This window comes from Talpa europaea, assembly GCF_964194135.1.
Source record: "Talpa europaea genome assembly, chromosome: 12".
Lineage (NCBI taxonomy): Eukaryota > Metazoa > Chordata > Mammalia > Eulipotyphla > Talpidae > Talpa > Talpa europaea.
In genome coordinates, this window is record NC_140079.1 from 48,728,821 (window position 1) to 48,799,690 (window position 70,870).

General features: G+C 49.0%; 3 protein-coding genes across 3 annotated transcripts; all 3 read right to left on the bottom strand.

Moving 5' to 3' along the window:
* Nucleotides 1-25,570: 25,570 nt before the first annotated feature.
* LPAR2 (lysophosphatidic acid receptor 2) lies at nt 25,571-27,347 on the bottom strand (the record flags this gene model as incomplete). The annotated part of the gene is made up of 2 exons (XM_084249025.1): nt 26,599-27,347; nt 25,571-25,884 (listed from the first exon to the last, which is right to left on the bottom strand). Exons 1-2 carry the CDS (start codon nt 27,338-27,340, stop codon nt 25,571-25,573), a joined length of 1,056 nt encoding a protein of 351 aa, XP_084105151.1. The 5' UTR covers nt 27,341-27,347.
* Nucleotides 27,348-29,380: 2,033 nt separating this feature from the next.
* Nucleotides 29,381-38,418, bottom strand: GMIP (GEM interacting protein; the record flags this gene model as incomplete). Its single annotated transcript, XM_084250043.1, has 21 exons — nt 29,381-29,754; nt 29,884-29,950; nt 31,268-31,649; nt 31,977-32,173; nt 32,276-32,413; nt 32,511-32,699; nt 32,911-33,065; nt 33,134-33,211; nt 33,562-33,651; nt 33,725-33,831; nt 34,126-34,322; nt 34,522-34,659; nt 34,742-34,912; nt 34,988-35,068; nt 35,525-35,632; nt 35,732-35,796; nt 35,875-36,000; nt 36,563-36,620; nt 36,727-36,802; nt 37,295-37,391; nt 38,400-38,418. 21 exons carry the CDS (start codon nt 38,416-38,418, stop codon nt 29,381-29,383), a joined length of 2,913 nt encoding a protein of 970 aa, XP_084106169.1.
* Nucleotides 38,419-40,253: 1,835 nt separating this feature from the next.
* Nucleotides 40,254-54,133, bottom strand: ATP13A1 (ATPase 13A1; the record flags this gene model as incomplete). Its single annotated transcript, XM_084249098.1, has 26 exons — nt 40,254-40,379; nt 40,464-40,607; nt 40,683-40,794; nt 40,965-41,107; nt 41,859-42,055; nt 42,192-42,306; nt 42,376-42,536; nt 43,215-43,311; nt 43,389-43,588; nt 43,971-44,079; nt 44,710-44,835; nt 45,791-45,901; nt 46,040-46,215; nt 46,531-46,688; nt 46,984-47,104; nt 47,179-47,316; nt 47,397-47,523; nt 48,046-48,101; nt 48,215-48,344; nt 48,615-48,721; nt 48,797-48,866; nt 48,958-49,113; nt 49,313-49,385; nt 51,297-51,487; nt 51,596-51,685; nt 53,738-54,133. 26 exons carry the CDS (start codon nt 54,131-54,133, stop codon nt 40,269-40,271), a joined length of 3,615 nt encoding a protein of 1,204 aa, XP_084105224.1. The 3' UTR covers nt 40,254-40,268.
* Between the last annotated feature and the right edge of the window lie 16,737 nt (nt 54,134-70,870).

The following is a 70,870-nucleotide window of genomic DNA, read 5'->3' on the forward strand; positions in this document are numbered from 1 at the left end:
CCATCCATAGAGTGGAATATTATTCAGCCTTAAAAATCCTGACATAGGCTACAACATGGATGGCTCTTGAGGACAAGATGCTAAATGAAATAAGCCAGTCACAAAAGGACAAATACTGTATGATTCCACTTATATGAGCTGCCTGGAGGAGTCAAACTCATAGAGACAGGAAGTGGAATGGGGGGTGGGGCAGGGAAGTCAGTGTTTAATGCACATGGAATCTCAGCTTGGGAAGATAAGAAAACTGCAGAGGGAGGGTGGTGACGGTTGTACAACAATGTGGATGTGTTTAATGCCTCTGAACTGTATGCTTAAAAATGGTAAATAGGATAAATTTATGTTGTCTAGTTTACCACAATAAACAATATTCAAACTGGAGGGAAAAGAGAATATCATGTTCTTAGAGAATTTAGGTGAAACTTAAATGTAGGTTTAAAATGGAATTTCTTAAAATGGAAGACACAACTTATGAAGCTCACTGCAGCCACTACAGCACAAGTTTGATCCCCGGCCAGGGAGGTGACCCACATGGCACAGCAGACCTCTCCTGACTCGCCCGCTGCTCCCTCAGCAGTGTGTTTCAGTCGGCCTGCCAGTTCTGTTCCCCACTCTGTCTCTGGTGAATCCTCTCACAGCACTATGAAGCAATCCGCAGCCTCTGCTGCACAAGTTCGATCTCCGGCTGGTCAGGGAGCAACCCACATGGCGCAGCAGACCTCTCCTGCCTCGCCTGCTGCTCCCCTCAGCAGTGTATTTCAGTCGGTCTGCCAGTTCTGTTCCCCACTCTGTCTCTGGTGGTCCTCTCACCCCCCTCATCTCTGGCCTGTACCCCAGTTCTTGTATGCATAAATAAATCTTAAAAAAACATAAAACAGAGGGCCTCCCCTGGTGGCACAGCGGTTGAGCGCTGGGCTGAGAGGCTGCCTGCTGCCTCTGCAGCGCCAGTTCATTCCCCGGCGCCGGCGAGGGTCCCACAAATATAAATAAATAAATAAATAAATAAATAAATAAAATGGAATTTCTCTTTTAGTCATCAGATAACTACCAGAGGCGTGGCCAGGAGCCAGACTGCTGTGTGGATGAACTCACACCGTCCTCAAGACCCCTGAGCTGAGTATTATCATGCAATTCACACAGGAGTGCCAGGGACAGAGAAAGGCTTTGTCACTGTCCACGTGAATTTGTGTCAATCTCCCACCAAAACTATGTTCAGAAGGAAACGTGTTCACACCACATACGTACTTTCCCTAAGCCCTGGTATATCTGAAGTGCATGCTCTCAAGTGACACACCAAATTTAAATAACTGACCTCAAGAGACCAACTTGCTCAAAGAAATCAAGTGACAACCTTTCTTTTTTCTTTTTTTAAAGATTTATTTATTTAAGCATGCAAGAACTGGGGTACAGGCCAAAGTTGTGGGGGTGAGAGGATTCATCAGAGACAGAGTGGGGAGCAGAACAGGCGGATTTACACTGAAATACACTGCTAAGAGGAGCAGCGGGTGAGACAGGAGAGGTCTGCTGCACAATGTGGGGTAGCTCCCTGGTCACCTGGAGATCGAACTCATGTTGCAGTGGCTGCGGATAGCTTCACAGTGCTGTGCTTAACCCCTTGTGCCACCAGGGAGGCCCAAGTGACAAACTTTCTATTGATGATCTTTGGTTTCAATGATACTGTTGTCTTATTAGGTGGCTTTTCTTCTAAACAATCTTCAAGTTGTTCTTAACCTTGACTAAATGATCAAGGTCAATGGCTCTGGTGATAGCATATGTTGACAGCACGTACCTTTAACATGCACTAAGAAGGACAGAACATTGTTCTGTGAGATTCTTGCCAACGATGTACAAACTCAGTGTAATCGCGAGGAAAATGGAAAAACCACATTGAGGGCACAGAATCACTGAGTGGTTCTCAGCAGGAGTGTGAAGGAAAGGTCCAGAACTACCACCGATCAAGGGAGACTAAGGGAACATGATGACTGAATGCAATGTGGGATCCAGAACCAGAAAAAGGGTGTTAGGTCAAAAACTGAGGAAATCTGAATGAGGTCAGTTGTTCAGTTAAAAAAAAACACTGATGGGGGTCTCCCTGATGGCACAGGGGTTAAAGACACAGAGCTATCAAGATACTGCCAGCCACTACAATATGAGTTCGGTCCCCCCCTGGCTGGGGAGCTAACCCACTTGGCCCAGCAGACCTCTCCTGCTCCCCTCAGCAGTGTATTTCAGTAGATCTGCCTGTTCTGCTCCCCACTCTACCTGGTGAATCCTCTCACTCCTGTACCTCTGGCTTACACCCCAGTTCTTGTATGCATAAATAAATAAATCTTTTAAAAAAAACCACAACACTGGGCCTCCCTGGTGGCAGAGCCGTTGAACGCTAGGCTGCGAAGCTGCTGGCAGCCTCTGCAGCGCCAGTTGGATCCCTGGCCCCCGGCGAGGGTCCCACATGGCGCGCAGACCTCTCCTGCCACGCCCGCTACTCCCCTCAGCAGTGTACTTTGTTAGTCTGCCTGTTCTGCTCCCTGCTCTGTCTCTGTTGAATTATCTCACCTTCCAGCGCTTCTGACTGTACCCAGTGCTTGTATAAATAAATAAAATCTTGAAAAAAAACAAAACACTGTATGCGCCAAAGTTAATTTCCTGGTTTTGATAATCCTGAAGGTGTTAACAGTAGAGGACACTGGGAGAAGGGTATACAAGAAGTCTCTGTACAGAGCTTTTTGACTTAGATTGGGGATACACCCTGATAAACTTGTCATGAGTTGAAAATAGCATTAATTGAGAACGCATTTCATAGCCCGAAGCTACTGAACATCACAGCTTAGCCCAACCTAGTTAAAACATGATCAGAATACTGACATTGGCCTCCAGTTGGGCAAACTCATCTAATACAAAGTCTTTTTTATAATCAAGTGTTGAATATCTCGCGTAATTTATCGAATCACACAACATGGCTGACTGGGAGCTGTAGCTTCTGCTGCTGCTGGGAATCTAAGGAAAGCATCACACTGCTTACTGCTAGCCCACCTATCACTTTCACACCATTCATTGTGAAGTTGGAAAATCATAAGTCAAGTCTTCACAAATCAAGGACACCATCTTCACCATTTGAACTTTTCTGCAAATCTATCTATTTAATCTATCTGAAGAATTTGTGGTGGCATCCATGGTGATGACTTCAAACAACATGACAACAAATACACACAATAGTAACAAGCCACAAACAGGAAATGGTCATTATTTTCTCTCTCTAATCTGTCATCTTTTTCTTTTCTGTAAACAAATGCCAAGGGGACTTCTAGGTCTTAGATGAGTGCAATTGCTTGTTACATTGGCAACGGTACTTTTCTAGCTATAAACTTGAAAGTAAGTGGGTTTGGTGTAGCAGGAACAAGGCAGGAACAAACCACCTGATGCTGAAAGATATGTTAGGACCAAACCAGGACTAGAAGTGTGTGACTGTCACCATCCTGGACCCACACAGGAAGTGTCTTCTCAGCAGCCTGTCTTTTCCTTGATCTCACAGAGCACACTGAAAAGAGCAGTCTCATTCAATGGCAATCCAGAGAATGCTTTCTTAAAGAGAAGTGTCAGAGAAGTATGTGAGAAGAAGAGTCATCCTGTCCACAGGATGTCCATCCAGTCCAACTCAGCCCCCATACTGAGTTGGCCAGTTCTGAATGTTGACGTCCTCATAGGAAGGTACATACAATAGCATTTCATATGAATTTGATTTGTGCAATATTCAAAAAGAGCAAGATAGAATATTCAAAATATTTTCCTTTATGTGTGCAATTAAAAAAAAATATTTATTTATTTATTTATACAAGAACTGGGGTACATGTCAGAAGCATTGGAGGGTGAGAGGATTCACCAGAGACAGAGCGGGGAGCAGAACAGGCAGACGGACCGAAGACCCTCCTGAGGGGAGCAGCGGGTGAGGCAGGAGAGGTCTGCTACACCATGTGGGTTTCTCCCTGGCCGGCGGGGAACGAACTGGTGCTGCAGAGGCTGCGGATAGCTTTGCAGTGCTGCTCCACGGGGAGGCCCTATGTGTGCAATTTTAAACAATGTAAATAATTCAAATTTAAATAATACAACTCATCAAGAGCATGAAATTTCAAGGTCCACTGATTTTGTAAAAGGAATAGTGAGGAACAACCTCTCAATCAGTGGGTGGAGCTTTTCAGACTTCACCCCCCTGAGCAGGGATTCATGGGGAAAAAGGGCCAGAGCTTGGGGCCTTTGGCAGTGGAACTGCTGGTAAAGAGGGTGTCTGTGGAGAAGCCACCAGCTTGCCACTTATCACTTTGGCTTGGACCTTGGTCTGTGCTCAGTGGATGCTGACTGGTGTAAGACAGACTGCACCTGGCCAGGTGTCAACCTATTAATAAATTCTCTCTCAATTTTCCCTTTTCTCATTCCCTGTGTAAAGAAATCCTGATTTGGGGGCTCCCCGATGGCGGAAGAGGTTAAGATGCAACCTATGAGGCTGTCCGCAGTCTCTGCAGCACGAGTTCGATCCCTGGATGGCCAGGGAGCTACCCACATGGGGCAGCAGACCTCTCCTGACTCACCCGCTTCTCCTCTCAGCAGTGTACTTTGGTCAATCTGCCTGTTCTGTTCCTCACTCTCTCTGGTGAATCCTCTCAACCTGCCATACTTCTGGCCTGTACCCCAGTTCCTGTATGCATAAATAAATAAATCTTTAAAAAAGGAAAGAAATCCTGATTTTGTTTTTTACTTTTTTTTTTTTTTACTGTGTGTTTGCTTTTGGGTCATGTCGTATGTTAAGTGCATGTTGAGCACCCACCAACCCAGTCAATCTACTTACCCTGGGTTTGCTCTGTTTTAGTGTTTTAGCTCACAAAATCCCCGGCAGTTTAAGTGCCAAAAGCCCTAGCTCCGCCCTAGCTCCACCCTTTCCCTCATCACCCCACTTAGTGGGTGGAGCTGGGGAAGCTCCTACCATAGATTTTACTGTGAGCACCATCCTCTGGCTCTGAGGTTTCTCCTCACTGTTCCTCTCATACTTCGAAAGCTGTGCTCACACTATTGCCCTAGAGGGGCCCAATGGCAGTAAGGACCCCAGTTGTTCTATCTCAGTGACATGTGAAAACTTAGTAGGTGTTACCACTATGTGCCGCACATTATACTAGTGTCAGAAAGTCACAGACAGATGAGGTTCTGCTCAGAGTGTGGTTAATGTGGAAGAGGTGAGACACCAAACACACACAAGAAAACCACCCGTGGAGGCAGGTGCTTTGTGGTGACCTAATCTGAATAGAGTGATGACTAGAAGGCTTATTGGAATTCGCAATTTTCCAAGGTGATATCAAACTGAGATTGGAATGACAATAGTCCAGCAGGAAAAGGGCTGAAGAGAGTAATAAGTTTTAGGTAGAGGAAAAAGACAAAAATCCTGAGTGAAAAAACATTTTTTTTTAAAGATATTTATTTATACAAGAACTGGGGTACAGGCCAGATGAGCGGGAGGGTGAGAGGATTCACCAGAGACAGAGCAGAGAACAGAACAGGCAGACTGACGAAATACACTGCTGAGGGGAGCAGCGGGTGTGACAGGAGAGGTCTGCTGCGCCATGTGGGACCCTCGCAGGCTGGCCGGGATCGAACTGGCGCTGTAGAGGCTGCAGACAGCTTCACAGCCCTGTGCGCGACCACCTGCGCCACCAGGGGAGGCCCAACATTTTTTTTTTTTTTTAAGATTTATTTATTTATACAAGCACTGGGTACAGTCAGAAGCGCGGGAGGGTGAGAGAATTCACCAGAGCCAGAGTGGGGAGCAGAACAGGCAGAAGGACCGAAGTACACTGCTGAGGGGAGCAGCAGGCGGCAGGAGAGGTCTGCGCGCCATGTGGGACCCTTCCCGGCGGCCGGGGATTGAACCGGCACTGCAGAGGCTGCGGGCAGCTTCGTAACCCAGCACTCAATCGCTGCGCCACCAAGGAGGCCCTGTTTTTTTGTTTTTGGTTTTTTTTTAAAGATTTATTTTATTTTTTTATGTAAGAACCGGGGTATAGGCCAGATGCGAGGGAGGGTGAGAGGATTCACCAGAGACAGAGCAGGGAACAGAACAGGCAGACTGACGAAATACACTGCTGAGGGGAGCAGCAGGGGAGGCAGGAGAGGTCTGCCGCACTATGTGGGACCCTCGCCAGCCAACCAGGATAGAACCTGCACTGCAGAGGCTGTGGTCAGCTTCACAGCGCGGCGCTCAACGGTCTGCGCCACCAGGGGAGGTCCACACATTTGGTTTTTTAAGAGATTAGGATTATATAGGGTAAAGGGGTTGAAGGAGAGGGCAACGTGAAGTTAGAGAGATAGCAAAAGTCTTGTAAGTCATGGGAATGACTGTGGTTTTTGTTTGCTTGTAATGGGAATTGTGGTTGGGCAAAAAAAAAAAAGGCCTCCAAAGATGTCCATGTGCAAATCCTCCAAACCATGAAGATGCTACAGATGTGATTAGGGTTAATGGTCTTGAGGTGGGGGTATTAACCTGGATTATCCAGATGGGCTCAATGTGTCTTTAAAAACAGACACCCTCTCCCACTGAGGCCAGAGAAAGAGATGCCATGACACAGGGCTAGAGATGGTATGTTGTTAGGCTCGAAGATGGAGGGAGCGACTAAGAGCCAAGGAATGCAGGTGATCTCAAGATTGGAAATGCAAAGGAACCAACTCTCCCCGAGACTCTCCAAAAGGAAAGCAGTCATGCTCCCACCTAGATTTTGGCCCAGTGAGACATTTAATCTATAGAGATGGAAGAAAATACGTTAGTGGTTATTTGTTATGGTGGCAATAGAAAACTAATACAGGTAAAGAATGTTATTGCCACAGCAGAAAAAGATGCCTGAAGACAAACTTCTCAAGTTTTTATAATTGAGAAGAATTAAGCATTTCAGTGATTGTAGAATTTTATTTTCTAAACTCAGATATTGAACTTCTTAATAAAAAAAATACTAATATAGGAAGCAATGGAGGATTTTACAGTGATTCTCGCATGGTATGAATTAACCTTCCGAGTGCTGATTTTTTTGGAGATGTAATTCAAATAGTATAAATTAAAAATATGCACCTTAAAAATATTCACCTTAAATATACATCAGTGGCTTTTAGTAAATCCACAATGTGTAACCATCACCACTATTTAATTCCAGATCACTTTCAGTATCCTCCAAAGCAATCCTGTTGCCATTAGCAATTGCTCCAAGTTCTCTCCTCCACCCATCTGGCAACCACTAATCTAGCTCCATAGATTTGTCTCTTCTGAGCATTTTATACAAATGAAATCATACACTGTGTGGCTTTGTGTGATTAGCTTCTTTAACATGATTTCATGATTCATCCAAGTTGTAGTGTGTTTCAGTGCTCCTTTGCTTGTTATGCCTAAATAATATTCCATAATTAATGGCATCAGTTGATGGACATTTTGGTTTTTCCCATTTTTGGCTATTGTAAATAATGCTGCTGTGGACATTCATGTGTAAGTTTTCATGTGAACATAGGCACAGGGAGTAGAATGAGAACTTTATGTTTAACTTTTGGAGGAAATACCGAAGTAGTTACATCATTTTATATCCCCATCAGCAACTTATGAGGGTTCCAATTTCTCTGAATCCTGGCCAACATTTGCTACATTCTTTTTTATTACAGCCCTCCCAATGGGTGGGAGATGATATCTCATTGTGCTTTTGGTTTGCATTTTCTTAATAGCTAATGATGGTTAGCATCTTTTCATGTGTTTATCAGTCAGTCTTCTTCGGAGAAATGTCTATTCATATCCTCTCATTTTTTTAAATTGGGTCATCTTTTTAATCACAGAGTTGTAAGAATTCTTCATATATTCTGGATACTAGGCCTTTATCAGATATATGACTGGCCAATCTTTTCTCCCATCCTGTGAGTTGTCTTTACTTTTTTGAGTGTCCATTGAAGACAGTAAATGAGTTAAAATTCAGGCTTTTTTCCACCCTTCTGCCATTAACCTATATGACTGGCACCTCAGTCTTGAACGCCTCCCACGATCATGGACACCTGTGCCGAGGGGTGAGGGGATAGATGGGTGGTGTCACTTTGAGATCTCGAGAGGAGCCAGCCAAATACTGAGAGAAAAAGCTGATCTGTCCCGATTCAGCATTAAAGGCCTGTAAAATGTACCGAAACCTCAAAAACTATCTTTTCGTCCATAAGAACTGACAAGGATAGCTATTGACTTTAGGACTTGGCAACTGGATGGGTGAAGAAGTTGAAGGGAGCAAAGTTTGGGGAGGAGGGTCTGAAAGGAGAGTTGTGTTTTGATCAGTTACACTTGTGATACCGCTGAGCTACTCAAGAGGAAGCATCAGGCAGGCCGCTGAGCTCGGCACGTGGACATGAACTCAAGATTGAAGATAAACAATATAGTGATAGAAGTCCTGGGCATAAAGACAAGTACTTAAAGTTGTGAGACATGAGGAAATCACCATTGGACAATGTTGTCAGAGAGGGGTCCAGGGCCATGGACTTGAAAAAGCCTGTTGTGGAGACTGGGATCAGTGAGGAGGAATCAAGAAAAAGTTTCAAAGAGGGAAGAGTAATCTGTGAGAAATGCTTCTGAGGCAAAGCAGAACCCAGAAGAGATACTGGGTTTAGCAACATGGAGGTCACTGGTGACTCAGCAGAGGGAAGAGAAGGTTGGGAGAGAACCTGCGGAGGTAGAAAAGTGGAAGTGGAAACCACAAACTCTTGTCATTTGGTCATGAAGGAGAGCGAAGAAGTGCATCAGGTGCTAAAAGAAAGGGTGTGTCTTAATCAGATTTTAATTTTCTGATTGTGGAGTAAATGAATTATTAAAGCTAGTTGCTTTTTGTGCCACTAGCCTCTGTGGTTGTTGCCTGCAGCCTTGATGGTGTTAATGCAGAAGGCGCTTAGGAGTGTGGACACCTGGAGCATGGGTGTGTGAATGTGTAAGTGTGCACACCTGAGCCTAGAGGCCAGGGCTACAAGGGCAGCATCACTCAGAGATGGACAGCAGCTATGAGAAGAACAAGCGGTGTGACTGCAGAAGAGGGAGACCACGAGAGAACACCAGAGATCCCAGAGAAAGTGGGGGGCTGGGAGTTTCGGTTGGCGCATACTTGCTTCCTTGCATTCCAGCCTCCATGCCTGTGTACTTGGTTAGCATAGCGTTAAAACATGAAAAACCCACCGAGGGCTCCGGTTCTCTCCTCTGTCTGCCTGAATCCACAGTGAACCTGTGCTTGCTGACACAGTAGAGAACTTAGCACATGTTTATGTGCAAAACGTTGCTCTAGAGGGAGAATTTACTAAAGCAAGACAGTGAGGAGAGTGGCAAGCGCAGTGGTGCGTGGCCATGTCAGAGCTGCTGTGAACACCTCTGCTGAGTGCTATACCATTTAACATTTAGTATTATCATGCTTTTAAATCCTGTAACAGTCATCCAAGCATCCATTATTAAAAGATGCTGAAGGTCAGACAATGTACTTGAGAGTCGATAACTTCACGACTGAAGGCCAAACACCCGCCCAATGCCTGTCAATCTGTGGGAAAGTGTCCTCATTTCCAAATGCCTTCCAAACTCACCATGTGTCCCTGTGGAATGCCTTTCAAAAGGCTAGAGTTGGAGTGCAGAACTTAGATCTCTGAGGCCCAAATATGAAAATATTTATGGGAGATTTGATCTTCTGTAAATCTAAACCCAAACATTGTTATATAGTATATGGTGACTGATCACACAGGATAATTGGTTTAAAATATTTTCCTTCTATAAAAGCAGTATTACTGTAAATGTAACTCTAAAACGTGACAGAAGAGAAGGAAGTAGGTTGTTCTGTTTGCCTAAAGGGGACTCTAGGAATGCTTATCCCCAGGAATGTTTATTCTGTTTGTGAAATATCTTTCCTTAGATTCAGTGTAATACACCTTGTAATGTACACAAAGGAATTTCACAGATTCTGTAGTTTCTTGTGAAAAGAAAACCAACAACTAAACTTTGAGCATGTTTTATATTTTTTATTTTTTTAATTGAGGTAACACTGGATCACAACACCGTATGATTTAGAGGTGCAGGATCACATCCTTCATGTGTGTGTTACCACACCTTTGAGCATGTTCTTATCCTTCAGATCAAGCGCTTTCTTATCCTTCAGATCAAGCACTGGCAGCCAACTCTTCATATTACCTGAAGTGGGACAATCCAGTGCGTTCACAGTATCATCAAAGGGAATAAATTATCTTATGAGACAGACCCCTTCCCACCACCAATGAGTATATCTTTCCTTGAGTTTGGGCAGAACCAGTCCAAAGTGGCAAAGATGATGGGATAGTCTTTCCCACGGTCATGTTACATTTTCCACAACTCTGCCTTGGCAGATGGGAGAGTGTCATTGCCAGTGACCATTATCTATGACTTTACCTTACCAGAGGATCACCCTCCAAGGGACAGTGGTAGGGAAGAGCAGATGGCCTCTTGGAGCTGAAAGCAGCTTCCAGTTGACATGATAGCCAACAAGAAAACAGGGCCCTCAGTCCTAAGGCTGCAAGGAACTGAATTCTGGCAACAACCCCATAAGATAGAAGTGGACCCTAAGCTCCAAAGAAGAACGTAGTCTGGCTGTCACCTTGACTACAGGCTTGTGAGACACTAAGCAGAGGACCCAGCTCAGATGTGCCCAGACTAGATCCATGGAAACTGAAATCACAAATGTATTTTGTTTTGAGTTGCTAGGTTTGTTACAATGAGTTACATAGTAATAGACAGCTGATATAACTAAATAGATCCTAAATCAGATTGGGGAGAGAAAAATGTGGTCTGTGCTGGTACCCCTAACAAGTATGTGACATGTTTTGCCCTGTCCAGCTATTTGAATTAAGAAAATAAAATACCACTGTGTATGAAGAAGTAAAATTCCAGTGAATGAGCAGTAACTCCTTTGAAAAAAGAGACTTTAGATCATTCTTCTAAATTAAAAAAATTAAAAACCTAAACTGTGAATCCGTTAAAAACTAATGTTAACAATCTGTAGCAAAAGTATTGAAAGTCATATAGACTCATGACAGAAAATCAAAGTACAGAGTTTTTTCCCACTCCAACTCCACTTATTCAATATTTATAGGAAGAGCTACTACAGCTGGTCACTGTGCCGGGGGACAGAAACATAGCAATGGGTAGATCATAAGCCACTCGTTCTGGTTTCTATCAGCAGCATATTATAGTTCCTAATTTTATTTATTTATTTATTTATTTATTTATTTAATAGAGGCATGTTTTATTTATTTATTTATTTGTTTGTTTGTTTGTTTTATACATGCACTGGGTACAGTCAGAAGCGCGGGAGGGTGAGAGAATTCACCAGAGCCAGAGCGGGGAGCAGAGCAGGCAGAAGGGCCGAAGTACACTGCTGAGGGGAGCAGCGGGCGGCAGGAGAGGTCTGCGCGCCATGTGGGACCCTCTTTCGGTGGCCGGAGAGCAGCCAGGGATCGAACCGGCGCTGCAGAGGCTGCGGGCAGCTTCACAACCCAGCGCTCAACCGCTGCGCCACCGGGGAGGCCCTATAGTTCCTAATTTTAGCTTTAATTTACTTTTCCAAATTATGGAACAATCTGCCTTCCTTAATAAGATATCACTCAGGAATCTGATTGAGAAATATATCCAGGGATCTTGACCCCGTGGAGTCAAGACACTCCTTGAAAAAGCTCCCATGAGAGCAACAATGATTCTAATACCTTGAACACAGATGGATCCGAATCCCCTTATTCTCTTTTCCAGGATTGTTTCAGCTGACCTAAATAGTATCATGCACCTCTTGGAGATAGACTTAGGTATAAACAAAAATCGGGAAGACTTGTTTCCAACCCTGAGGAAATAAAACCTCAACGGAGAGCCTAGAAATTCACAGAAGGTGCTGAACTCCAGAAAAGAACATAGCCCAGAATCTGGATGCCCATGGCATTTCAAAATAAGATTCTGTGTAAAAGTGAAATTGGACAGAATCAATCTGAATAGATGCACAGATGCCATCATGGACACAAGCCAAACTTTTAGGTTAAACTAAAACAAACCCAAAAACGGTAAAGTAAATGGGGAATGGGAGTATGTACAGATCTCCAAGTTCAACCCTGGAAATGATTACAGCAATTTAAGAAAAATGAAGCCTTGGATGAAGAGCTAGTTTGGAGCCAGGAAAATTCTTTAAAATGACAGAACGAATCTCTATGACTCAAATAGAGAATAACCTTAAATGGAATAAATTTAAGGTTGTGAAAAGCTCATTACAATACTCTTATTTCCTAATTTGTCCACAGATTGGTCATGATCAGTACTGTTGCTACATTTCCTACTCAAAACCACACCGTCTGGTCTCTCCTGATCTGAAAGGTGAGATGCTTTCTCATTGCCTGCTTCCAGGAACTTCAACCCCGCACAAGGCACTTGAGGCTCTTCACCCTTCCTCCTTCAGACCTGGTGAGGTCCTGCTCCTCTTACGAGTCCAGGACCCCAGTAGGCTGGCCTGTTCCACCCTGGTTCCATTACTCCCTTCTTGCTCCCTTTAACACATTTATTACAGCTTGGATGTGCATGAGGAAGCCCTCAACTTACCCATTTTGGAAACTCCAGGCCAGCATAATACTTGGCACACTAGCTGAGCAAAGACACCTTGAACTAAACTGAAGAAAAGGTAGAAGCTAGAGATGTCAAACTGACAGAGAGTAGAAACGAAGAGTCTGACATCCCCAGACTTAACCCGGGCAAGCAGAGAAGTGACAAGGCAGCCTGAGTACTACTGGAACCCACAATCAAAGAAGTGGGCAGGAGAAGCCACCAGCACAGAGCTCAGCTGGGAGCCCTCCTTTTGGTCTCTTTTCCAGGGATGAGCACATTACACTCTAGAAATGAACAGTGTGTTAAACTGTTTAAAAATACTACATGAGAAGAAAGAAGTAAGATCAAAAGGGTAATAGCCAAAAACCATCAGATTTAAGCAGGAGGAAGGTACGAACAAAGGAGAAAACTGCTTTAGTCTGGAGTAACAGTAGGAGCCAGTGCCTCACCGTTGGAGGTGGGAAAGGGGCTCACTCTGAAAGACAAAATATCTCTGGGGCCTCCTTGGCGATGCAAGGGGTTAAGATGCAACATATGAAGCTGTCTGCAGCCACTGCAGCACGAGTTCCATCCCCGGCCAGGGAGCTACCCACATGGCGCAGCAGACTCTCCTGACTCACCCACTGCTCCCCTCAGCAGTGTATTTCAGTTGATCCACCTGTTCTCCTCCCCACTCTGTCTCTGGTGAATCCTCCCTCCCCCCACACCTCTGGCCTACACCCCAGTTCTGTATGCATAAATATATAATTCTTAAAAAAAAAAACATTTCTGAAGACAAGATGATTGAGAGATGCTATTGATTATTGATCTTTCTTCTGGTCCAGGACAAATACTTAGAAAGGTCAGGGTACCTTGAGAAGTACTGATACAAGTAGTGTAGCAAATGGAATGCTCTCTCCTTGCTTCACAAGGATGTTAAGGCCATGACTGAGCAGCAGCTGAGGCAGGCAGTCACTCCACCCTAGTCACTCCACTCCACCTTTCAAAAGCCATTCCCTCCACTCAAGCCTGATGGGACCACAGTGTACACTTTCATGCTCCGTGTCCTCCCTGCACACATGAGTGTTCTCACCCTAAAATTCCATGCCTTCTTTCTCTGGGTAAATCCTCAAGTCTGGATCACTGTCCTTTCTTTGCTCTCATCCCCTGCTCTGATTTCAGCTGGACTCTAGGGGCCTAACGTCCGTACTCCACAAGCTCTCAGTTTGCTTACTGATGCCCATGGCACAAAATTAAGATTTACTGAGTAAATGAGACTAAATCTCTAAGGATGAACTTTAAAAAAAAATCCTCTGAAGTCTTTGCCCAACCATCTGATCTCCCATAGCACCTGGTTACCTTCAAGCTCCTTGGAGCAGGAAGTGATGTCATACTCTAGCGTACCCCTGGGAGGTCTGGGAAAGGAGGATGGGCGGCAGCTCAGCATCTGAGTTCAAGAGCAAAAGGCCAAAGCTCCATCCGATCGCCCCCTAGTTGTCTGGCCTCAGGCAATTACTTACCCACTCAGGACAGGTTCCTCATCCAGAAACTCAGTGAAAAATGACCACTTCCTAGGGTTATTGAGAGGTTTAAATGATGAAATCATGGTTGTCATCATCACCGGAAGCACTCTGTAACCTGTGTCAATAGTGCCTGTTCATGTGAAACTTTTTATTTTCCTTTTTTGGATTTATTTATTTATGCATACAAGAACTGGGGTACAGGCCAGAAGTGTGGGGAGGGATGAGAGGAATCACCAGAGACAGAGTGGGGAACAGAACAGGCAGATCCACTGAAATACACTGCTGAGGGGAGCAGCAGGCGAGTCAGGAGAGGTCTGCTGCTCCATGTGGGTCACCTCCCTGGCTGGGGATCGAACTTGTGTTGCAGAGGCTGTGGATAGGTTCATAGTGCTGCGTCTTAACCCCTTGCGCCACCAGGGAGGCCCCTCATGTGAAACTTTTTTAAAACATTCTGCACATTGCTTACTCATTAATAAAACCACTTCGAAAGGAATTTTACCGTGATCCCAGATTTTAGATAGCTTCAGAAACCCATTCTAAAAACAACAAAATTCAGCTCTTAGGAAAAGTACACCAAGACTTGTTTGGCACTAGACCATGCCAAGCTGAGCATGCTGACCTAACACTTCTAAGTGGGATAAGAACAAAGAATGCTGGGCAGTAAGACTGGCAGCAAATTAACCTCTTTAAGGATGATGAAAATATGAAAATTTCAACTCTAAATTTTTACTTAGGTTTGGACTAATAGAGCCTCTCACACTAATGCTATCTGGCTTTGGGAACTTCCAAACCATAAATTCCTCCTCTGACCCCTCACATTCTTTGAATGGGTGAGCGGAAAGCTGCTCACCAACAAGCATTAACATGCATTCTTCTAAAGGTCTGTGTCCCCGTATTTCGTATTCTGAAGGGACTGAGATGAAGAACACACCATTTCAGTTGACAGTATAGGCCTTGCCACTCAGATAAGTTCTAAGAATAGTCAAAATTACAGAATATCTCTCTTTAATAATTAGAATTTAATACACATAAGCAAAATCAATCTTTAAAAATAACGGAAGAATTAAGAGTCATGCAGATTTCTACTAGTAGAAAATACCTAACAAATAATACATGTAAAAATAAAAAAAATTCAGAGAAATCTTTTCTCTTTTTTCAAGATTTATATTATTTATGCTTACAAGAACTGGTATATAGGCCAGAGGTGCGGGGTGGGGGTAAGAGGATTCACTAGAGACTGGGGAGAATAGGCGGATCTACACTGTTGAGGGGAGCAGCGGGCAAGACAGGAGAGGTCTGCTGCGCCAAGTGGGTTAGTTCCCTGGACAGGGATGGAACTCATGTCACAGTGCTGGTGATAGCTTGACAGTGCTGAAACTTTAACCCCTGTGTCACCAAGAAGGCTCAGAGAGAAATCTTTTCTTCCCAAGAAACTCTAATAGATTGCCTAAAGTCCAACTTCTAAAAATCTTTTTTTGTTTCAGGTATACCACATCATATGTCATATTACTTGCTCTTAAACTATGTATAAATGAATGGTCCTCCTGGTGGCACAGTGGTTAAAGTCTCAGCGCTATCAAGCTATTGCCTGCCACTGCAGCATGAGTTCGATGCCCGGCCAGGGAACTAATCCACATACGATGTAAATTTCAATAGATTCACCTGTTCGCTCCCCATTCTGTCTCTGTTGAGTCCTCTCACCCCCTGTAATGCAAGCATCGCAAACTGGGTAGGTTCATCACCAGTTCAAGCAGCCGTATTGGTGTTTCAGCTATTTTCACGTTCTCTGCCGTTCTCTGCTGTACTCTTTCTCTTTTCTGATTGTTCTGGTCGTTCCTGTGATGCTGCCCTTACAAGCCCCATCTCAGCCCAGGTGAATCCCACCTACATATGCCCACACCCCATTCCAGGTGCCCACCATCAGGCATGCATTCAGGACTGCAGGGATCCATCATGAATCCTAATGGCGGGAGGGTAGGAAAGCCTGACAATTATTACCCTACTCTCTACTCTGGCCATTGCCTCTCTGGGTTGTGGTCCTAGTATTGCTGGGCAGTATACAGGCTGCTTTTGGCCACCGAGGCCTACCGGCCATCCCTTGATTTTCATCCCCTGGAGTTTTACAAATGATACCATCCACCCCGAGGGTCCCAAAAACATAACATCAATCTGTGAAGGTTCCTCCACCTTGTGGCGGGATTGTAAGTCCAAGTCCATTGACTCCTCCCTGCATCAGCACTGGGTGAGTTCTGAATCGTGGTCCTCTTCTCCTATGATTCTGCTGTATGAGCTGGTCCTCTCCGGCCGTTTTCTCCTCCACTAGAGATCTTGTCCCGCAGCTCCCAGACCTTGTCCACCTCCTGTGCTCCTGTGGCGTCTTTAGCTCTTCTCGAAGCTCCTGGACTTTGGTCAGCTCTTGTGTTGCCGTGGCACCTGCAGCGTTGTCACAGGCTCACGCTCTGCTACTCCTCAGTCCCTCCCGAGGTCTTCGGAGGGCTCCATACCCATCTGCATCCAATCACTGTACTGACTATGCCAAATACAGTGCAACCACCCCAAACCGGGTAGGTTCATCACTAGTTCAAACAGCTGTGTTGGTGTTTTAGCTGTTTTTGTGTTCTCCATGAAGTACACTTCGCTGTACTCTTTCTCTTTTCTGGTCGTTCCCGTGATGCTGCCCTTATAAGCCCTGTCTCAGCCCAGTTGACTCCCACCTACGCATGCCCACACCGCACTCCAGGTGCCCGCCATCAGGCTTGCATTCAGGACCGCAGGGATCCATCATCTTAATGGCAGGAGGGCAGCAAAGCCTGACAATCATTTACCCTATAACCCTCTGTGCCTCTGGCCTATACTCCAGTTCTATGTATAAATAAAAATAAATTAAAAAGTATAATTGATTATTCTCCATATTTTTTATTCACTCTATGTAAAGATTTTTGGCCCTAAAAATCTTATTACCATTCCTCAGTGGTCATTTTTGATTTCTATACTCAATTTCTACAAATGAACATGAATTTGAACTATATAAAGACTATATAAAGGAAATACAGAAACAATCCTGGAACCTCTGAAACCTGATTTTCTTAGACCAAAAATGTAACAGATTGAAACAATAGGGCCCCAGACAAAAAAATTCTGTTTAGAGAAAAAAATTAACTATTTTCTGAATTTTATTCAATTCTAATATTTATTTTACATTACATAGGCAAAACAATGCTGATACTGTGATTCCACCATTATGCCCACAAACACAACTTGGACTCAAAAATAATTTCCTCTTGTCAGATCAAATAGCTACTGAGTAAACTGATTTATGGAGAGTGAAATAAATGGGACAATATCATCTTCACTCTAGAGACTCTGACTCTCCAAGTGTGGTCTGGGACCAGCAGCACTGACACCTTTGGGAGCTTGTTACAAATGTAGACTCTTGGGCCCCAGTGAGGCCTAACACATCAGAATTGCACTGCTGTAGGATTCTCACAGAGACTTGTGGCATCTCAAGCCTGAGAAGCACTTCTCTGGAGCACCGCTGTCCAGGAGACTCTTCTGTGATGATGGAAACACACGGATGCCGCCAGTCACAAGTGGCTACCGAATACTCGAAATGTAACCAGTATGACTGGAATACTGAATGCTTAATTTTAATTTTATTTTAACTTATTAAAATGGACATTGTAGCTCCCTACTGTACCTGTGTGTACCTGAAAGCAAAGGATGAAGCAATGATCACGGCAGCCCATGCCCATCATCCATCTTGCAGCCATCATGTAACAGTGGTACCCGCCTGTGCTTCCAACACACAGAAGGACTTGAAGACGGGCCAGTCTTCTTCAGCAGTTTCTCCCAGGAAATCAGCTATGGAGCCTGGGTTTCTAGGCCAACACTGCTGACCATTCTGCTCCCTTATTTGATCCAGTTTCCAAAATTCACCCCTCAGCCATTCCTAGTGTTAGAATTTTCATACTGACTGCTTAGGAATCTCACTAGATAAACAAAAACAAAAAACAAAAGAAAGAACATGCCACCTGCCTTTGGTGAATGGCAGCTTCCAGGACACTTGAGACCTGAGGATTCTGGAAGGTATGTTACATGATTACACTGTTCTGGGGTGGGAGTTGGGGGAGGTCTCAGAATTCCCAAGAATTTTTTTTTAAACTAAACACTGGTTAATAAACCTGGGAGAAGGGAAGAACCTTACAGCCTGACAGTCCTGAAAGAGGGGCCCTCAACCTTACTCTTATAAACCCCTCTGAAAGGTAGTTAGAAGAAACAAATGAAATAATCTAGGTAAACTATAAAATGTAGAACTTATTATCATAAAAAATTAAGGCTCTGCATGACAGCACAATATACTCAGTCAATCCTTGGCAAATGAGATTAAATTTTCTGCTTTACTGGTTCCATATAAGCAATGAATGAGGGGTCTCCCTGGTGGTACAGGGGTTAAAGTCTCAGCGCTATCAAGCTATTGCCAGCCACTGCAGCATGAGTTCAATCCCCAGCCAGGCAGTTAACCCACATATGGTGCAATGGATCTCTGTTGTCTTGCCTGCTGCTCCCCTCGGCAGTGTATTTTAGTAGATCTGCCTTTTCTGCTCCCTACTCTTACTCTGGTGAATCCTTTCACCCCCCTGCACCTCTGGCCTACATCCCAGGTCTTCTTTGAATAAATAAAAATAAATCTTTTTTTAAAAAGAAATGAATGAGAATGTGATTAGCTAAAGTTTCCAATCAGAAGAGGCAGAACTGCCTTCTCTGGAAGAGCTCAGTGTCAGTGTAGCTGAAGAAGGTCAGAAAACTATTCAAGGCGGCTGGTCATCCCTCACACAGGAAGTCTCCAGCTGATGTGGGAATAAATCTAAACTAAGATAATGCATTCCAAAGTTCCTAGTGCCCCTCCACTAGTTGTATAGCCAGCAGGAAGAACAGTACACAGTGCATGATTCCAAGACTACCATGCTATAATGACAAAATGAGTTAGGTACAAACACTTGGAGCTACAATGCAGAAGGTGTAAGTAAGAATCCAGGCTTAAGGAGGATAGGTGTTTTCTTCTTTAAACACACTTATGGTGAAAAACAGATGAGACAGCCCCTTTCTTCCTTTGCCAGACAGTTGACTGACTCCAGGGGTTATGACCACACACTGAGAGAGGGCAGGGTCAGAAAGACTTGCAAAGGTCTTACCCAGCCAGCTCATCAGGAGAGAACAAAGGCTTTCCCTCCCACGTTGATAATCTACTAGGCTGCAGAGTTCGCTGCAGAGTTCACTGCGAGGAACCATCCCTCACCCACTCCCCCCACCCCCAAGTTGTTTTCTCCTGACTGGAACCAGTGGCCTACTTGAGGACTAAGGACCATTGTCTGGACTTGGTGACTTTTAGGGCCATCAAGAAGTGGTGGCAGGTCTGAAACTTCCAAAGTCTCAAAATAAAAGTACCACATGTCTTTCTACCTCAGAAGCTAGGAACCAGCTACCGAACAGGTATGTTGTCAAGCATGTAAGCATACCACTATTCAGTTTCGTGCCTGTGAAAGAAAAAGAGCTGTCTTCAACAACAGCAAGGAAAACACGACTAACGGCATTCCATTTTAAAGTCTATCTGGGGGAGTCTGGAATCTCAAGACATTGCTGTAAGGAAAAAGCAGCAATCTCAGAGCTGTGCTGGGATTCAGATGCCTGAGGAAGGTCACACAAGAGCAGAGTTCACTCCTTAAGCAGCTCTATCTAGAACAGAAGAAATACAGGCATCTTCATGAACAACCGGAGTATTGCCTCGATGGCTCCTGGGTATGAAGAGCCCATCTGCCCCTACAACACCTACTAATCCTTCCAGAATCCAAGTCCTATAACATTTTACTGAACGCTAGGTGCCAGGCATTGTGCATAGCCCAGTTAATAATACAAAGATAAGCAGAGCAAAGCCCCTGTCCTCTCAGACTACTCTAGTGGATAGGGCATCACAGAAGGGCACCCTCTCCCCGTCCAACTCTGTTGTGCCAGGAATTACCTCAGCACATTCCTGTTGTGACAACTATTTATAAATTAGTTTCCCAATGGGCTCTGGGCGAGCAGAGAACATCTCAGCCATTTGGTTTCTCTAGCACCTTGCACAATGCTCCAGAAAGTAGTTTGCAAGGTGGCGGCGGCAGGGGAGACACTCCTAACTTGCCAGTTAAAGGTCAGGAACCTGCAGAACGAGTTGACAATCCATAAGGAGCAAAGGAAAGAAAGTTTGAAGAACAGATGCATGGCATATCTACTTTAACTTTGCCTCCTCCTTGGGGCTCCTGTTCACCTGTGACCCCTCCTCACTGAGAGGGCTCCCTTGGCCGCACAGTCCACACCCCTGGAGCCTGGTCTTATCCTCAAGGACCTCACCCCCTAACAGACCCCTCTCAAACAAAATCTACTCCTATGGCTATTCACCACAGGCCTTTTGTTCTTTCCTCTTTTCTAATACTTCCAGAAGGACCCATAACATGATGGCCTACCTTGTCAAGCAGAGTCTTCTAGTCCTGGCTGCTGATAAGTGATGGGTGGAGGTAAATGGAACAGATGGTCTTAAATCTTTGTTTATCCCACTGCAACTGAAAGAAAAGTCCCAACTCATTCCTGAGATTTGTAGGTACTGTGTGATCTGGTTGTAGCCTTTCTCCAAACTCTAATTGGGACTTTCAGTGCGGGGCTCTAGTATCCTTTCACTCTTTCCCACTGCGGGGGGCCTCGGCCTTTTTTTTTTTTTTTTTTAAAGATGTTTTTATTTATTTATACAAGCACTGGGCACAGTGAGAAGCGCCGGAGGGTGAGAGAGTTCACCAGAGCCAGAGCGGGGAACAGAACAGCAGACTGACGAAATACACTGCTGAGGGGAGCAGCAGGCGCTGCAGGAGAGGTCTGCGCGCCTTATGGGACCCTCACTGGCAGCCGGGGATCGAACCAGCGCTGCAGAGGCTGCGGGCAGCTTCGCAGCCCAGCGCTCAACCGCTGCGACACCGGGGAGGCCCGGCCTCGACCTTCTGACAGTGTCCAAGGTCTGCTCCTCTCTGGCTTCCAGCATCATGACACCCATTTGGCATAACCCTGCTCGTCCAGGTACATCACATCACCCCTCCCCTCCCTTCAGTCCATCCTTTTGGCCCCTAAAACTAATCACCCGTCCTAAGTCCCCTCAGTCCGCTCCATTTGAACAAGTAAATCTTTGGCCTCAAAAGCCCCCTTCAGTGCTGCCCGAGCCTTCCGCATCCGCGGCTCACCTGGTTCTCACCTCCACACCCCCAGCCCCCCGCGCCTCTCACCTCCGCGCGGGGACGTCCGTCCAGACGACCCCACGCGCATCTGGCCGGCGCCTAGTCCAGGCTCTGGTCGGTGGTGGCCACGGTCTACGCCGGGAGGTCGCCCGCGTCGGGGGTCGGCGGGAGCCCAGGCGGCGAGGGGCGCGGGGGCTGCGGGCGCAGGCACCGAGCAGTCGGGCTCCGCGAGGGCGCGGGACACGCCGCCAACCGCCGCGAGGGCGCGCAGCGCGCCCGGGCCCCGCCCACGGCCCCGCCCCTCCAGCCCGCGCTGGGGTCCGGGACTCGGTCCGGCGTTGCCGAGGCAACGGCGCTTCCCGCCCCCTGCCACGCTCCTCCTGCCTGAGAGCCCGCGAAACAGGCTTCGCCTGAGGCGGGCAACTCCTCGACCTCTCGCAGCAGCTCAGGCTTCTCCATGTGCCCAGAGACCCTTCTTTTCTCTTCTTCCTCAGAGACCCCACTCCTTAAAACTTCCCATTCTCTTCAGAGTCCCCGGCTCTTCCTAAGAGACCTCCTTGGGACCCACAGAATCTCCTCAGAGCCCCCATGCCTCAAAGCTCCTCACTCTTTACAGCACCCCTTTCACCCTCATTGGCTTCCAGCTCAGTGCTCCGACTCTTCAGAGACTCACACATCTTCAGAGTCCTCACTTTTTAGAGCACCCCACTCTTTCTCCAAGCCACTTTTCTTCTCAGAAACCCATGACTCTCAGAGCCCCATCAATATCCACTATTTATCTCCAGAAATCACTATCCCTTCTCAGTCCCCTAAAGACTCCCCGCAGCTTTCACAGGATTAGGTGGAGTTCTAGGACTCCTAGGACTCCTGACTCTTGCTCCTGGAACTTTCCATGGGGGGCACAGGTATATGTGGTGATGGTGGGGAGTTTAGGTCTGATTGGTTAGTCTCAGCTGCAGAAATCCATTCACCTTTCAAGGTCTGGCTTAAGTGTAACCTGGCTTGTTTATTCATTCTTCAGCTCTGTAGGATTCTGGGCCTAGCAACCGTTACGCACATGGTTACAGAATGAACAATGCCTACCCTGCACCCAAGTGAGTAAAGCTTCACAAGTCTTTGTTTCTAGACTTGTGGAATCAGAGCGGGATCCTCATGCAATAGAAAAGGACAGACTGGATACACATCACTTATCCAAAGCCCGTACACTGGGGAGACTCCAGATGCAAGCTCACAAAGGGTCCTCAGCTTCACTGGGAAATTTTCAGGGTACAGCCCATCTTTCCCCCATTGCTGCTAGAGAGGAAACACAAACACCATCTGGTGTGATTGGATTGGGGGCCCTCCAAGGAGACAGCAGGGAATGGGAATGAATGATGAGGGCCAATTTAAGAACAATCTCAAAAGCTCCCATATAAGCAGACTGCTCCCTTTTTGCCCACTGCTCTCTTGCGGGGTATTTCAATAAATCCACCCTTTCTTTCCTTTTTTTTTTTTTTTTTTGTTCTCCAAAAATAAAAATGAGGGCCTCCCTGGTAGCGCAAGGGGTTAAGACACAACCTATGAAGATATCCACAGCTACTGCAGCACAAGTTCGATCCATGGCCAGGGAGGTGACCCACATGGTGTGGCAGACCTCTCCTGACTCGCCTGCTACTTTCCTCAGCAGTGTACTTTGGTCAATCTGCCTGTTATGTTCCCCACTCTGTCTCTGGTGAAGTCTCTCATCCCCCACACCTCTGGCCTGTACAGCAGTTCTTAAATGCATAAATAAATAAATCTTAAAAAAAAAAACCCAAAAATAAAAATGAAAAATAAAAGCTTCCAGAGGAAGGGAAACCCTATACTTGGCCCCAGTAACAGGAAGTACTAGAACATGTGAGGACCATGGAAAGCGGATGCCCTATGCAGGTCAGCTGCTAGCAGAGCACCTCACAGGAGGCCTGAAAAACAGCAGGTAACTTTGCTGTTCTTCAGAGACCAGTGTGGGGAGGGGGTGAAGGGGTGGGGAGAAGAGTAATTGGAAGCTTCAGGGACCCACAGAGACAAACTTGAAGTTACTGTGTGGAGAGGAGGGAAAACTGATGGGACAAGATCCCAAAGGAAATCTGAGGAATGTGGGTGACGAGTTAGAATCTGAGGATGCTGATGCAAGAGCAGTCAGCTCAGAGTAGGCAACAGAGGCACGGTTTCTGGAGGTCACCTGGGATCTCCACCCTTTAGGAATTGGGTCAGCTGTTTTGCCACCCAAGGTGACATGTCTGTCCAAGCAGACCCACAGACACAAGGACGGCATTTTTGTGGGTGTGCCTGGGCACATGGTGGAAGGTGCTGGCCTGGGTCATCACCTCTGGGTTCAGGTCCCAGGCCCTAGGAGAATACTGCTCACCTTGGGTCCTGAAGAAGTCTCAGAACTCCAGTTTATACTTGTCTCCTCACAGAGCTGTCTTAGGGCAGGGGAGTTTTCCCCATTTAATGTGGAAAGACTTAGACGGTTTGGGTACCTCAGCAATATCTGCTTTAGTGGTTTAAGAATTTGAAGAGCCTGTGTTTAAATTTGAGCTATAACCATCTTCTCCCTAATGAGGGAAAAGCAGAGAATTCAGATCCTGGTTTGCTCTGTGCCTACCACGGTGCTTCTTTAAGTAACTGAGGACACTCATCATCAGTCTAGCACGTCTGAGGCTTTGGGGGACTGTGGATTAGGTGGAGAAGGTCAGGCTGTGCTTATGACCAACTTCAGACTTTGTGGGAATCTGAAGCCTTTTCCCCAGATGCCTGTCTAGTCCCTCACAGCATTTTTGTGTCCCTTTGAAGCTTTGCAATGACAGGCTAGATTCAGCCTTTCTGAAATCACTGTCCTCACATGAAAACAAGTGTAATACCTGCGCCACAAACTGCAGATGATGATGAAGTGCCTAAAGTGCTTATCAGTGGGTCAGGCACATCAGAGGAACCTGAGAATTTGCAAGTCTCCAAGCCTGCACACTGCTGCAAGGACCTCCTCACTACCTCTGGCTCCTAAGTGTGTGTGTAGGTAGTAGGCTGAGCAATGGGATGAACGTACCTATTAACAACCTGGACTCAGACAAAAGCACAGATTGGAAAAAGTGGTCACAGACAACTCTGGGCTCTACAGGATGAAGACAGGGAATAAGCAGAGGATACAGATAAAAAGGGAAGAGATATCAAGACTCCAACAAGAGAGACAGGTTAAAGCTGGTCAGAGACTGAAGAACAACAAGAAAAGGGCCAAGATGCTGAAGGAACCCTGATTGACCTTAGCCTAGATGGACAAATCTGGGACACAGGGAAAGATTGAGTGACAGAAAACGCTTTGGAGATTTCAGAATGGAAATAAAGGTTTACTTGTTATAACATGTCTTCCCCATGGACCCTCTCAATTTTTTTTTTAAAGATTTATTTATTTATATAAGAGCTGGGATACAGGCCTGAGGCATGGGAGGGTAAGAGGATTCACCAGAGACAGAGCGGGGAGCAGAACAGGCAGACGGGCCGAAAGCACTGCTGAGGGGAGCAGCGGGCAAGGCAGGAGAGGTCTGCCACGCCATGTGGGTAGCTCCCTGGCTGGCCAGGAATCGAATTCACGCTGCAGAGGCTGCGGACAGCTTCACAGCGCTGCGCTCAACCTGCTGTGCCACCAGGGAGGCCCAGGGCTCTCTCAATTTTAAGGGGGAACAAGGCAAGCCCCTGGAGGCTGCAAAGGGTCACAAACCTTTCCCAGCTCAGCACCGCTTAGTCTGTGATCCTGAAGAATCAGCCTCAACAAAGCGTGTCCATTATTCTTGTTATCTAGTCACACATCCTGAGAGTGCCCTCTGCTCTCCTACCCTTAATACCCACACCACCACGGATGAGGAAAATGTCCACAGGGCTTACCAGGGATGTGCAGTACAAATAAAAAAAAAAATGTCTGTTAAAAAATTCCCAACCTGAGATGATTAAAGAGTCAGATTTCTGCGCCCCAGCTGACTCCCAGGTGTTTGGAGATGACGCCAAATCTCCAGGCCTTGGGGAGGCCAGACCACTAGTGCTACTGCACCATAGCCAGCCAAAGGTCTGCTGTTAAGTCTGTCCAGAGGATTAGGTTGAGCAAGGTGCAAGGTGCACCCATGAGTGGTCTGGGTTACAATCTACTGATTGCTGCACTCTCCTGAAGTTCAAGGTGGCTAGAGGGTGGAGTCCATCAGAGGGTAGCTGTTCTCTGGCAGCATGATGCGAGTGCTGGCACTTGTCCGGGTGGAGGCAGCGTATGGATCAGACTTGTGTTTGGACTGGCGGAGACACAGACAGCAGAGAAGGTGGCGGAAGGTGCGGCGCATCTCGGCATCACGGCATGAGTACACCACAGCATTAACCAGTGAGTTGACCTCGGCCAAGAGCAGGAAATACTTCTCTACGGCCAGGACGTTGCAGGACTTGCAGTTCAGACCATCCAGGAGGAGCACGACTTGGGCTGGGGTCCAGCAGACCACGAACGCCCCTGTGGGATAGAGCCCAGTGTGAGCAGGGCCAGCTGTCAGGGGTCCTGGCACCCTAAGCTTGGATAGTAGCTGTGCAGTTTGCGGTGCCACAGCTGCCTGTCTTGCTGCTTGGCAGGGCGATGGGGCAGAACTGCCAAGAGGGTGCACCTTTCCCAACTATACACAGTGGCCAGGGCCCTGTGTGTTTCTTCCCTGAGATTTATTCTGTGGGGTAAAAGAGATCACTGTGGGGCAGACCAGCTACTTGGTGTGGAGAGTTACTCTGTGCTTGGTGGCTGGTAGTGTATCATCATGGTAGGGGTTTGGTGCCACCTCCTCCACAAGACCAGATCATTTTACATTCTACAGAGTGACCCACATTACTCTTTCCTAAAAACTCTTCAGGGCTTCCAATGGAACTCAGAACACAATATGACTCCTATCTATGCCCTTCCTTTGAGGCCATGTTGACCTCTCCTGCACAATAGGCCAGCCACGAAGGTCTCCTCTGCTCTTTGGGGGTGCTGACTTGGTGTCCCTAGTGCTCTCACCTTCTGTTCCCTCTGCCTAGAACTCTTATCCCCATACCAGCATTCAGGTCTTTGTTCAGGTATCCCCTCTATGAAGAAGATTCCCTACTCATATTGTTCCCTCCCATCATGTTATTGTAGGAATTTGGGGTAGGGGAAAAGTGGGGTCCCTGTGGCCCAGACATGGCTGAGGGCCCCACTTACCCAGGATGATGACAACAGTCTTGACCAGGCTGAGTGTGGTCTCGCGGTAGCGGGGATGGCAGCTGACGTGCTCTGACATGCGCTGTACCCGCCGCCGCACGTAGAAGAAAATGCGGGTGTAGACAGCCACCATGAGTAGGAAGACGAGTAGGCTGGACAGGGCCCAGACAGTCAAGTAGGAGCGACTAAGCAATGGGGCCATGCGTGAGCAGTGTTTTAGGGCACAGAGGCAGTGCCAGAACCGGGCAGGCAGCAGCCCCAGGCCCAGCGCAGCCACCCACACGCCCACGATGAGCATGATGACCCTGCCACGGGGCAGGCGGCTGTGCAGCTGCACGGCCATCACGCTGCGGTGCCGCTCCACAGCAATGGCCAGCAGTGTGGCCACTGATGCTGTCAGGCTCGCATCTAGCAGGCCCTGCCTCAGGAACCAGCTCTCAATGGAGAGCCGGGCTGTGCGTGGACCTGTGTGGAACATAAGAAAGAGGTAGGCCACACCAGCAAAGAGGTCAGCAGCAGCCAGGTTGCCAAGCAGGTAGTAAATGGGCTGGTGGAAACGGCGGTTGGAGGCGATAGCTGCGATGACTAGCAGGTTGGTCAGCAGCACCAGCATGCTGACGGTGAGCCCCAGTGCCACCACCACCACATCCTTGGGCCGCCAGTGGGAGCTCAGCTCCTTGCCGCTGTTGTTGTAGAAGAAGCCAATGGTCTCGTTGTGGTAGCACTGGCCCATGGAGGCCATCTGGGGGGCACAGAGGGAGAGGTCAGTGCAGGTGGCTTTGCTGGAGGAACACAGGGGCAGGGCTGCGGCCAGAAGGGCAAGGGTCTCAAACTCAGAAGTCTGGGGCACAGGGGAGGGGGAAACAAACATGGACTAGCGCAGCTGTTGCTTATTTAAGACTCTCACAAAGATACCTCCCAAATCAAATGACCCTGCTGGTTTTGCTTTTCAATGGAAAGAAGCAAAACTAAAAGCCATCTGCCCAATACTGTGACCTGTGTTGTAGAGGGTGGTGGGTGAAGGGAGTCATTTCAGTCATTTTAGTGCTCTAGCCAGAGGGGATGAAAGTGGGTGAAGGGAGTCATTTTAGTGCTGGGGTCAGAGCAGGAGCAGAGATGCAGGATGGGGTCACCGCGGGGGCGTGCAGGTGACCGGGGCGATCAGAGTGGCCGTGAGGCAGCCCAGAAGTTGGGCGGCGGGGCTTTGGGCGAGAAGGCTCCAGAAGAGAAGCGGGCGGAAGGAGCGGAGGCCCCTGGCGGCCTCTGTGACAAAGGGGGCGATTAGGGAGGCGGCAAGCCGGCCTCCCGGCGCCCCCAGGCTGGGGGAGGAGCTGGGGGCTCAGCACGCACGTGTCGCACCCTTCCCGGTACTCCTGCCCTCCCGCCCCGGTCGGTGCCGGTCTCACCTGGACCGCCCGTCACGCCGCAGACGGGGAGGCCTCGCTGGGGGTCAGGGCGGGCCTGAGACCCATGGCCCAGCGACCGCGGTGAGAGCAGAGGAGCGTCTGGGTGCGCCGAGCTCGACGGGCCCAGAGAAAGCGGGAGGCGGGGTACCAACCCCCGCGCGGGCCCCAACGCCCCGCCCCCTGGGGAACCCCGCCCCGTTCCCGTCACCTGAAGGACCCCAGCTTAGAAGCTGGGGTGAGGACGCAGTCGCCCGGAATCACAGCCCCACCCCCCATTTTCTCCCCGCCTCGCGGCCCCTCCAATTCCGGCGCGGGACCCCCACCCCCGGCCCGGCGCACCTCACGCGCCCGGGGTTTCGGGCCTCCGGGGCTGAGTCACTTGCAGCCCCAGAATTCTCGCCGTGACCTCGCCCCGCCAGGCGCAGCTCCGGGTGGTCTCTGGGCGCACGCCCCGGCCCCACCCCCCTGTTCCTCGCGTCCAATCCATCGCCGCGCTCCAAGCCACGCCCTGATCCGACCGCCCCGCCGCCGGGACCCCCGCCCCGCCCGGGTCCCCCGGCCCGAGCTGCAGCCTCCAGGGGCCTCGCGGACCCTCGGACCCCTCCGGCCGCAGCCGACCCTCCGGCCGCACTCCAGTTTCTCGCGAACCGCCCCTGCGGACCCTGCGGCGGCCCCCGGCTCCCACGGCCCAGAGCACACAGCCCTATTGTCCCGGTTATCTGCACTTTTGTTATATTTGTTTGATTATGCAGGACCGGATCGGGGACTCCTAGATCCGGAGGGCTGGGCCGGTGTGACTCAGTCCGAAGCCCAGGTCCAGCACTGACTGCCTGCTGAGGAGTATTTAGACGTGAAAGAAAGGGGCCTCAGCTCTCCTGGTGGGTAAAATGGGATCAGAAAAAGCTGCCTTCCAATGCTTCTCCCCTGTGGTCCTCCCCTGCCAAAGAAAGACACATTCAAGGGTACAAAGCCACAATTTATTCAGAGGCAGTCAGATCCCAGGCACCACCAGGATGTCGGGTGTGGGCTGCCCATTCCGTCCAAGAGCTGGTCACTTGGGGGCAGCTAAGGAGTGGCCACAATTAAGGGTGCAAAAGGCACCCCTGTCCCAGGGGTCAGACTAGGTGAACCCCAAGGACTCCTTGACCTGTATTGACCCTGAGTATTGACCCTGAGTGACCTCTGAACCTGGATGCTTGGCAGTGACTCTGTCTATTGGGGACCCTGGTACAATGCCCCCTGAAGGGTTTTAGTCCTCCCCTAGGCTGCGTAGTCTTTCCTTATAGGACCTCTCTAGACTCCCCACCATTGAGCTCCTCAGGAGAAGAGAGGATCATCTTCTCAGTTTTGGGTTCCTTGTCAGAGTGCTAGGATGGTCAGAGGTGGTCCTCCACTTCCTCGGGCTGGGGGTCTGGGCAGCAGGTGGTCTTGGGCACGGCCTCATCGGGCAGCTTGGAGAGTAGCCGGGCTGTCTCCTGGGTGATCTCAAAATGCTTGGGAATTGGGGTACGGCGAAGGGTACTGCTCTCAGGGGAGGCAGCAGCAGGGCCAGGCCCCCGGCTCCGCAAGCTCCCTTGGGGCACTGATGTGATTGGAGTGTCTTCACACAATTTGGAAGCCACTAGGGCCAAGCTGGACAGCTGGTGGGTGACAGGCCGCACACCCCCCCGGGGATACTTCACTGGTTGGCGGCTGAAGTGGCCACGGGACTGCGTCCCCAGGAGTGAGTCCTCAGGGCCTTGGCAGGACACTGTGGGTGGGGTGGTCAATGCTGAGTACCCTCAGTCTTGTGGATACCCCCCAGGAGTTATCTCTCAGAGAAGCTACCCTAGGGCAAGGACACCATCAGAACTTCTGGGTTACTCACCCACACACTCACCTTCTCCTCCCTCATCTTTGGTGTCTTTGGCAGCCTCCTCTCTCTGGTCACTCTCTGAGGTTGGAATCTGCAGGGAGAAGCCCAAGAAGGAGACCCCAATAATAAAATCCCAGTTCTTGGAGACTCTTGGAGAACCAAGGGGTTCTTCCTAGATATGCTAAAGTTCCTCTGCAGCTGTGGTATCTGGAGGGGAGCTGATGCCTTTATAGTGTACTACTGCTTGCCCCTGTGCAGAACAGCTCACTTTGAGCTCCATGCAGCAAATGGCCCTTGTTCACCTGAGGGCCAGCATGGAAGTGGCCCTCTTTGCCATCTTTGCACTGGGACCAGAGAATGACCCATCTTCATGCTGCTCTGATCGCTGTCACTTTATGTCTACTTTTTAGTTTATCTGTATATTCTTGAGGTTCTTCCCTTGGTTACATTCTAATAGTAGCTGAGTCCTTAATATGTGTCAGACACTGTCCTGAGCACTTTCGGAGCCATCCCAGTTCACAGAGAGCCACGGCTCACTGGCAACCTCTCTCCTCCAGCTCTGGCTGCTATTGGGCAGTTGGCACTCTCAGGAATGATGGGTACGAGGATCTGAGGGACAGGGAAGCCCCCTGTAAGAGTTCATCTTAAAACAGTTTGCACTAATAGTTTTCTCTCAGGGCACCCATTGTGTGTGTGTAGTAGGTACAGTCAGTGATGGCTTTTGGCTTCTTTGCTGCCATCCTACCCTCATTCACTACAGTGTGGTGCTGTGCCCTAACCCACCAGGCATGCTCCCACCTCAAGACCTTGGCACTGGCTGTTCCCATTGCTTGGACCATTCCAATCTCCACCTGGCTTACTTCTCCCCTAATATCCTTCTAGTCTGCTCAAATCCACCTTCTGAATGAGACATGCGCGTACTATCCTATTCTTCCAACTGAGCTGGTCTCCAGCAGTCCTCTGCCTCTCACTTGGTGCCCCCATATCTTGTACCTTACCCCTTTTTTTGTAATCGCAATGCCTAGAACAATGCTTGGGGTAGGGGTTCAATAAGTATGCTGTGGAAGGAATGAATGATCATATTAATACCTCTGTAGGCTGTGCCCTGATGTTACTCCATTATTAACTACCACTCTGTCTCCTAGTATGTCTTCCAGAATGAGCACAGGAAAAATCAGAAAAGGAGGGAAGAGAGGGAGAGACTGAAAGAGAAAATTAACAGAAAAGAAGGGGGAAGGAAGAAAGAAAAGAGGCAGGAAAGCAGGACGGAAGGAAGGAAGGAAAGAGGGAAGGAAGGAAAGAAGGAAGGAAGGCAGGAAGCAAAGAGAGAAGGAAGGGATATAGAATAGAGTGGGAGGATTAAAAAGAGAGCAGCCTCCCCGTGTCTGTGGGTCAGGCAGGCTCCTACCTGGGAGGGCGTGACTTCAGGATGCTTTTCCAGGGCACTGTGGGGATCTGCGTCTGGGTCGGAGTCTAGGGTTGGGGGCAAAAGGTCTGGGGTAAGATGTGGAGGTGATGGCTGGGGGTTAGTTGTGAGGGGCCCAGGAGCTGGGCTAGGGTCTCGGAGCAGAGTCTCAGTGGTCAGGGGGAGCTCGTCCATCCCAAAGATCTGCTCGTAGTGCAGGATGAGGAACTCCACCAGCTGGGCCTGGTGCCCGGAGTCCAGCAGGCAGGTGACAGAGCCAGAGCCAGCTGTCCCTGGACTGTCTGGCGGTTGCAGCAGCGTGGGCCCAAACACAATGCCCAGGTTGTTGGCAGACATCTTGTTTTCCTCAAACTGTGCAGCCACCCTGGGGAAAGTGTGAAAAGGGTCAGGGCATGGGGTGCACAGTCACCGATCTTCAGGAACTGCAGCCGGTGGGCACTTGCCCTAGTCACAGGTAAGTGGTCCTGGTCATTGTTTGAGACCAGCAGCCACATGCCTGGTGTTGGAGGTCAAGGGTCAGCACCCAACGTGAGGAGTCATGTATTAAGGTTCAGAGCTCAGCAAACACATGCAAAGGTCAGAGGTCAGTATCAGGGGTCAGTCCCAGTGGTCCATAGTCGCAGATCCAGGGAAGGAGTCACAGATCCATGGCTTGGGTCAGTCATATTTCAAGGTCGGGGACAGTGCACACCTGAACAGATGGGCCACCAGGTGCCGCAGGGTGTAGTAGTTAGAGTCAGGCAGCTGCACCAAGAGGGTCTTCAGCGAGCGGATAATCTCAGGGCTGGGGCTGGGGGTCCCAGGGTGTTGCCCAGGGTCTGCATGCAGGGTCTTAGCCAGAGAGATGAAGGCGCCGTAGAGGTGGAAGGGGACCACAGGGTCAGTGAGCTGGGGGTGGAATGGTGGGAGGGACATGGGTGTGGGTGGGCTGTGGAGAGTCCTCACACTGAGCCCTCCGGGCCCCTGCCCCATGAGTCCCTGAGCACCCACCTCCTGGAGGAATCGTTTGAGGACACTGGAGATGTCATGTGGTGAGTTCCCTGACAGGTCCACCAATGCTCGGCCGTTCTCGAAAGCCTGACACAGCCGCTCCACACGGACCCGGGACCCGCTGACCCGATAAATGCCCTACAGGGCAGAAGGTGGGAAATGGATACCTGTTTCAAGATCTGGCCATTGAGAAGGCTGGGTCACTACTGGGAATGGTCAGGGGTCAAGGTGGCACCTGCACACCCAGGCCGCGCTGTTCTATCTCCGCCGTGCACCTGGTGACAACAAAGGGCACCTCTTCTGGGAAGTCCCTGGGCAGCTGCAGGAAGTCAACCCCAAAGAGGGAGGTCCGGGCTGGTAGCCGCCTGTGTCCGCAGAGAATCAGCAGAGTCTCCAGACAGCGCTTGTGGCAGGTTAGATAGCACTGAGGGGAAGGTCACAGGGTTAGGGAGGTTACTGGGGTCTCAGGGAAGAGAGGGTAAGATTCTCAGAAGACTGGAGTCTCATTGATCATAGGATCAAGGCAGGTCCCTGGGGCAGGAAAGTTACAGGGATCTCAGCTCAGGGAGGTGTCTTGGGTCAGGTAGGTCATCAGGGGGTCACAGAGATCATAGGGTCATTAGCCCAGGTCATACCTCCTCGCACTCGGTCCCGCTGACCATGAAGGCCTCGCACTCACGGCACTTGGCTGGGCCTCGAAGCCTCCGTAGTCGGTGTGTTTGGGCTGCGCTGGACAGCGTCCACTTCCTGAAGGGGCTGCCTGCCCCATTCTCCAGCCCATCTCCTAGGTCTGAGAGGAGACAGGGTCAGAGGTACCTGGTCTAACCCCCACTCTGCCCCACCTGCTTCCAGCCTTACCAGGTTCTCTTTCTTCAAAGTCATCTGATGACTCAGTGCCTGTGGATGAGACCTTTACCAACCGCCTGGTGCCAGGGCCTGGAGTCAGAGGATCATAGAGGTTGGGAGTCACGGGGGCCATGGGGAGGCTCAAAGGCTAAGGAGACATTTTTGGTTTTCAAACCTTCTAGAAGTTCCCACAGATGCCCATGGGAAAAGGGGTCAGAATTTAGGAGGGGTCAGACAGCTCAGAGATTAGGGGTTGGAGAATGGATCAGCAACCTGTGGAGTGATTCAGAAGATGGGTCAAGAGAATGGGTCACTGATTAGGGAAAGAGGTCAGGGGTGCAAGATAAGTTAGAGGACAGGTTAGAGATAGAAGGTCAAAGTTTGATCAGGAGTGGGAGGATGGTTGGTCAGGAGTGGGGCAGGGTCAGGTCTTGGCCCACCTGGGCTGGAAGTGGGGGAGTCCAGAGACCGAGATTCACTGCCACCACCCACACTGTCCACGTCACTGCCTGGAGTGGGGCCTGGGGTACCTAGGAGGATAAAGTTCTGTTAGAATGGCGATGGCTCCAGACACTGCTCCCACCTGACCCTCTCGGCACTCACCTTGCCAGCCTGTGTTTGTGTCCTCCCAAGGACCTTGCTCAGCAGTACTCTCATCCAGCCGTGGAGGTGGGGGACCAGAGACCTTCCGTCTTGTGTCCAGAGAAGAGCTGAGAAGGAGAGGTTTGAGGACTCTAATAACCAAAAAACTGGGCTGGGGTGACAGCATCCAGGCATCACTTCTGGGACCCAACTCCAAGTTCTTGGGTCTGCAAACCTTGATGCCTACGAGCACTGCAGCACCCAGTGCAGTAACCCCAAAGTCCCTGTACACCAGGACCGGACAACCCCCTAAAATGGGTACTAAATCCAAGTACAGAGTATTTAAGTTCTCTGATGCTGGGGACTCAGCCCCATTGTGCTAAGCGTCTCTGGGACTCGCACAGACTCTGCTCAGGGCCCACCTGTTCACGGAGGGCACGAGCTCCTGGAAGGAGAAGGCAGGTGGTGGGGCTGGGGGGGTCTCAGGCTGCAGTGCCCGCACCATCTCCTGGTAGCGCTGGCCGGGCTCGAAGGGTGCACAGCACTCAGCCAGGGCTGCAAAGGTTCGGGGGCCATGCTCTGCCTGTGCTCCCCGCAGCCTGAATAGTCCTAGGGTTACCTGTAAAGCAGAGACAGCGTAGGAAAGGGGCGGGACCCCAGGGAAGGGGAGATGGAGTTGTGGTTAGGGTTTGCGGGGAGCAGGAACTTCCTATATAGGGAGAGGCAGCAAGTTCTGGTATACTGGAGGAAGTCTGGGGACAGAGCCCTCAACTAGGGCCCAAAAGAGAGTTGGGGGAAGCCATGGGGCAGGGTCTCACCCGCCTCAGCACTTCGTCCCCCTGTAGCACCAGCTTGCGAATGTGTGACACAATCCGTTGCTTGGTGGCTTCCAGGTCTTGCTGCCGTGCGTTGGCCTCACGGACACAGGCCTGGTACTGAGCCTCAGCCTCCTGCACCTGGAGAAACCACGGGCATGTGTGGGAGACAGTGTGGTCAAGGATACCACAGTACTGGGGGGCACCCGGGTGGGGTCCCCACCTTGGCCTGGGCCTCCTCTCTTGAGCGCCGCCGCTTTTCCTGCTGCTTGCTGGGTCCTGGCGAGGCTTGGGGAGCCAGGTCCTCCGGGGATGCCTGGGAACGCACCCGCAGGTCCTCGCTGCGCTGCTCATACTGGAGCTGGGCCCTCCGCAGCGCCTGCACAGCCTCGTTCTGGGCATGGGGTGGGACACTGTCATTACCCCTTCTCCTTGTCTTGCCCAAACCTCCACCCACCCTGCACCTCACCATCCGCTTCTGCTCTTTCAGCCACTGCTCCTTGAACTCCTTCCGCCACTTTTCAATCTCAGTCCGCTTGGCGGCCAGGGGCTGGCAAGGATGGAGGTTGGGGATGCTGCCTCAGGGCGACCTAGCACTTCTATCCCCCCAGGCTTCATGCTGTTTGTCCTTGGGACAGTTTTCTGGGTCTGTACTCTCTCTCAGACCAGTTCTCCCCTACCCCCATGTCCCCACAGAATCTCAGTGGTCCCCTGCTCCCTTTTGCCTGGACCCAGAGATGCCAAGGCTCTTTTCCTGGGAATCCTCAGTTCTAGGGTTGCATCCCTCTCGCCTCCCCCGCCCCCCACCCTCAGCAAACAAACAACAGCACAATTTTGCAATAGCTCAGGAAGCCTGGTTTGAATCTCTGATGGGTAACCTTGGGCAAGTTCCTTAGCATCTCCGGGCCTCAGCTTCCTCATCAGCAAAATAGCTTATTGTAACAGTGGCCTTCACCAGGGTGCTTGTATTCAGAACCCTGAATGAAGGACAGTAAGATGCCCTCACCTGGTAGTAGTCTCTTCTCTGCTGGGCCACCGTCTCCATGGCTAAGTTTCCCAGGTTGAGGTCATGTTCCAGAAACAGGGTGTAGACATACTGCAGTGGCATGTGGCTCTGGGGACAGGGGTGTTGGAGGATGCTGAGAATCTAGGGAGACAGGGTTGGGGTTCTGGAGGACTTAGGCTGGGGGCGGGGAGTTCTGCTCCTAGCTACCTGTTGGTAGATTGACACCTTGCCAGCCTCTGCCATCTTTATGATGCTTTTGGAAAACTCCAGCTCTGTGGGAAGAGAACAGGCATGTGAATATGACCAGGGGATTCACCTGGGGACTGGGACTGGGCAGAAGAAGCCCTTACCATGATTGGCCCTCTTCTCTGTCCAGGCCAGTAGCTCCTTGACGTAGCGGCTCCAGGTCTTGGCATACTCCAGGGCTGCATCGATACCGCCCTTGGTCCGAATGAGCCGCAAATCCAGTTCTTCCCCTGGGGTAGACCAGTGGACCTCTGCCCTCCCTTGAAGTTTTCCCAGAGTTCCCAGACCAGAGCTGTGGCCCCTATTCTACACCCCTGCATTCCCCGCACCACGACATCCCTTTGTGATCAATTGCTGAGAATGTACTTTTTCTTTATTTTAAAAAAAGATTTATTTATTTATGCATACAAGAACTGGGGTGTAGGCCAGAGGTGCAGGGATGGTGAGAGGACCCTCCAGAGACAGAGCGGGGAACAGAATAGGTGGATCAACTGAAATACACTGCTGAGGGGAGCAGCGGGCGAGTCAGGAGAGGTCTGCTACTCCATGTGGGTAGCTCCCTGGCCAGGGATTGAACTTGTGCTGCAGTGGCTGTGGCTAGCTTCATAGTGAGACTTAACCCCTTGCCCCACTAGTGAGGCCCTCCCTCTGTTTATTAACTCAGACTGGCAGCTCCCTGAGGGGCTCGGCTCTATTATGTGCTCTGCCATGTCCTCGGAACAGGCAGTCAGTGGTGACTCGTTGAGAGGATGCCTTTCTGTCCCCACCCAACCGGGCCTGAAAACCCCCTACCTGTAAGGGGAACAGGACCCTCTGGGGAAGGACCACTCCAATGGCTGGTTTCATTGGTCTGAGGGGGAGGAAGAAACATTTGGGACAAGCAAAACAGGAGTCCCACCTCTCTAGAGCTCCTCATTCCAGAGGCCCCCTCCCTCCTGCCCCCGGAACCTCCTCACCACAGTGGCTGTGGGGGGCTTGTCAGAATCTGGGTCTCCTGAAAGTGCAGGGTCTCCAGTCAGCATCTCCAGGTTCCTGGGAAGTAAGGATGTTAGGATGCCACCCTCACCTAGTGTACCCCTCCTAGGACTGCTGGGCCTCAAGGCAGCTGGGGAAATGTCCTGGATATCACCTCTATAATAGCTCTTGCATCTGGGAGGTCTGAGGGATTTTTTGGGGGTGGGGTGGGGAAAAATCAGGTCAGTTTGTTTTATAAGATTTGAGACAGGGTTTGAGGGGTCCCAGGTAACTTTGGGGTTCATAGAGATTATAGGAATTTCAAATGCTTTAAGGGGTCACAAAAAGAATAAGTGGGGATCCTAGGACAACATTGGGAATTTCCAGTGGATTTGGGGGATTGAATTTTGGGATATTTGGGTGTCTTGGAGGGTTCTATCTTAGACTCATTAGGTTATTAGGTAAATGGATTTAGATGTTGCAGATTCCTGATGGAGCTTCAGGGCACCTATATGGTTAGGGACTGGGGGATCTTGGAAGGATTTGGGGATGACCCAGGCTCAGACTCACACGTTCACCAGTGAGATCTCAAGGTTGTCCAGACTCCGGAAGATATCACTGTACCTCTTCCTGCTCTCTGGAGCTGGAGCTGGGGCCGGTAGTATCCCTGGAGGAGGGGTGTGTCATACAGGGGCCAAGTGAGAAGCCTTCCTCTAGTCACTGAAGCCAGTAGTTTGGTGGTGAGGGGTAGGGTGGGATGGGGTTTGGGGGATGAAGAGAGAGAGAGAGAGAGAAAGAGAGAGAGAGAGAGAGAGAGAGAGAGAGAGAGAGAGGCTCACTGGCCCAGTGGGACATTCAGGATGGGGGGGGGGCGGTGCCTGAGCCTGGATGAAGTGAGAATGGCATTGGGTGGGGCCCACTCTGCACGGCAGGCAAATGGACTCAGGCACAACCAAACACAGAGACAGCTGCTCAAAGCAGCAGAGACATCCACACAAACACATCCCATAGGCAAAGTGACAAAACAGATGCCCCTGATGCATCCACACTGGGGGAGGAGGGTGTGAGGGGGGAGGGGGAAAGCTGGCTTGACAATGGAACCACATGGACCTCAGGCCAGACAGATGGATATATACAAGGGCCAGACGCACACAGCTAATACTGAAATACACGCAGGCGGGCTGAAACCACAAGGGACTTAAAGACCAAATGACAACATGCACAGCAGAAACACAAAGACTGCGGGGAAACAACTCCAACCTTGTCACATTTCAGCCACCGCCCCCCTTTCCAGGGGACGTAGATCTGGGCTGCCTCCTCCCTGTGCTATGGAGGAGCCGGGTGGGCACCCTGCCACGTCGCCCTCTCCACCAGCGACAGTGACACCCTGCCCCCATCACAAATTTCAGAAGCAGAAGCGGCCACTTCCCCTTCCTGGGCCCCTTCCCCCAGGCATCCGGGGTGACGACTCCAAAGCGGGAGGGAGGGGGCTAGGAACCTGCGTCCAGACCCTTTCAGTTTAGGGTTCTCCACAATGGAGGATCTCCGTATCCTCCCCATTTAGGAACGTCTCTCCCGGTTTTCTGAGTGGCGAGGGACAGGCGAGGTCCCTCGTTTAGTCAGTGGAGTGGACTGGGGGAGGCCCCTTTCATATCCCGTATCCCGGATCGCCTACCCGGCTCTGCGGTGTCCATGGCCCGGCCAGAGGATCGCTCGGCAGGGACAGGGACCGGGAGGGGAATCGTGCGCCGGCGGGGCACAGCCCCGATTGATTTCCTGTCTTGGCCGCCGCCCGCCTGGGCTCGGTACCGCCTCGCCTAGTGGAGACCCCGCCCCTCACTAGAGGCCGTGTCTTAGATCACACCCCACAGACAGGCCACGCCTCCACGGTCACGAAGCTTATAGTTGTTGCCCGGACCACCCCTTCCTCCTCCTCCCTCCAGGCTCAGACCTCCCCCAACCTAGGCCAACCCTCTGAGCGACCACTGCAGGCTGGTACACCCCCAGACCTAGGCGTTTCTGGACTCCTTCCCTACCAAAGTTCACCCCAGGGTTTGCCCCACCCTAAAGCCCCAGCACACAGCAACCCTCCCACCCCACAGAACATGCCATACTCTAGGACCCCACTGACATCTCTACTCCGGGGTCTCTTGGACTCCTGAAACCTCTCCTGGCAGGACTGGGGCCACAGAGCCCCCTGGTGGAGGCCTGAAGTCCTGCCTAATTTCATTCGAATGAGACTAGGGTCACAGACCCCCGGCTTGGGAGGTATTCTCCGAAAGCTGGCTCAGGCCCTTGCGGTCCTAATTAGAGCAGCCAGAAGACACCTAGTGCTACTCTCAGGCACCGGGGCCAAAGACCCCTGAGTTCCCCAAGAATTCTCCCCTGAAAGTCCCAAGCCTCCTTAGGGTTATCTCAGGGGTTTGGCCTCTGGACAGAGTGACTGCAGCTGAAGGGAGAGCTTGGCCAACACTCAGCCCTTGCATGGTGTTCACAGGCTAGTCCCTGCCCCTTCCCTGTCACATTCTGCTGCATGGGGAAGCTTGATGGGCTAGGCTGCTGGGGATGACCAAAGGATCAAAGTGGGAAAGAATGAGATCCCACTGAGTATCCACAGCGAAGGGGAGGTGGTCCAGAGCCTGGGCCCCCTGGCCTGAGGTCATCACACCCAGCTGTCAGTTATAAAAATGCACCCACACCCTACACTTACTGGAATCTCTGGCTAGAAATAAAGACCTTGTGTTTATAATTTAGTTTTTGGCTGTTGAGAAGACAAGAAATCTGACTGGCGATGACTCTCTGAACTCTCAAGAAGCTACCTCCAGTTCCTGAGTGGCAGTGAGTGAGCTCTTTGAGGAAGGACAGTATCAGTCCAAGAGTTGAGGTGCAAGCTGGCAGATCCTGGCCTGCAGCGGCTCCATGTGTGACATGAGATGATGGAGGCATCTTCGTGGTGCAGGACTCTGAGAGCGACCCAAGTCGGCATTTGTAATGATATAATTGAGCCTTCCCATGTCTAAGACAGCATGAGGATGGAATGCTATTATTCTGCTTGTTATTGAAAGGGAAAAACGCCATGGTTCCTAAGACGACTCCCAAGGTATTTATTAAATGTGGTGTGGAGAGGGGCCACAGAAAACAGGGCTGCTTGTTAAACCAGGAAATGTGCAGACTCCTCTGGGCTCGGCCATTCAGACCCTGAATGCGCAGGTATGATGAACCACCTCACACACCCATGGAGAGGGTGCCAGGACCTTCTGGGATAGCACCCAGATTCCATGACCCCCTGTGTAGCGCAGACAGTGAGTGGAGGCAGAATCGAGGCAGGGCTTCTTAAAATCGTGGATGCTGCTTTATTTACCAAAGGTGCTGGCCCGGGGTGGGTTCTGCCAGCCAGGCCCGTGGATAGCCAGGGGGTCCCAGTACAGTCTTGGTGGGCAAGGCCGCGCGGGCCTTGCAGTAGGGGCAGTGTTCCCTCCTGGGGTCCTTGAGCAGCTCCCGCCCAGTGATAGCAGGGTGGGCAATGGTTGCCAGCATCGCCATCTCAGGAAGGCACTTTCAGCTTTGGGGTCCCCAGGAAGAACTGCAGGACACGGTCAGCCAGGAGCGCCAGGCAGAAGTCGAGGAGCAAGACTTGGGCAATGACCAGCTTGAACTGTGGGGTAGGGAGTGACATGAGTTAGTTGCCTGAAGATGGGCCTGGGCTGAGCTCTAGGGCCATGTCCATGGGGCTACTCACCTCCACAGGGATGTCCACGAGGCCAAACTGGCTGTTGAAGTCAGGCGAGGAGCCAAGGAGCAGACCAATGATGGCCAGAAGTGACACAATCAGGCTCCACACCAGGGGCTTGTTCTCAGGCAGACTCTCCATGAAGGGTGGGCCCTGTGGGCACAGACAATATATGTTGTGGGGGCTGGGTGGGCAGGTGAGTGGGCCGGGGCTGGGGCCGGACCTCACCTTATAGTTGATGGCAAAGGTGGCCATCTGCATGGCCATGGCCATGATGTACACAGTACTGTTGACCAGGCTTGGCTCAAACTCCTTGTACAGGTCCACAAACTGCTCCTGTCTGAAGGGATGTGTGGGGGTCAGGGCCCTCTGCATCTCCCCTTGCCTGTGCACAGAGCCAGGGCTCTGCCTTGCTGACCCCACTGATGTCTGTCACCCCCCACCGCAGGGATGTCTTCTCTGCTGGGAGCAGCTCGTCCCCCCCCAGGCCACTACTGGGATAGTACTCACTTCTCAGGGCTCCGGGCCTGAGCCTCACTGTACAGGTAGACGAGGCTCAGGAAGTGCACGCAGAACTGGAGTGCAACCGTGAGGATGGTGTATAGGTTGAAGATGTTGGGCAGGGGTCGCTCTCGGGAGAGGGTCTTGAGGGGCTGCAGCAGCAAGGTTGGGGTCAGGGCCCAAGCTTGCTTTGGGCAACCTGCACAGACCCTTGGCAAGCCTCACCACAGAGCACTCACCAAATCCTGGCTGTCATAGACTGGCATTAAGTCCCCACAGCCTTGCCCACCCCTGACCCCTCAGCATAGGGCCCACCTCAGTCCACACGCTTCACGGTAGCCATGTGAGTATTAAATCCAGCTCTCCCTGTGCCCTCTGCTCTGGAACAAACCCAAATCCCTCCCTGGGGCCATGGGTACATAGGGTTGACCGAGCAACTCTGGTTACCAGACCTTCTCATGTCAGCCTCTGTCCTTTCTACTTCCTAGCCGGCTCCGTTCTTTCTTACCCCTCAGTCTGAGTATCAGTACCACAGCTTCCCTGACCAACCCCAAGGCTTGGACCAAGAAACCCACTTTGTGTTTTTCATGGTACTAAATACGCTATGAGTGATCTTGATAAACATTTCCTCATCTGTCCCCTCCTTGCCTGTGGGTTTTGTGTGGTCCACCTGAGACCCCAGCCTGGGGTCAGCGCAGGGCCTTTGGAAATGCTTGGCAGGGGCATAGGCACCTGCCTTGCCCCCTGGTCTCCATCTGTAATGTGGGGGCAGCAGTTCCAATCCACCCTGGTTGGCCCAAGCAACCTCACCATCAATCTAAAAGCATCCCAGCATCTCCAGGTGGTATGATTTGGGGGGCTGGGTGAGGGGGGACCTTGTGTTATCTGGGGTTCCCTGCCTACCTTGGAACGGGAGATGAAGAGGAAGCAGCCAGCCAGCAGCAGCCCCTGCAGTGTGGCCTGAAAGTCACTGAACTTGACGCCCTCCAGGTAGAGGACGCTCTGGCTATAGGCCAGGATGAGGGCGTTGAGTGCTAGGATCTTGAACATCTGCAGCGTGGTCACTAGGGTGCAGCGTCCCTGCTTGATCACATGGCAGACTAGGGGTGAGGGGAGGCAGGTGTGAGTGTGGGCGCCAGGCATGGCGGGGGGGGGGGGGTTGGGGTGGGCTCGGAGGGGAGGCAGGTAAGTGTGGGCACCAGGCAGGGCAGGGGGATGGGGTGGGCTGGGACTCACTGCACTGGATGGAGGAGAGTTTGGAGGTGAAGGGTGCAGCGATGCTGGCATCTCCCAGCTTCACAATGGGTGTGCTCTCATCCTCAAGATCCCGTAGCACCTGGCTCAGCCGGTCCTGTGGGGTGGGTGGTGGGGTAAGACTTGGCCACAATGGGGTGCTGGTACCCCCCTTCCTGAAACTTACCCGCTGGGAGGCTGGCTGCTCCTCAGGGGGCGGGAGTCCCGACCTCTGCTTGGCAGTCCTGGGGGTGACCCTGACGCTGCTGTTGCTCAGGACAGGGCTGTCCCGGGGCCGCCTTCGCCGCTCGACAATCCGTTCGGGGGCATTGGCCAGGAGTGCCACACCTGAGGTATGTGTGTATCAGGAGCCTACGAGTCCCCCACCCTCAGGCCCTGCCACTCTCTGCCAAGGACCAGTATGAAGCAGGGTGTCTGCTGGAGGCAGAGATGGGCCTTGGAGCCAAACCTCTGATTTTACCCGATCTCCCCACGGAGCAATACAGACATCATCTATTTCATTGTCTTCAAACTGTTTAACAAAGCAAAAAACCTAAAACACACACACTAGATGGTGATCAAAGCTAAACTGAATACCAAAGAAATTCACTGCCAGTTCTAAGAGATACTTTACAAGCTCTGTAGTTGATTTAGAAAGCAGGTTAAGTGTTAAAAACATTAAGTTGACCTTTAAATGTCAACCTGACATCTGTTTTATTAAGACACTCTGAGGCTGTGAACCACTGGCTCCCAACTTTGCGTTCCCATTATTCTATCTCTCCTGGCCACTGCCCTTGCCACAAGCATTGTTTCCACATGGTGCCCAAGTTGAGTCTGTCCCATGTAGTATCCCTGGGCTCCCCAAACTCCTTGCATCCCTAGTGGCAGTGATCCTCACACCCGGTGTCTCTTCTTGCCCTTGCAGCCACTGGCCTGGTCCTCTGCTTTCTCTGCTTGCTGTCATGTCCCTTATGTAAGACTGTGCTGGCAGAAAAGGAGAGGAGGCACTCCAGCCAGCGGACTCACCCACGTCAGCGTGCTTCAGGGCACCCACATCATTGGTGCCATCCCCACACATGAGGGTCACGTAGCCCAGCTCCTTCAGGCTGGTAATGACAAACTCCTGTGTGGACAGACGGGCTGTGTGAGGGTTATGTGTTGCCCCCCAAGGCCCCACCAGCCCCTCTCCACTGAACCCACCTTCTGTTTGGGGGCCACTCGGGCAAACACCTGCACATGGGGGATGAGGCAAAGCAGCTGTTGGGGGTCCTCGGCCTGCAGGTGGGCTAGGCTATCACCTGTGATGCACAGTGCATGCTCCAGAGCCAATGCTTTTGGGGAGCCCTGGGCCAGGGGCAGCACAATGCTGCCGTCGATAGAGCGCCACTCGCAATGTCCACCTGTAGGGGGGGCACGAGTTCAGGGAATGGCTCAGCACCCAGGTGGACCCCTCATGCATATGGACTCTACAAACTTGGTCCTTGACTCTTCTCTCTGTAACACTTCTCGGTCTCCGCCTTTCCTTACCCTCACACCCACATGCCCAGACCTCTTCAGACCTTATCTAGAGCTCTCACATACTGACAGGGGATTAAAGGAACCAGGGCCTGGGCTAGTCAACGGGGCCAGGGCTATTACCCTTGGTGCCACTGTGGCCAGAGGTCTGCACCACAAGATTGCCACCCGCACAGGGATGCGATGACACTGGGAGTATTCATTCAGGCCTGGCATGCAAGTGGGCTGTTCTTGGGCTCACAGTCCCCGGACCAAGTGAGGCCTTACCTTTCTCCATGGGAGGCTGCAGGATCAACGTGTGTGCCTTTTCAATGAAGTGCAGTTCCTGGGCCACGTGGCAGGCAGTGAGTGGGTTGTCACCTGTGATCATGACCACCTGGGGGGAAGGGCTGGGCTCAGTGGGCAAGACCTGGCGGTGAACCCCCTCTAAGGAAGGACGGGGGTGGGGGAGGGTAAGGTGGTTCTGGCTCCAAATGGGGCCCTCAAATAGGCTTCCAGGGGTGCTAATTCAACCCCCACCTGGGGCATTTTACACCAATGACAGATGTGCACGAGTCTTTTTGAGAATATCCCTAGCTTTATCGTATAGTATAAATTAGGAATCAGCCCTTGGCATGAACCCATCCTGGCTTAGCACTGAGGGCCAGATGGGAACTAATATCGCCACAACCTAGACTGCTCATCACTCCCATGCCCTAAGCAGAATTAAGACAACACAGACCACTAGAACAGATATGGCCTATGGAGTGTTGCCTCCCCATTCCCCAACCTAACCTCAGCTTTCTCCTCGTGGATGGGGTAGTTGGGGGGCTGAGAGCCTTAGGAAGTAGCCAATAGGGTGGGCACAGATCAGGTAGCAGAGAGCTCTGTCAAAATCTGCCACAGCATCCTGCTAAAACCAGGACACCCACTGAGGGTGGGGCTGATCTCAGTTCTCATCTCCTCTTATCTGTAAAAGGAGCTGAATCTCATCAGTGGTGCCCATGGGGAAGGCCTTTAGCCATACCCGGTGAGAGGCATTCTGGATCTCCCGGATTACAGCCTTGGAGTCAGCCTTGAGTGGGCAAGAGACCACAATGAAGCCAACAAATTTGAGGTTGCACTCCAGGGCTTCCCGCTTGAGCTCTCGGGCCTGTGGAAAGACAAGAGTGGTGCCCTCATGACCATTCCCTCCACCTCCCTACCTCTTGCCTCCAATAATAAGCTGGGGGAGGGGGGTGGATGAGATTGTCCTCACAGGTGGATCAGAAGTTAGAGGCAGGAGGCATCCTTGAGATGGTTGTTTAGCAGTGGCTAGGTGGAAACCCCCTCCCACTCATTTTCCCACCTCCATGGTGCCTCTCCCTCCTGGTATGGACACTGTCATGGAGTTCCAGTGGCTCATCTTCTGAGAGTGAAATAGGATTTTTCTTCATTAACCCCAAATGTACCTTTACCTTCTACCTATCATACCATAAAACTAAACACCCCACCCCGGTAGGGCATATCTTCTATTGGAGAAAATGTGACATAAGTCTGGCTGCCGAGTGCCTGGAAGAATTAAGGTAGGGGAAGGGAGCAAATGGAGTCGGGGCATGGCTTTGAGGAGGCAGGTTTAAGAATGGGAAGGGCCACACTAGGCCTGGGGATGAACATGGGGCCGAGACTGGTGTGCTTCTGGATTTCATGGTTGCTGAGTCAAGTGGACCGGACAAGGGCCAAGGTATAAGTGGATAAAGGAGGTGGGGGTGGATAAAGGAGTGGATAAAGGAGGTGGTGGAGGTGGGAGCGGACACTGGTGGATGGGACATATGGTGAGAGTTAGGGATTGTGCAGAGACAAGGAGGCTGGGCAAGATCAGGCTGCCACTGAGGGGGTGTGAAGACCCCTGGATGTGAGGGTAGGAGGCCAGTGGAGGCAATCCTGGGAACCATGATGGGATAAGGCCTCACAGGGCCAGGGAGGCATGAAGTGGAGGAGAGGGAAGGAGGACTCTGGAAGAGGCAGGGAGGAGGAAGATGAAATGGTATCCACACAGGGATGCTGGAGGGGAGGGAGAGCACGTGATATGGGTGCTGGGCCAGCAGGCCTTGGGCCTGGGCTCTTACCTGTTGGTGGGTGAGGTGCCCCAGCTCTTTGTACCCCAGTGCCAAGACACGGGCTCCTTCCCGGGAAATCTCCGTGTGGATGTGGTGGTAGTCAGGAGGGCACTGGGAGAACTACAGGAATACAGAGGGGTGTCACCGTTTACCCCGTGATGCCCCTCTCCCCCTGGAGATGCAGGGGGTTTCAGCGGTTGCCTGTCCCTGTTGCCCATCTCCCCTGCCCCGACTCCTCCTCTCCCCTGGGTGGCTCACCATGGAGTGCAAGGTTTCAGGGGCCCCTTTCACGGCTGCGATGTAGCAGAGGTCGGTGGAGCCCAGCTTCTCATAGGAGGCGAGCACGGACATTCGCTTTAGGGCACTGGCAAAATGAAAGCGCTGGTGAATTTTCAGCCCCTGAGTTTTTATACTTCGGGGGAATACTTTCTCATCTGGAAACAAATAAGCAGGAGTCCTGAGGGCCTTCGCTCCCAAGAGGCAGCCAAGCCCCCATCACCCCCCTGAAAGCCCTCCCCACATACTAGACCCAGGGCCTGCAGGGGTCCTGGCTCCAGCAGGGGTCAGAGAACCCTGCCAGTGCTTTGGGCAGGGCTGAAAGGTTCCAACCCAGGGGGCACTCTGTCCCAGGTCAGAGAGGGAGGCTGTGCCCATCTGCTAGGGAACACCAGCAGCATGGGCCCACCTACCCGCCATGTAGTATGAGGTGGGGGTTTGTCTATACTGGGCCCGATATTGCAGTCCCTCACCTTTGGTGAGTGTCCAGTCCACAGCTGTCAGCATGGCTTTCTCGAGGGGGTCACCCACCAGGGTGCCATCCTCTAGCTGCATGAGTGAGTGGCAGGAGGCCAGGGCCCGATGTGTTTCTACAGGGATGTTGGACACGGGGGTCACCTCTTTTCCATCTCTGCAAGGATGGGGAGCAGTCAGTCAGGCAAACTTGGTAGAGGGACCCCTAGTAATTATCAGCCAGGAAGAGGGGTGGGTTCACTGTTCCAGTCACTGTGGGGTTGCAGGGCATCTTTGTGGTCCTGTGACTTCCGTAGCTATGTCATAGATACACCCATGCATTTGTCACACCCCTAAGATAACACAGGGAGCCCCTGGTTGGATCTCTATAGTAGAACCTCTGATAGGCATCAGTGTGGGAACTTGGGCAGGGAAGCCATCTGACCTTTGATCTCCCCAAAAACCTTACTCACCTGAGCCCTGCGACACCGCGTACCACCAGACTATCACTGGTCAAGGTCCCTGTTTTGTCAAAGCAGCACACCTCCACCTTGCCAGCAAAAGGGATCCGGAAGGGCTCCGTGCAGTACATGTCTGGGGGCAAGAGTAGGTCAGGAATTGCTCTAGGCCCCAGGCTGCTTAGTCCCCGGACCTACCCCAACACTCACAAAGCTTGGCCAGGGCGATGAGGGAGGTGTTGACGGCCAGAGACAGTTCAATGGGCAGCTCGGGGGGCACGACAGAGGTGAGGATCAGTGTACACTCCAGGAAAAGTTTGTAGCGGTTTCGGCTGGGGTCCTTGGTGCCTGTGGAGACAGGGGCTTCCAGCCAGGGGGAAGGGGATAGGGGCTGGGCCCAACACAGGTGTGGTGAGTGTAGTGGTTACCCTCAATCCACACATAGGCTGCCGCTGCGATGGCAAAAACCAGGAGGAAGAGAATGAAGATGAAGGTCTCCAGGTTGTTGGCAGTCACTCTCTTGACCCCGAAGAGAATTGTGCGAAGCAGCTTGCCCTGAGGGACACAAAGGAATGCAAGCTTTTCCTGGGGGTGGGTGGGGGTGGTGAGGGGCTCCATGCTCAGAGTACAGGGGTCAGATTCTCCTCTGATGTCAGCTGAGTGACTGCCCTGGCCTCCAAGGGACCATGAAGTTGTTCTAAGGAGGTTGGCAGCTTGGCCAAGGGCGAACGGAGGCCGGAGGCCAGAGGCAGAGCACTGGGGGTGGGGAAGGAGGTGGCTGAGATGGAGAACAAGTTTTCTAGAAAGAGGCTGGCTTCCACTGCTGCTAGGAGAACCTCACTCAACTTTAATGACGAGTTTATGGAAATGACTCTGCCTAGACCCCAGTGGATGGATTACACTCCCCACCAGAAACTCAGCCAGAGAGAGAGGCCTGGTTCAGGGCTCACCTTCACACCAATTCCTGACTCAGTACCTGCTGTCAGAGCAAGCCATGAGTGGATATTCCGGGGTTGACTTTCCATCCCCCTTTTCAGGGCCCACCCACCTTTCCCTGAGCCAACCAAGGTGTCACACCTGTGATGTGTTGAATCCGGTCCTCAGGACGTAGGCTACACACCCGTTGTCAACCGCTGGGGAGACAGGCAGAGCTTGTGTCACTATGTCTGGCTGTTACAACTCCCTCACAGACCAGAAGATGGGGAAAGATGAGGAAGATACCCTCAGACACCCCCAAGGCACCTACGCTTCAGGCCTGTGGTGGCTTTCTGGGGAGGGATGTGCTGCACCACCTTGGTACCCCCGAAGATGACGTGGAGCCGGGAGTCAGTCTGGAGGTCCAGCACCCGGTCTGGGTTAAGCTCTTCAATGGGCTCCTGGGAACAAGGTAGAGGACGGTGACATCAATGCCTGGTCCTACCTTGGCCTCCTCCCTATCTCTGGAGTGCTGAATCCTGGGACTGGGATGAACGAACCCTCACAGGCCTCCCCACACCCCCATATTTTCGGCCCCTCTCATTACCACCCAGCACCCCTCCAGCAGCTCTATCCAGGCACTACGCCTACCCTGCCTCCAGCCTCCTGGGCCAGGGTTCCCTCCTCCTCTGTCCACACCCAGCACCAGCCCTTTGTGAAACGGGCAGCACCTTCATTTGCGGTACAGACTCCCCGGTGAGCATGGCCTCGTCCACAATGCAGCGGCCCCGCAGCAGCAGCACATCGCATGGTACCAGATTCTCCTGTGGGGAGCGGCCTGCAGAGCAGGGGCAGAGGGTTGGACCAAAGTCTGAGGTGGGGCTCCCACTGGGTGGAATAAACTGGGCCTCACCAATGGAAACGATGTCCCCAGGAACAATCTCATCGCTGGCGATGGGTCTCCACTTTCGGCTTCGGTAGACCTGGGTAAGGGCAGGGGTGCGGTCATCATGCCACACCTGCCCCAAGACTGGCATGGACCCTCTCCCCACCCAGTCTCCCAGCCAGCCACACCTGTATCATGTGGGGTTTGTTGCCCATCTTCCGGATCTCTGACATATTCCGCATCTGCTGCTGTACCAAGGAGGCCTCGAATGCCACCAGCATGGAGAGTGTGAAGACACTGTAGTACCAGTACTCATCCAGACACCAGAGCCCCACACAGAACACCTGTGGAACACAAGTTAGTCTACCCGTGTCCACTTGCCCACCACGAGGACGTGTGTGGAGATCAGGATGGAGGGCGTCCTTGTAGGGGACCCATAAGGACAGGCAGAGGTTTCTGAATGCAGAGATGGACACAGGTAACTCAACTGTGGAAGTCTCAAAGAAGAGGATAGGGAGAGAAGGATCAAAGCTGCTACTTTACCTGGAACACAAAGAAGGGTGCCGTGGCTCTCTCCTTGAACAGTTCTGAGAAGTCAGGTACCACCATCTCAGCCCTACAAGAGATCAGACCCTGCATCTGGTTCACCTTATGAGGTCTTGAGACCTTTCCTCCTTAACACTTCCACTTGGGGGCACCATTGACCTCCCTGGGAAATAAGGACAGTGAAGTTCTAGACAGCTCCATAGACTAGGCTGTCCTCGACCCCGAGGCACCAGGGCAGGCATGCTGATCATCTCCAGCCCTCTGCTTAGAACCCAGATGAAGCTTCTGAGTTGGCATCAGGCTCTTCAGGAAGCCGCCCACCCAAACAGGGCTGTCGTGAGACTGCTGGTAGGGTGACAAGGCAAGCCGAGAAGGAACGGTTGACTGTGGGCGGAAACCTGCAGCTGCAGAGTGGTGGTAGTCAGGTGGAACCCTCTGGGGCCTCAAATATGGTCCTATGCTCTGTGCCCACTTTGCAGAAGGCTTGAATTTGCTAAAAACTCCCTGAATGTAAGTCATGGAATGCAAAGAGCCGGTCTCAGTGTGTTCTTCAGCACTGTGTGGTGGGCCTGTCAGGAAACTGACCAGGTCAACCAGGGCCATTTTCCCTCTGTTCTTGAACAGGAGGGATATCGTGGATGTGGGGTGTGAGCAAAATAAACTGCACAGTGGTTCTACTGTGATAAAAACAAACAGCTGAGACCCACCCTGGATCATGAGGGATGGTGTGAAAGAGATGTCCTAGGCAGGCTGCCCCCGTGGTTAACCTCAGGAGGTTGGGGGCCCATGAACGTTTTTTACAAAACTTCCTGTTAGATTAGTTGTAATAAATGTATTTATAATTTTTTTTTTTTAAAAGTTAAGTCAGGAAAGAATTTCCCAGAGGCCCAGCTCTACCCTCTCCTAGCCTTGTGTAAGCACTGGTGGTTTGGGTAAAGATTAAACTTGTGCCAGTTACAGGGCCTCCCTGGTGGCGCAGGGGTTAAAGACAGCGCTATCAAGCTGTTGCTAGCCACTGCAGCACGAGTTCATTCCCCGCCAGCCAGGGAGCAATCCACATGCCCCAGCAGACCTCTCCTGCCTCACCTGCTACTCCCTTCAGCAGTCTATTTCAGTAGATCTGCCTGTTCTGCTCCCCACTCTCTCTGGTGATTCCTCTCACCCCCTGCACCTCTGACTTACACCCCAGTTCTTGTATGCATAAATAAATCAATCTTTTTTTTTGGGGGAAAAAAAACAAAAACCCAACAACTTGTTCCTGTTACAAACAAAAGTAGCCCCGGTCACTGTAGTGTTTTATCATCACTTCTAAGATGCTGGGATAAGTATGAAAAACAGGATGAGAATTTACGTTTAAATATTTTAAAATAAAATGAAAGAGAATTATAGTAACATTAAAACAAGGTCTGATGGGGCCTCCCCTGGTGGTGCAGGCAGTTGAGCGCTGCGCTGTGAAGCTGTCCGCAGGCTCTGCAGCGTGGGTTCGATCCCCAGAGGCCAATGAGAATCCCACATGGCTCAACAGATCTCTCCTGTCTCACCCCCTGATCCCCTCAGCAGTGTATTTCAGTCAGTCTGTTTGTTCTGTTTCCCGCTCTGTCTCTAGTGAATCCTCTCACCCTCCCGCACATCTGGCCTGTACCCCGGTTCTTGTACACATGAATAAATAAATCTTAAAAAAAAAAAAAAAAAAAAGGAAGGTTTAATGGCTAACTCTTGTGGGCGGTGGGCCACAGGCTAGGCCAGTGCCACTGGTAGGACACCAGATAAGCTGCCTCCCAGAGGTTCCTGTCAGCAGAAAAGTTCAGGGAGACTAGGCTAGAGGCTACTTTTCAAAGGGCGTCTAACACATTCACCTGGAGTAATTGGCTGAAAATGTGGACTTCTCTGTCCCACTTCCCAGGCATCTGAGCTGTGACCATAAGTAGAATCCCAAGCTCTGTCAGCAGGGAAGATACACAGGATCTTGGGACTCACTCACTTGTTACTCCCAAACTTTTTCTCTGCTGCACGGATCTCTGAGTCTTCCTGGAACCCTCTGTTGCTCTGGTAATAGGAGAAAGTGTTTCCCACAGGAAAGGCCACGGGAAGGAATCGCTTCTTTTCCAGGGCATCATAGGAATACTTGATTTTCTGGAATTCAAAGGATAGCACCTCCTGCCCGTCTTCTCCCTGTGGGAGGAGGTGTATCTGTGGTAGAGGCCCCTGACCTAGGGGCACTAGCACCTGGGAATCCCACTCAAGACCCATGTTGGGTAGTCTGGCAGGTGATCCCCCTACCTCATCGCGGTGCAAAGCGACGAGTTCAGTGGAGCCATTGTTGGGGGTTGGCACCACCTTCACGAAGGTTGCTTTGCTGGGGTCATACTCCTGCAAGAGGAAAAGCACAGAACCCTTTTCACCCCCAGTTCACAGGTCACATTGGGGAGGCTGTGGGTGTTGTAGCTCTGTGGACACATTCCAGAACATGTTCCAGAACACTGGAGCTCTGACTGCTGGTTGGGTTCAGTTGCTCCCCAGGCTGTCAATGGGACAAAAGACATCACCTTGTTGAGCTTCTGGTCCTGTATGACAAAGCAGGGTGATGGAGAGTACCTATTTCCCAGGGCTCTGATGACAGTGACAAGAATTCATAAGGGAAGAAGGCTGTCCTGCATACAATATGCTCTCAATTCACATGCAAAGCCCTGTCACAGTCCACCCGCCTCCTGCAACCACTCTGCCTCCTCCCCCACCCTATCACTATTCTAGCTTCGGCCTCTAGTGACAAGGGATGATGAGGATCTTGAGGCTGACCCTTGTCTCAGCTAAGGGACTGTGCAGGTCCTGTTTCTTTATTTGGAAAACATGGTCACACAGCTGCTCCAATGCCACCTTCTGAGATCTCCCCCAAACACCCCAACTTAAGTTCCCTCACAAGTCTTGTGCTCGTCCCAATTTCGTCTCTTCAGCGCTGACTGCTGAGTATGAGTTCTACCTTCCCCACTAATGTCATGAGAGTAATGGGTTTTGTTTTGTTTACTGCTGCTTCCCCAGAATCTAAGACACAGAGGCACCGAATGGTGCTCGATTAGCATTCTCTTCAATCCTGTGAACTGTTAACCCACGTTCCACCAGACCCCACCTCTTAGGGCGTGCGTGGGCCATGCAAGCAGGCAGAAAATAACAAGCTCCGAACTCTGGTAAGATGATGGAAGAAAAGTCTGAAGTGCTTGCTTGCAAGTCAGCCTTGTGTCAGGAGCTTTCCAGATGCTATCTCAGTGTCTTCTCACCCAAGGTGGGTGTTACGGTTCTCTTTACAGAGGGGAAATTGAAACCCAGGAAGCGGAGACACCCTGTCTGAGATCTCTTGATGCAAAACCAGATGTGTCTGTCCTAACCCCATAGCTTAATTTCTCATTGTTCTCTGTTCTATGAGAGGAAATTAAGAGTCACACTTTTAAGATACAGGCTGAAAGACAGTTGAAAGGTAAGGGGGTGTCACACTCCAGCCAACTCCTCTCCATTGTTTTTACCCCTTGATGGGGCTTTTAACTGTATTGACTTGGAGCCATGAAGTCCGGGAATTCCAGTGCCTCCCCTGATTTAAGGCTTAGTTGGGATGGGGAAGGCTTCACTCAGAAAAGACTGAGGATGCAGTTCACGTTTGGAATCAAAGGGGGTAGTGATGGGGGTTTCTGGCTCTTTCTGCAGTCCTTGCTGCTTTTCCCTTTCCTCTTCCTTCCAGTAAACACACATCTGGAATAACTGGGGAGGCTGGCTGGAGGCTGACTTCAGCACCCAGGGCTCCAGATCTGCCAGTATCATCTGAGGCAGGTTGAGGGCCATAGTGCAAAATCAACTGCTTACCCAGGTTTCACCAGGATCTCGGGCTAAGGGTCACAATGCACTTCCTTGCTGTTGTATCCTGAGGGCAGCGCACAGCTTCACCAATCTCATTTTGCAGAGAAATGTAGTTAACTCCAAATGGTTAAGTCACTTGTTAATAAATCCCTCTTGTCCCCTTAAATGTTTCTATCAACAGCATTCCAAACTTGCTTTGGTCTTGGGAGGGGAGGGTCTGAACAGCAGGGTTGTCGCTAAGTTCTCAAACCAAGCTTGACAATGAAACCCACCTTGCAGATCTATCCTCACACTTTGGAAACCATGGTAGAAGACCGATCAGAAGGAATGAAGGCAGGTCCAATTTCAAGAGAAAACCTGAGTACTCGCCAGCACAGGAGCCAGCGTTAACAGGCGCTACCGAACAGCGACATATGGCAAGCCTACGCGAAGCTTTCACAGGTAACTGTAACATCTTATTCACGCTAAACGACCAAGCCGACGAGGAACTAGGACAAGAGAAGGATCTCGCGCCAAAGGGTAGAGGGTGGCTCGCGGGAGGCCCGGGCGTCCGGGTAGGGGCCGTGCGCGCGCACTTACCGGGGTGCAGGTGAGCGCGCAGTGCGCGTGCACGGACCAATGCCCAGAGAGGACAGTGAGCGCGTGCGCGAGGCAGATGGTGGCGAGCACGAGCAGCGCGGCCTCGGGGACCTGCGCCCAGCTGCTGCCCCAGCCCCAGCAGCCGGCGGCCGCGGCGCAGAGCCAGCCTGGGTACAGCAGTCCTGCGAACGGCAGCACGGTGAGGCGCCGCGGCAGCGCCAGCCGCCGGTACGGCCATACAGCGGCCACCAGCTCGTCACCACGCTCCACAAGCGCCGGGCCGGCGGCCAGGAGCGCGCGCGGCTGTGGCCCGGCTTTGGGCAGCCCACCGGGCTGGGCTCCGCAAGGCCGAGTCCCGCAAGGCTCCGCGTTGCCCATCGCCGCCGCCGCCGCCATCTTTCCCAGCGCCGCGCTGGTTTCCGGGCAGAGGCACGCCGCGCTCGTTTCCGGGCAGAGGCACGCTTCACTTCCGGAACCATACTTCCGGTGACCGCTGGGCGCCGCCATGGGAGCCGGGGCTAGGAAAAGGCGGGGCTACATAGGGGGCCGCATCAGTAGGTGGCTACTCGGGCGCCGCCATGACAGGCCGTGCCGGAAGGAGAGGAAAGGGGCGCCATGACAGAGGGGCCCGAGCGGCTAGGGCTGCCCGCCCGCCTTGCCACGCCGGATGGAGACCGGAAAGACGAAGCAGGGCGGACGGGGCGCCACCATGACAACCCAAATCGGAGTTTTGGGTTGCGCGGCTTCGGCGGGGCTGCCTCTAGAGGGGCGGAGCCTGGACTCTGAGGAGGCGGGGCCATCCAGGGAAGCCGAGGGGCCCGGGGGCGGGGCCTGGCACGCGAAAGGGGCGGGTTTGCCTTGGGGGCGGGGCTTGTGAAGGCTAGCTTCCGGGAGGTGTGCAGGTTGGGTTTTCCAGGACCTGCTGAGACCTCCTCGGGCAGAGGCCAGGACGGGGCTGGTTTGGGCACTGCCACAATGGGCAAGAGGGCATAGATAGAGCTGCTGCTTTAACAATAAAAACATGAAAAATTGTTCTTTATTTCAAATTATATTTTATTCTGTAATAGTTACTTTCCTGAAACATAAGTGCTATTGTTTGAACAAACCCACAGTAGGGCTAATTAACAGTGACAATTGGTGGCAGTCAACAGTAGGGTAATTAATGTGTGCGAATAAAGTATAACAATATTTTTATAATTCTTTGTTCTCTGGTCAAGCAATTTATTTGAAGTACCTTTTAAGCTATTTAACATTACATTTTGTAGGCTCAGTTTTTTTTTTTTTTTTTAGATTATGCATACAAGAACTGGGGTACAGACCAGAGGTGTGGGTGGTGAGAAGATTCACCAGAGAAAGAGTGGGGACAGAACAGGCAGACTGACTGAAGTACACTGCTGAGGGGAACAGCAGGCTAGTCAGGAGAGGTCTGCTGTGCCATGTGGGTAGCTCCCTGGCTGGCTGGGGATGGAACTCCTGCTGCAGAGGCTGTGGATAGCTTCACAGTGTGCCTTAACTCCTTGCAACACCAGGGAGGCCTTGTAGGCTCTGTTTTTGTATATTCTTTAGATACATAAATGTGACTTTGCAAAAGGAGAAGGTAAATGCAATAGATAGTAGATAACATTCTATATTTAATAAAAATAACTTTTTTCTGTCCCATTTCACAGTAGGCATTTTTTATTATGAGTTCTAATAATACTTCTCCAATAATACAGTAAATATTGCAACTTGTAGGGCATCATTTCTGTTATGTAGTGGTAAAACTAATGAAATAATATCACTTTCACTTGCTGCTCTACTTTTATCAAGACCATAATTACTCTGATTCTTGGTGTTATTCCAATGAGCTAAATTACTTTCGAGCAACAACAGACTTTTTGACTTGTAGGATTTAGTTTCTAGCACTCCAAAAGAGATTTTTTTCTGTAGATCAGCTACTGGTTAATCAAATTGTCACATGTATAAATTAATCTTATGCCACCATCTGTGTCTGAAATACTCATTTTTAAACACTTCAAAGCACATAGTATGTCATAAGTTAAACATCCCTTTCTCAGGCAGCTTGGTTTTAAAAGATAGAGATAATTTGAAGTTGTGAAATCAAAGTAGAATTCCATATAGTTACATTTTTAGTGAAGAAACTGAAAACTCCCTTTTTTATTTGGCTGCCTTTTTCTGATGATGTTTTGAATTCTGAAGCAGCTTTATTTTAAAAAAGGACTCAGTTTTTCACTGTGTGAGTTTTTGCCATACAGTTGGATAGTAACTTAGGGGCAGTTACAGTCAGTTGGCTGGGCTTCTTGTGGCCTCGTCAAAGATCATCAAAGAACTATGGAGAAACAGTATGGAAATTACTTTTTCCTATAGCTGTTTTCTCCATTCTAACATCAATGTTTTCTTACACTTTGAAAATATGATTTTATGGTAGGTCAACTTAAAAAATTATTTTATTAGAACAGTTTTAGATTCAAAGAAAATTGAGAGAAAGGTGCAGTCATTGCCTCTCTTCCCACATTTATAGACTTCTCCATTATCAAAATCCCCCAACAGAGTGGTATATCGTCAGAAAGTTGTACATTCTTTGGATAATGATATGTATCCATCATCATAATGTGATAGAGAGTAGTTCTACTGCCCTAAAGTCCTCTGTGCTCTGCTTATTCATCCTTTCTCCCCTCCAACCTGGCAATCATTGATCTTTTTACTGTCTCTATACATTTGGCTTTCCCAGAATATCATAATAGTTGGAATAATACAGTATGTAGCCTTTTCAGATTTACTTAATAATATGCTTTCAGAATTCCTGCAGGTCTTTTTATGGCTTGATAGAACATTTCTTTTTAGACCTGAATATTACTCCATTATCTGGAGGTATATCAAGTTATCTTCCACCTACTCAAAGACATTCCATTTGCTTCCACGTTTTGACTTGCCATAAATAACTGTTCACATTGCCTTTTTTTTTTTTTGGTGACAACATCACATTTAATTATTAATTCCAAGCTTTATTGAGATATAATTGAATATAACATTTTGTAAGTTGAGGGTGTGTAATGTGATGATTTGATACATATCTATACTGTGAGATGTTTATCACAATAAAGTTAGTTAACATATTCTTTACTTTACATCATTTCTATTTTGTTGTTCTGGTGAGAACACTGATGCTTTACTCTTCTAGCAACTTTGAAGTTGCTTGTACATTCAGCACTGATGACTATAATCACCATGCTATACATTAGCTACCCAGAATTTATTCATCTTATAACTATAAGTTTGTACTCTTTGACCAATATCACTCCATTTTCCCACCCCTCAGGCCATGGTAACTACCATTTTACTCTCTCTGAGTTCCATGGTTTAGATTCCACATGTAAATGAAGTTATACAGTACTTGTTCTTCTCTGTGTGACTTCTTTCCCTCAGCCTAATGCCCTCAAGTTTCACACATGTTGTCACAAAAGAGTTTCCTCCTTTTTAAATGAGTGAATATTTTTTTGAGTGAGTTTGTTTGTTTGTTTATTTATTTATCTGTTTAGCTATACAAGAGCTGGGATGTAGGCCAGAGGTGGTGGGGTAGGGTGAGAGGATTCACCAGACACAGAGTGGGGAGCAGAACAGGCAGATTGACTGAAATACTGCTGAGGGAAGCCGGGGGCAAGATAGGAGAGGTCTGCTGCACCATGTGTGTTAGCTCCCTGTGTGGAGATCAAACTTGTGTTCAATGGCTGCTGATAGCTTCACAGTGCTGAGACTTAACCCCTTGTGCCACCAGGGAGGCCACTAGATACTTCATTATATCACTCTTAAAAATATAAAATGAACCATATTTTCCTTATCCATTTATTGGTTGATGGACTCTAAAGTTGTTTCCATGTTTGGCTGTTATGAATAATGCTGCAATAAATGTGTAGCTATCTCTTTGGGATAATGATTTCATTTTCCTTGAATATATACCCAGAATTTCTGGATCATGTAGTGGTTAATTTTTTTATGAACCTCCATATTGGGAGGCTATACTGATTTACATTCCCACTAATTGTATACTGTTAAAAGAACAAAAATCATCTCAGTGAACTTAAAGATCTAATGAACTCATGAATCATCCCATTAAGCAAATAGAAAGGAGCTCCAGAAGAGCTATACAAAATAGAATGCTTTTACTGGCAAAAAGAGGGTGAGATAGGAAAAGAGGAAATTGTTTCAGGCAGGATCACCTTCCTGAGGGGAACTATAAATGGTCAATTAGGCAGATTACTCATTAGTGTTGATATGGGTAATTCCAGGTTGCCTGGGTAAAGGTTAAATGCAATTTCTCAGTGAGGTTAAACTACTTAAGTATTAAGTTCAGTTTGGTGACATAACTCATAGCGCAAACACATGATTCTATTTTGGGCCTGTCATCTCTCCTTTTTTTTTTTTTTTTTTTTTAAATAGTACAAAGCTTCTGTTTTCTCTACATCCTCACCAGCATGTTATTTCTTTTTGATAATGGCCATTCTCACTGTGTGATGTGATATTTCATTGTGGTTTTGATTTGCATTTCTTTGTAGTTAATATTAAGCACCTTTTCATGCACCTGTTGGCCACTTGTTTGTTTCTTTGGAAAAATGTCTACTCAGTTCTCATTTTTTTTTAAGATTTATTTTATTTATTTATGCATACAAGAGCTGGGGTGTAGGCCAGAGGTGTGGGGGATGAGAGGAATCACCAGAGAGAGAGTGGGGAGCAGAACAGAAATACACTGCTGAGAGGAGCAGTGGGTAAGACAGGAGAGATTCGCTGTGCCATGTGGGTTAGCTCTCTGGCCGGGGATCGAACTCATGCTGCAGTAAACTTGATAGCTCTGAGACTTAACCCCTGTGCACGCCACCAGGGAGGCCCTCTTCTCATTTTTTAATTGGATTTTTTTTTTTGTTATTTAGTGGTATGAATTTCTTATATATTTTGGCAATTAACACTTATCAGATACATGATTTGCAAATATTTTCTCCTATTCAATAGGATGTCCTTTATTTTGTTGATGGTTCAGTGCAGTTTGATGTAATCTATGTTCATTTTTGCTTTATTTTGGTGTCAAATCCAAAAAATCATTGCCAAGATCAATATCAAAGAGCTTACTACCCTATGCTTTCTTCTAGGAGTTTTATGATTTAGTCTACAACACTCAATCCATTTTGAGATTTTTTTTGTGAATGGTATAAGTTAGTGGTTCAGTTTCATTCTTTTGCAAATTGATATCCATTTTCTCCAGCACCAATTATTTAGAGACTATGTTTTCCCCATTGTATTGTTTTTTTTTTTTGTCTCCTTTGTCATAAATTAGTTGACCGTAAATGTGTGGGTTTTATTTCAGGACACTTGATTCAATTTCATTAATTCATATGTCTGTTTTTATGCCAGTAGCATACTTTTTTATCACTATAGCTCTGTAATATAGTTTGAAATAAGGAGGCATGATGCCACTTGCTTTATTCTTCTTTCTTATGATTGTTTTATTTGTGATCTTTTGTAGTTGTATACAAAATGTAGGACTCTTTGTTCTATTTCTCTGTATAATGCCATCAGGATTTTGATAGGTATTACATTGAATCTATAGATTATTTTAGGTATTGTAGGCATTTTAAACTATTAATATTCCAAATCCATAAGTATGGAATGTCTTTCCATTTATTTGTGTTTTTAATGTCTTTCATCAATATTTTAGTAGCTTCCCATGTATACACTTTTCACCTCCTTGGTTAAATTTATTCCTAGGTATTGTATTCTTTGTGATGCAATTACAAATGGGACTGTTTTCTTAGTTTCTCTTTCTGATAGTTCTGATATATTAGTGTATAGAAACATAGAAACACAACTGATTGCCTATCCTGCAACTTTTCTGAATTTATTAGTTTTGACAGGTTTTTTTTTTTTTGAGTCTTTAGGGTTTTCTACATGTACTATTAAGTCATCTGAAAATAGAGACAATTTTACTACTTCCTTTCCAAATCGTACCCAATTTGGAAGCCAATTTTTTTTTTTGTTGTTGCTCTGGCCAGGACTTCTATTATGTTGATAAGAGCAGGCATACTTGTCTTGTTCCTGATCTTAGAGGAAAAGCCCTCAGCTTTTCACCCTCAAATATGATGTTTCTTGTGGGTTTGTAACATGTGGACTTTAATGAATTTGTGTACATTCCTTCTATACCCAATTTGTTGAGCATTTTTTTTTTTACCATGAAAGGATATTGTATTTTGTCAAAAGTTTTTTCTGCATCTATGAACTAATCATGATTTTTATTCTTTATTTTGTTAATCTGGTATATAATATAGGTTGATTTGCATATGTTGAACTATTCTTGTATCACGGGAATTAATCCTACTTGATCATGGTGTATGATCTATTTAATGTATTGTTGAATTTGATCTGTTAATAGTTTGTTGAGAATTTTTACACCTGTGCTCATCAGGAATACTGGTCTATAATTTTCTTTTTTTGTAGTGTGCTTATCTAGTTTTGATATCAGGGTAAAGTTGGTCTGACAAAATGAGTTTGAAAGTGATCTCTACAATGCTATTTTTGGGATGTTTGTGATGGATTGATATCAAGTTTTTTTTTTTAAAGATTTATTTATTTATGCATACAAGAACTGGGTGTAGGCCAGAGGTGTGTGGGGTGAGAGAACTCACCAGAGACAGAGTGGGGAACAGAACAGGCAGACTGACTGAAATACACTGCTGAGGGGAGCAGCGGGTAATATAGGAGAGGTCTGCTGCGCCATGAAAATAATATGCCACAGTATGGTTTTTTTGTTTGTTTGCATTTATCCTGCTTGGAAAATCTTGAGCTTCCTGGATCTGTGTTTTGGTGTCTGTGATATTGTGATTTATAACAATAAATATATATTTGGCCTTCCTTTCCATTTGTGACACAGAGCTCCTAAAAACTTTTGAGTTTCCTAAGTGATAAGAGTCATAAAGGTGTCTTGATATTCATAAGAAATCACCTGATATTCATATCGACACCTGAGTTTATACAAAGGTGACTTTTTTTGTTTTTGTTTTTTTATAAATTTTATTGTTATATTCCCCATACAATTGCAGCCCCCCCATTCTGACCCCAATCCCTCCCCTCCCGCCCCCGCCCCCCTAAAAGTGTCTCTGGTTCATAGTTTTTTGTTGATTTTGATTTTCACTTTCTTATAGTTATTCATTTTCCTGGTCCCTTATTTAAGTTTTCTAGATTCCTGCTATGAGTGAGACCATCCGGTATTTTTCTTTTTCTTTTTGGCTTATTTCGCTGAGCATGATCCCTTCCAGCGCCATCCATGTTGCTGCAAATTGCATGTGTTTATCTTTTTTATACAAAGGTGACTTTTGGGGAAAAAAAAAGAGAAGCTTTTTGGGAAAGAGATAGAGGCTGGTTGCTAGGAGACCCAATCATGTGATTAGGCGGTTGAAAGTTTCAGTCCCACTCTTCTGACTTCTAGGTGGTGGAGAGGGGTTGAATCAATCATCAATGACCAGTGATCCAGTCTTTCAGCTTATGTGTTGAAGTTTCCATAAAATCCCCAAAGAAAGGGGTTTGGAAAGCTTGCAGGCTGGTGACACATGAGGACTTAAGAGAGTGGTGTGCTCAATGGAAACATGAAAGCTCTGTTCCCTTTCCCCCATACCTTGCTCTGTGCATCTCTTCAATATGGTTGTTTCTAAGTTCTAGCCTTTCATAACACACTTATAATTTGATGAGTACACTGTTTTCATGATTTCTGTGAATCACTCTGGCAAAGTAATTGAATCTGATGAGGTAGTTGTAGAACTTCCGAGGTGTAGCTGATCCATCACAAGCACAGGTGACATCCTGGAGTTGCCATTAGCATCTGAAGTGGAGAGGGGCTCAGTCTTGCTGAACCCAGCTCTTCACTTAAGCAATCGGATGCTATCTTCAGGTAGATGGTGTCAGGAGTGAGTTAATTGCTTGGTGGTGGTGGAAAAAAACACACTGTGGATGACATTAATGTGGGGAAATTCTCAGTCATTATTGTTTCAAAGATGTTTTTACTTCCTTTTTTCTTCTTCTGGAATTCCTATTACATGTGTGTTACACCTTTTGTAGTTGTCCCACTCTGCTTAGATTCCCCTCCCCCCCCCCGCCCATTTTTGTTCTGTTTCTTTTTCAATTTGGAGGTTTCTATTGAGATATCTTTAAGCTCTGAGATTCTTCAGCCATGTGCAGTCTCTTAATGTGCCCATCAAAGGCATTCTTTATTTCAGTTAATTTTTTAAAAGATATTTATTTATTTATTTATATAAGCACTGGGTACAGTCGGAAGCGTCGGAGGGTGAGAGAATTCACCAGAGCCAGAGCGGGGAACAGAACAGGCAGACTGACGAAACACACTGCTGAGGGGAGAGGTTTTTGGGCCATGTGGGACCCTTGCCGGCAGGTGGGGAGCGAACCAGCGCTGCAGAGGCTGCGGGCAGCTTCGCAGCCCAGCGCTCAACCGCTGCACTACCAGGGGAGGCCCTATTTCAGTTAATTTTTTAAGAGATTTTTTTTTTTTTTAATTATGCATCTAGGGCCTCCCCGGTGGCGCAGCGGTTGAGCGCTGGGTTGCGAAGCTGCCCGCAGCCTCTGCACCGCCGGTTCGATCCCCGGCTGATCCCGGGCTGCCCCCCGACCACCGGAGGAGGGTCCCACATGGTGCGCAGACCTCTCCTGCCACTCGCTGCTCCCCTCAGCAGTGTACTTCAGTCCCTCTGCCTGCTTTGCTCCCCGCTCTGGCTCTGGTGAATTCTCTCACCTTCCCGCGCTTCTGACTGTACCCAGTGCTTATATAAATAAATAAATATTAAAAAAAAATTATGCATATAGGAACTGGGGGGTAGGCCAGAGTTGCTGGGGGAGGCAAGAGACAGAGTGAGGAGCAGAGCAGATGGCTCTACTGAAACACACGGCTGAGAGGAGGAGCAGGTCAGAGAGGAGAGTTCTGCCAGTGCCATGTGGGTCAGCTCCCTGGCCAGGGATTGAATTCAGGCTGCAGTGGCTGGTGATAGCTTGATAGCGCTGACTTTAACCCCTGCACCACCAGGGAGTCCCTAATGAAGCATTTCTTGTTGTGTTCTTAGGATTTCCATCTCCCTACTTATGTTGCCCATCTATTCTTGCATTTGTCTATTTTATCCATTACAGTCCTTAGCATATTATCATAATTGTTTTATGTTGTTGGTCTGATAACTCCAACATTTCTGCTGTGTCTGATTCTGATGTTTGTTCTGTGTTTTTCACCCCTCGGCATGTTTTATAATTATTTTCTTGACAGCCATACATTTTGTACTGAGTAAAAGGATCTACTGTCACTAGATCTTTGTTTATGTGGTAGTGAAGGGTGGGGGAGGGGAAGCATTCTACAACTTATAATTGGATCTCAGTCTTTTAGGCAGTCGTGCCTAAACTGTGAATCTCACAAGTGTTTCTCAGCACTCTCACCTTTTGGTGGGAAAGAATGGATAGCATGGGCTAAAGATGGGCATTTCCCTTTCTTGGGTAAATTAGATTCTGATAATGTTATGGAGCAATGGACTTGCTATTCAATGTGCATAGAGGCCAATACTATGACACCAGGCTTTGAAAAAAGAAAGAAACGTTATTGCAAATCACATGGCAAGAAGGCTGGACTTAAATGCAAATCTGCCTCCCTGGTTAAAAAAGGGAATGAGGTTTTAGGGGCAGGGGTTGAGAAAAAAGGAATTAAATTGTGTTGGTTAAGGAGTGGGCTAAGGGCAAAGAAATGTGGAGTTGGCTGAGGTTCAGGCTAGTTACAGAGCAGTTCGTACAAGAAAAAGTATGAGGAAGCTTTTCCCCCCAGATAACTGGAATTTTGAATTTTTGTTGGTTGGGAAGTTCTGGGTAGTCCCATCTTCTGCATTTTCAGTCTCTTGGCTTCAGCCTGCCTTGAAGCTCAGCTCAAGGTTAGTCTCTTCTGCTTTTCAGGCTGGCTTAGCTACAGATAAACTGAGTTTGTGCCTCAAAGAGAAGTTAGATACATTTTTTTCTTTTGTGCTTTAGGGTCTGAGAGCAATTTTTTTTTAAAAAAAAGATTTATTTATTTATTTATACAAGCACTGGGAGGAGGGTGAGAGAATTCACCAGAGCCAGAGCGGAGAGCAGAGGTACACTGCTGAGGGGAGCAGCAGGCGGCAGGAGAGGTCTGCTCGCCATGTGGGACCCTCACCCAGCTGCTGGGGATCCAACCGAGGCTGCAGAGGCTGCGGGCAGTTTCGCAACCCAGCACTCAACTGCAGTGCACCAGGGAGGCCCAGGATCTGAGAGCAATTTAACCATTTAACCTCAGTTATAACACCCCAGCAGGTTATGGTCTGGATAATTAGTTTTCTCTGAGGTTAGTTTTGTTAAGAGGGATGGAGTGCTCTGCTGTATTTCTAAATGTTTCTTTTTTTTTTTAGGTACTAGATTATTTTATTTTTCTTAATTTAAAAAAAAATTTTGATCTTTTTAAACAATATTTTATTCCCCCCACCCCCTCAGGTTGAGTCCCCACAGAATTTCCTTCCCCAAGGCACCAGTGCACCATCACCACAGTCTCCTGTGCTCCTCCCTCCCTCCCTCTGATCCCTCTCCTTCCTTCTCCCGTGCAGGATGTCTCTGATTTGTAATTGTCTGTTTTTGCTTTGTTGTGTTTTGTACTGTTATTATTATTTTTTTTTTACATGTCTTATTTGGTTCCCCTATATTCCTGTTATAAGTGAAACCATCTGATATTTTTCTTTTTTCTTCTGGCTTCTTTCTTTCTTTTTTTTTTTTTAAAGATTTATTTATTTATTTATACAAGCACTGGGTACAGTCAGAGGCGCGGGAGGGTGAGAGAATTTACCGGAGCCAGAGCGGAGAGTAGAACAGGCAGAGTGACAAAGTACACTGCTGAGGGGAGCAGCGGGCGGCAGGAGAGGTCTGCGCGCCATGTGGGACCCAACCGACGCTGCAGGGGCTGCGGACAGCTTCGCAACCCAGTGCTCAACCGCTGCGTCAGCGGGGAGGCCCTTCTTCTGGCTTATTTCACTGAGCATAATTCCTTCTAGCTCCATCCACATTGCTGCGAATGGCATGAGTTTATCTTTTTTGATTGCTGAATAATATTCCATTGTGTATATATGCCACATCTTCTTGATCCAGTCATCTGTTTTTCGGCATCTGGGTTGTTTCCAGGTTTTACCTATTGTAAATAGAGCTGCAATAAATATAGGGGTGCAGGTGCTCTTTTGAATCAATGTTTTTGTGTCCTTTGGGTAGATCCCTAGTAGTGGAATTGCGGGATCGTATGGTAGCTCCATTTTTAGTAGACTCAGGAGACTCCAGACAGCTCTCCATAGTGGTTGGACCAGTTTGCACTCGCACCAGCAGTGTAGGAGAGTTCCTTTTTCATCACATCCTCGCCAACATTTGTTGTTGCTTGTTTTTTTGATATGTGCGATATTTCTAAGTGTTTTTTTTTTTTTACCCTGTCCTGTCAGAAGCAAAAGAAAATTTATCTCCAATATTTATTGTGAAACTTGGTTGAGCATCTGGAAGTTAATCTCAAAAAAATTCTGGTCCCCTTGAAATTTTTAAGTGTCAGTCTTTATCTTGTTACTGGTTCTCATAATGGCCTCTGCTAGTAAGTTTCTGCTCTGGTAAGCTGTGACTTCTCATGTTTGCCTGCCTGTCTTTCTAATCTCAAAAGCAGTGATTTTTCCAATGTCCTTACCTTACCTACAGACCCTACATGAGTTGTTGATATTTCAGTCTGTTCAGTTTTTTACTTTTTGTTAGGATGGAGTGGTAACTTCCATGCTTCTTATGTGTAGAACTTGAAAACTCAGCTTTTTAAAATGATCACTTCGTTGAGATATAAATAACATACTGTACAATTTACCATTTAAAGTGTACAATTAGGTCCTTCCTGGTGGTGCAGGGGTTAAATACAACGCTATCAAACTATCACCAGCTACTTTGACATGAGTTCCATCCCCTACCAGGCGATAACCCACATGACACAGCATATCTCTCCTATTTCACCCGCTGCTCCCCTCAGCAGTGTACATCTGCCTGTTCTGTTCCCTACTCTGTCTCTGGTGAATCCTATCACCCCCCCACACCTCTGGCTTACACCTCAGTTGTAAACATAAATAAATACAATTAAAAAATCAGTGTACAATTAAATGGTTTTTAATATATTCAGATATGTATGACCATCACCACTGTTAAGTGACAAAACTAAAACAATTTAGTAATGAGCTTGACGTTTTTATTAAAATGAAAACAACCCATGGATTTGGGGAGCATGGTGCTACTAAAGCAGTGGAATACTTCGTGAGGGACTTTGAGCAAGAGTGAGTTTTATAAAGCATGGAAGAGGCAATGCACAGACAGGGCATGACTGGCTGAGGTTGCACATCTCACCTAACTTAGAAAGGTCAAAGAACAAGAAAGTAATCATAAAGGCCAGAGTTTGCTTGGCATTTGGGGACCAGATAACTGGATAGATTGCATTTCTGGTCAATTGGAGCAATTATGGGGGACACAAAAGTTCAGTTTGCTTGGGCAGGAGTGGCTCCATCTTGGTCCTAGACATTTATTTCAACACCACTTAATATAATATTTTCCAAGGTTCACCCACATTGCAGAATGGTTCCTTCATTTCTTTTTATGGCTGCAAAAACATTCCACTGTATGGATGGACCATGTTTTGTTTATCCATTCCTTTGTTGATAAGCATTTGAACTATTGTTGCTTTTTGCTTATGATAAATGATAATAGTTTTTAGCAATGGCTGTGGTCAGACCCAGGATATCTTTCAAAGGGTGTCCTAGAAAATTTGTGTGACACTGGGCTGTGTGTGAACCTAGTATACTCTTCATGGGTTTTCTTCTTTGGTGGGTGCCAAAGCAGATTTTGAGTAAGATTACTCTCCAAAATGTAGGTGGGCCTCATGCAATCACTGAAGGCTTTAGGGAAAAAAGACTGAGGTGCCCTGAAGAAGGAACTCTGCCTTCGGAGGGCCTTTGGGTTGGAGTTGCAACATCAGCTCTTCCCTTCTCCAGTCACCATTCAGACCGTTACAGGGATCTTGGCAAAATAATATGTTCATTGAACCATGCTAGTTTATTCCCTCACATGTGTGAGGGAGAGGGGAGATGGGAGCTTGAATAGCTAAAGGAAAGGAAGTCACACCTTTTCTGATGTTAGGAACCTGGTGGCAACCCTTTAAGGAAGACCAGAGGGAAGCCCTGTTCTCTATGCGGGCCCCTGAATGGGCTTTTGGGGGCCAGACTCTGCCCCTGCCCTGGAGCGTTTTATGCCAAAAATATGTGTGTGCAAATCTTTCTGGAACACCCACATTTTAGTGTTAAGGGGTAGCTGGCATCTCCACAGAAGGAAGCCTCTCCACCAGGACAATTTTTCTATTCTTCCACCATGGCAAGGATGGGGAAGGGGGTGTGTGCTGCAGGGTCCTGCACAGAGTAAGGGGATACTGCAGAGTTGGAGTTTTTTGGTACACTGGAGGCTCCAACAAGGCAGGTTAAGCTGGGACTGGTATGGAGGAGGTCTCTGTGAGGCCCACCCAAAAGGCTGGCTGAACTCAGGGAACCCTAAATTTGGGATGCTCTTGGGCACCAGCCCACAGTCCTTAAAGACAACAGCCATACAAACCTGAACAAAGCTGGTCTCTGCTCTCAGCAACGAAGTGGCATCAAGCCCTGGTAGGACTTGGATGGGGGACCCTCTGAGAAAACCGACAGCTGTAGGCCTATGCCTCTTTCCCCAGACAACCACCTGTCGTCTCCCCTCTTGCTGGCAGACCTAGCACAGCTTTTTTCCAAACATTTACCCGTCCCCCGGGGCCCTCAGCCTGGGTCTCCCTTCCCGATCCCTTTCAGCTACCCAGGGCCTCCTTCCTGTAGCACCCGCACACAGCTGCATCCCAGTACTTCAACCTCGAGACCCCCTGGCGTGTGTGCATGCGTGTGCGTGTCTGTGGTCACTGACATATAGTCGTCGACCCACCCAGGTGGCCTCACACTGGGTGCGGGAGGACCCACATACCTACATGTCCTCTCTCGGGCGAATGGGCGACGTGCAGATGCCAGAGTACGGCGGGGACCACCCGTCTGGTACCGCCAACCACCTGGAATTCAGCCTCGGCTCCGCCGCTGCGTGCTTGTGCCTTTCGCTTGGGAGCCGGAGAAAAACTACAAGTGGCCGCCAGGTGGCGCCACACAACCGGAGCGAACGTCAACGGGACGCTGGATCCCGGCAGCGCACCTCCAGGGCTAGAGCACCTGGCCCAGGTCGCTGCTCTCCTCTGGGCATCTGGGGTGCAGGGGTCGTCGGAAATGTCCTGGAATGTAAAGCCATGAAAGTATTATCTTATTCGGAGCGGAGGACTTTTTATTTATTATTATTATTTTTATTTTAGATATTTTGTACATTGTTCTTCATTTTTCACAACGTATACTTTCTCATCTCGCTTATAGTCCCCGTGAAATTCCCACCGCCAATTCACCCGTGTACCATCACCATAGTCCCTCGTGATCTTCCCACCCCGTTTTGATCCTACTCCCTTCTCCCCGCCCCCCAGCTCCCCAATGTCTCTGGTTTATAGTTGCTTGTTGATTTTGATTTTCACTTTATCATATTAAAGCACTAAACAATTAAAGCACTAAACAGTCCAGGAGTCATAATGGAAATGATTAATACACTGCCCAAGTAAAATTTAAGCAAAATTTATCTTTGTGTATACCAATGACAAGCAACGTAAAAAGACAACAAACGTTTGTGAGGGAACATTTGTGCACATGTATGTGTAATAAGAATAGTGATTTCAACATTACTGACTGTAATAACAAAAAATGGGGGAAAATGATAGCTACTGAGAAGCCAAGTTAAATAAATTCCGGACATCCACACAATACGATACTGTGTTTTAAATTCTTGTTATTTTTGCTTTTAAAATGAGGTATATATAGGGATTCATTGCCATGGAGGTCCTGATAATGAACGGTTAGGAAAAACTGAATTGTAGTTTTGTTGATTAATAGCATGTTTATGAACGCGTGTTTATCCTAAAAGACAAAACAAAACAAAGCAGACAGGCAAAGGAATTGGAATAGCTAAAACAATTTTGAAAAACAAGAATAAAGTCACCCCTAATTTCAGCTCTTACTGTTTAGCTAATAAAAGACCTTGCGGTTTTGGCAGAGGGATGGACACATTGATTAACCGTGTTTATTGATTAACAGAATAGAAACCCAACAAATAGAACAGATATCCAAGCAAATTGCTTTTGATAAATGTGCGAGAGGAATTCACAGGAGGCTACCCAGGACCTCCTTTCTGTAGTACCCGCACACAGGGCATCCCTGTGCTTCAACTTCGAGACCCCCTGGGATGTGTGTGTGTGTGTGTGTGTGTGTGCGTATGTGTGTGTGTGTGTTGTCACTGACATGTAATCGTCGACCCATCCAGATGGCCTCACACTGCCTGCGGGAGTGCCCACATACCTGCATGTCCTCTCTCAGGTGATGCCAGAGTAGGCGGGGACCACCCTGCTGGTACCGCCAACCACCTGGAATTCAGCCTCGGTTCCCTCTGCTGTGTACTTAAACGGGTTTTGCTTGACTTCTTCGTGTGCGTGATTCAAGCAACATCCGAGCCTCAACCCTAGCACTGCCCCTCCCCCATTATCTTGGCCATGTGACCAGACTACTTTGGAATCTCCTTAATGGTGGTTGAAACAATGAAGGACTTAAGGGAAGGACTTAACAATGAAACAATGAAAGACTCAACAATGTCTTGTTAAGGGGCCGGTGACACTCATCACACAAATCGGGCACTGAAAATTCTGGGCACAGAAAGGAACAGTAAACATATAATAAGTCTACTGTTGTGTCCCACAGTCTCCAAAGTGAAGACAGGCTCAGGAAATACAGACTGTAGGAGATTAATTTGGGGAGAAATTTAGTAAACTTCAGGTATACTAGTTCTTCATAATTTACCATCAGCAGTTTCCTACACCTCACAATTTATGTACATCTGAAGTTCTTCATAATTTACCATCAGCAGTTTCCTACACCTCACAATTTATGTACAGGAAAGCAATTGTCACCTTGAAAGCTTTACCTAAATCAACATTAATAATTCGATGTATATCATAAATAATCCATGTGTTATGAGCAGTGATGGATTATAACCTTTAATTCTGAACTCCTAAAGAGAGAAAGAATTTCTGGTAGTAAGAATTGAGACCCAATGAATGGGATTTACATATACTGGCTTATATAACCCAAGCTACTTCCCTGATGTTTATGATTAGTTACCGATCTAACAAATGCAGTGAACTATATTCAGAATCTTTAGTAACATGACAACATTCCATGGGTAGAAAATGATACTTTACTTACCCTACCGTTGAGCTGGCAAAATTATCTAACACAAAGCCAATTTTATTTTATTTTATTTTTTTAAAGATTTATTTATTTATACATACAAGAGCTGGGTACAGGCTAGATATGCAGGGGGGTGAGAGGATTCACCAGAGACAGAGAGGGGAACAGAACAGGCAGATCAACTGAAGTACACTGCTGAGGTGAGCAGCGGGCAAGTAAGGAGAGGTCTGCCTTGCCATGTGGGTTTCTCCCTGGTCAGCTGGGGATCGAACTCATGCTGCAGAGGCTGGGGACAGTTTCACAGCGCTGCACTCAACTGCCTGCGCCACCAGAGGGGCCCCCAGCAGATCCTGTTTAGCAAAGTTCAAACATAGATCTTCAAATCACAATCTGTGTTTCTTTCTCTTCCTTTGGGTCTTCAATATATGTGTTAGTACTAGCTTCTTAATCTCTACTGTTGCCACCCCCAATGTGGCCTCAGACAGTCTTCTGTTTGTCACGGATTTCTGCTCTCTTCAGCCCATGGATTATTTCCTAAGGTATATATTTTTCATACTTGTGACAATCCGGGATGTGTCTCTTGTTGGGCTTATGGCCTCCTCAAGTGGGTACATGGTGATTTTCCTCTACAGGCATAAGAGGAAGTTCCAGCATCTTCATAGCACCAATCTTTCTAAAAAAGCTTCCTCAGAAAGAAGAGCCACCC